The sequence below is a fragment of the Lithobates pipiens genome, unplaced genomic scaffold (genome assembly GCF_037356315.1).
Source record: "Lithobates pipiens isolate NorthernLeopardFrog02 unplaced genomic scaffold, aLitPip1_a1.2 Scaffold_28, whole genome shotgun sequence".
In the NCBI taxonomy this organism is placed as follows: Eukaryota; Metazoa; Chordata; class Amphibia; order Anura; family Ranidae; genus Lithobates; species Lithobates pipiens.
The window spans coordinates 164,996,885-165,068,973 of record NW_027507789.1 but is presented as its reverse complement, the minus strand read 5'-3'; the positions used below and the strand labels follow the sequence as shown (position 1 = coordinate 165,068,973).

At 45.1% G+C, this 72,089-nt stretch overlaps 1 protein-coding gene across 2 annotated transcripts; it reads right to left on the bottom strand.

Annotated features, from left to right (window-relative positions):
- Positions 1-25,278: 25,278 nt before the first annotated feature.
- On the bottom strand, positions 25,279-45,980 carry MSL1 (MSL complex subunit 1). 2 transcript variants are annotated; one of them, XM_077459828.1, is made up of 8 exons: positions 45,154-45,980; positions 39,388-39,617; positions 37,387-37,790; positions 31,405-31,469; positions 31,117-31,184; positions 28,057-28,181; positions 26,800-26,872; positions 25,279-25,653 (listed from the first exon to the last, which is right to left on the bottom strand). In XM_077459828.1, the coding sequence occupies exons 1-8, from the start codon at positions 45,613-45,615 to the stop codon at positions 25,563-25,565; spliced, it is 1,518 nt and encodes a 505-aa protein (XP_077315954.1). In that variant the 5' UTR covers positions 45,616-45,980; the 3' UTR covers positions 25,279-25,562. The 2 variants fall into 2 exon arrangements, with proteins under 2 accessions (XP_077315954.1, XP_077315955.1); XM_077459829.1 differs by having other exon boundaries at positions 37,408-37,790; positions 45,154-45,978.
- Positions 45,981-72,089: the final 26,109 nt, after the last annotated feature.

Genomic DNA, 72,089 nt, shown 5'->3' with positions numbered 1-72,089 from the left:
TAGCAACAAGCGCTACTCAGCAGTCTGACGCCAGTACCCAGATCAGCCCAAGGAGGAGGTTGGTCCCCGGTGTTGCTGCCTACTCCGAGATCTCTACTTATAGCGGTGGGGAAGGTGACGTTGATGATGACGTGTCTAGTGATGTCACGTGGGTGCCCACAAGAGAGGAAGAGGAGGGGAGTTCAGAGGGAGATATGGACCAGCAGATAGGGAGGAGAAGCAGCAATGACTTACATTGCACAGCAGGGACAAAGCAGACTGCAAATGTATCAGGAGCGAGTCATCGACCATGTACGGTCACATCTGGCGCTCCCAGGACACCGGCACATGGCTCCGCAGTGTGGGCTTTTTTTAACGTGTCCGCTGCTGACAATAGCGTTGCCATCTGCAATCTTTGCAGTCAACGCGTTAGTCGCGGTAAGCCCAATACTCACCTAGGGACGACCGCCTTAAGAAGGCACATGAGCAGCCATCACCGAGCCCAGTGGGAGCAACGGAACACACAAAGCCACACTGCAGGCTCTCACCGTCCAGCCTCGTCTTCTACTTCTCCTTCTCCTCTCTCCTCACAATTGTCCTCCACTCCACCTTCCATCACGCCAAGCTCACATTTTTCTGCAAAAAGGCAGGCTTCCGTGGGCCTAATGTTTGAGCGTAAAAAAATGATGACGCCGGATAACCCTCTTGCCCAACGGTTGGCGGCTGGCTTGTCAGAACTCATAGCCCGCCAACTACTGCCATATAAACTGGTGGACTCGGAGGCCTTTCGCAAATTTGTGGCCATTGGAACACCACAATGGAAGGTCCCAGGAAGGAAGTATTTCTCAGAGAAGGGCATCCCAGAGCTATATGGCCATGTTCAGCGGCAAGTGAATGTATCTCTGGCACACAGTGTCGGTGCCAAGATACATCTGACCACAGACACGTGGTCTAGCAAACACGGGCAGGGAAGGTATATCAGTTTTACTGCCCACTGGGTGAACCTTCTGACGGCCGTCAAGCATGTAACCCGTGGCACCCGTGTAGATTTGGTTTTACCGCCACGGATTGCATGCAGGCCTGACTCTTCTTCTCCTCCTCCTACTCCATCCTCCTCCCTCTCCTCCTCAGCTGCCTCCTCCTTTTCCGCTGCTAGCGTCTCTTCCACTGCACCGCCCAAGCTCCCCAGAACCTATTCCACATGCCAGGTGAGACGTTGCCATGCCGTGCTGCGTCTGTTGTGCCTGGAAGCAAAGAGCCACACTGGCCCGGCACTCCTTTCAGCTTTGCGTTCACAGGCAGATGAGTGGCTAACACCGCTCAATTTGACAGTTGGTAAAGTGGTGTGTGACAACGGTGCCAATCTGCTTAGCGCATTGAAACAGGGCAAAATCACGCACGTGCCGTGCATGGCACACGTCTTAAACTTGGTCGTGCAGCGATTCCTTGTCAAATACCCTGGGGTCCAGGACATCTTGCGGCAGGCAAGGAAAATCTCGGCCCATTTCAGAAGATCTTACACGGCCATGGCTCGCCTTGCTGACATTCAGCGGCGACACCATCTGCCGGTCAGACGTCTTATTTGCGATTGCCCGACGCGATGGAACTCAACCTTCTATATGCTTGATAGGCTGCTCCAGCAGAAACGTGCAGTTAACGTCTACCTGTATGAACTCTGCGAAAGAAACGGTTCTGGGGAGCTGGGTTTTTTTTCACCGCGCCAGTGGCTGCTCATGCGCGACACATGCAGACTTCTGCGGCCATTTGAGGAGATCACCAAACTGGTCAGTCGCAGCCATGGCGCCATCAGTGACATGGTACCTTATGCCTTCTTTCTGGAGCGTGCATTGCGTCGTGTCATTGATCAGGCTGTGGAGGAGCAGGAGCGGGAAGATGAGGAAGTCGCAATGCTGGATGAATTCCCAGGGGGGGCTACTCTATCTGAGACAAGTCAACAACAGGAGTCTGATGAGGAGTCAGAGGAGGATGGTGCCGGGGCGGATGAGCAGGAGCAAGAAGAGCATGCTTTAAACCTTTCTGGGATCCCTGTTGTGCGAGGATGGGGAGAGGAGAATGAAGAGGACGACATTATCCTGGATGATGAGCAGGAGCCAGGCCACCACACCGCTTCCACTTTAGTGCAAATGGGGGCCTTCATGCTCCAGTGTTTTAATAGGGACCCCCGTATAAAAAGCATGAGGGTCAAGGACCAGTACTGGGTGGCAACGTACTTAGACCCCCGGTACAAACACAAAATGGCGGAAATGTTACCGCCGTCGCAGAGGGCTGTCAGAATGCAGCACTTCCAGGCCTTGCTTCGAGAAATGCTGCATTCTGCTTTTGCGTGCGCTGGCAGAGGAGCAATTCCCACTCCCAGAGAAGGATTTGCGGGTACCAATCCAACAGCGCCTGCAAGAAGAGGCCGGTTTGAAGATGTGTTGGTGACTTCGGATATGAGGTCATTCTTTCAGCCGACCCATCGACAGGTGTCATCCGGATCCAGCATCAGGGAACGCCTAGACCGTCAGGTGTCCGACTACATTGGGTTAACGGCCGATGTGGACGCTCTGAGGAGTGATGAACCCCTAGACTACTGGGTGGGCAGGCTTGACCTCTGGCCAGAGCTTGCCCAATTTGCAATCGAACTGTTGGCTTGCCCCTCATCCAGTGTCCTGTCCGAAAGGACGTTCAGCGCAGCAGGGGGGATTGTGACCGATAAGCGTACTCGCCTAGCTCACCACAGTGTTAACTACCTCACATTTCTAAAAATGAATGAGGCATGGATCTCGGAGGAATTCAACACATGTGACCAGTAGACCATGTATATGTCTATAAACTATTTTTTTAATCAAGCACACAGACCTTCTTAATTCATTTGGCTCACTTCCTTGACCCAAAAAAGCACACCGTACTATATGCCCCTACCCTCCTCTTTGAAGAGGTTGAGCGGTGTCATATTTCTACTGGGGCTGCTTATGATATCCCTGTGCTGTGCTGACTTCCTCCTGGGGGTTCTTATTATGAAGGGATCACACTATCCCTGTGCTGTGCTGACTTCCTCCTGGGGGTTCTTATTATGAGGGGATCACACCATCCCTGTGCTGTGCTGACTTCCTCCTGGGGCTGCTTACGGTGCTGCTGTCAGTGCTGTATGTCACGGTGCTGCTGTCAGCGCTGTATGTCACGGTGCTGCTGTCAGCGCTGTATGTCACGGTGCTGCTGTCAGCGCTGTATGTCACGGTGCTGCTGTCAGCGCTGTATGTCACGGTGCTGCTGTCAGCGCTGTATGTCACGGTGCTGCTGTCAGCGCTGTATGTCACGGTGCTGCTGTCAGCGCTGTATGTCACGGTGCTGCTGTCAGCGCTGTATGTCACGGTGCTGCTGTCAGCGCTGTATGTCACGGTGCTGCTGTCAGCGCTGTATGTCACGGTGCTGCTGTCAGCGCTGTATGTCACGGTGCTGCTGTCAGCGCTGTATGTCACGGTGCTGCTGTCAGCGCTGTATGTCACGGTGCTGCTGTCAGCGCTCTGTATTACGGTGCTGCTGTCAGATGCCTCTATCACGGTGCATGTGTCATTCCGGTATGTCACGCTGCTGGTGATCATCTCCTGCACCCTCTTCTTTGCCTACCCTGGTCCCTGACCTTCCCTCTCCTCCATTGCCTTCATTAGCTCCATAGTCCTGAATTGTTAGAACAATTTCCCAAATAAAATAAAAATGCTTGTAGTTATCGATCCCAAATTCACCTCATACATGTATTATGTCATTGTCCAGATGGTGGGACTACGTTTTACCCCCTAATAATTACCACGTGGCCGCAAATTCGACATGAAGGTTTGCAAAGTTCGCCTCCCATTGAAGTCAATGGGGCCCGCGGCGAACGTTCGGTTTCGCGAACGTTTGGGTCCGTTCGCATTTCGCGTTCGCGAAACGTCCCGTCGGAAGTTCGTCCATCACTAATTAAGGGTGTTTAAGTGCCCAGTGGTCAAGTGGTTAATAGATGTCTGTTTGTGGGCGCACTACTGTTACTTTCCTTTGCAAAATAGTCAGACCTCAAAACCATATTCTGTGTGTTTTTTGCTTTCCTTGCTCTTTTCCATGCCCTGTTTTGTTGACCAATAAAATTTTGTAGCAATTTTATTTTTTATGTGTTTTGTTAATTTTCATGCAACAGATTTCCCAGCTGCAGCTTAACTAGGCTGATTGGCATGGCAAAACAACAAGTGTGTTTTGTCTAAAGCTACTTTCCTGCTGCCGTCATAGTAGAATATGCATAGATTGTGCGTATGCTGCCATGGATAGTCACTAGGAAAGGAAAATTACAGAGCGGCAAGTATTCAATTTTCCATTTTAGCGCAGTGGATCTCAGCCTCAGTCCTCCCTGACAGGACGTGTTTTGGGAATTTATCTTGGCTAAAATAACTGTCCAAAATACCAAGCCATTGACTATGATTTAAAGCATCTGTGCAAGATGAAGGAAAACCTGGCCTGTTGGGGGTACTTGAGGACAGGGTTGAAAAGCACAGATTTAGAGCACTGATCTAAAATTTAGCTGAAGACAATCCTATTCTAATTGTGGGCATTTGAGGGAAACCAAGTGAGTGTTAGAACCCCCGCTTGTCTTTTTTAGGTTGGGCTTTGTGTCCCTTTTCTGAAAATTGGCTTCACTTCCTGTCACAGCCAAACAGGAAGGTAGAACCCTACCAATGTCTTTCCTTGGGGACAAGTGGGTCAATGTAACTAGTGTCCCTATTGGGCAAATTACATTCTAGCACTTTGTTGGGTATACCCCAAATTATTAGGTATTTTGGGGTTTATTAACCAATTAAGCCCTGGACCATTTTGCTGGCTTAAGACCAGAGCACTTTCTGCGATTCGGCACTGCAACGATTTAACTGATAATTGCGTGGTCGTGCGACGTGGCTCCCAAACATAATTGACGTCCTTTTTTCCCCCCCCCCACAAATACAGCTTTCTTTTGGTGGTATTTGCTCACCTCTGCGGTTTTTGTTTTTTGCGCTATAAACAAAAAAAGAGCAACAATTTTGAAAAAAAAAACTCATTATTTTTTACTTTTTGCTATAATAAATATCTTCAAAAAATATATAAAAAAAACGGAAAATTCCTATCAAAATACTTACCGTAATTTTCCTTTCCTGATGGACTCCATGGCAGCAACGTGTGGGTTAAGTCCCGCCTCCACTACCCTATAGGACACCACTCCCATAAATCTTTGCTCCCTGCCCATGGCCGTGTTCGGTAACTAGCCTACTCCAGCCATTTTGGGAGGGAACTCCTGCTGCCATGGAGTCCATCAGGAAAGGAAAATTACGGTAAGTATTTTGATAGGAATTTTCCGTTTTCCTGACAGACTCCATGGCAGCAACGTGTGGGAAATAACTCGCCAAACACACTCGGGTGGGCAAAAATGCTGAACAAAAATGTATGTAACACTGTCAACCGACAGCACCTTTAAACCAAAATCAACGGAAGATAAACTGGTAGGTTCGACACAACAGTGAGCCATAAATGTATGAATGGATGACCAAGAGGCAGCCTTGCAGATAAACTCAGGAGCCACATGACGTGAAGCTGCCCAAGAAGTAGAGAGACTTCTCGTGGAATGTGCCGTAACCGCCTCAGGAGGAGCCAAGCCCTTCTCTTTAAAAGCCCACTGGATCGCCTGAACCACTCACGTGGCGATGGATCTGACCAAAGCCCAAAGGCCTTTGTTTTTACCGTGAAAAAGAACAAAAAGATAATCCGATTGCCGGAAAGAAGCTGTTGCGTCCAAGTATCGTTTCAGAATAATTCCCATGTCGAGAGGATGAAGATCCTGACTCCCGCCGAATTAAAGGTAGGAAGAGTAATATCCTGAAATTCGTGGAAGACTGAGGTAACCTTTGGATTCGACCCCAGCATTGGCACTAGGACCACTCTGTCAGGAAAAAATGTGAGGAAAGGATCCCTTGATCCTAAAGACTGAAACTCAGAGACTCTCTTTGCTGAAGATATGGCTACCAAAAAAGATGTCATTAGGGACAATTCTTTGATTGAAAGTGTTCTGTCCAGTTGTGAGAAGAAGACGAGAACCAGCGGTAAATCCACTTGGGGAATCTAGGTTTCCTCTGTGGTCTAAGTCTAATTGCTCCTTTAAAGAATTGCTGAACCAAGGGATGTTTAGCCCAGGATACTCCAGAAAAGGCCGAAATTGCCGAGACTTGTACACGAAGAGCACTGACAGATAGGGGAATGTCTAGTCTGGACTGTAAGAAACCCAAAAACATCCTGAACCGTCAGATTACCATTAGAGCAAGACTTGGAAGACAAGTGACTTGTGAATCTAGACCAAATCCTCTCATACACCTGGTTGGTACTTTTCCTCCTTGCACTCATGAGAGTAGGAAAGGACTCCTTGGGACAACCCAGAGCCTCTAACCTTCCCCTCTCAAAAAACCAGACCCTCAGACATAGATGAGCCGGACAGGGATGGAGCTTCGAGCCCTGGGATAGAAGATCGGGTCTGAGAGGTAAGGGAATCGGATCTCTGACGCTGAGGAGCATTAGAAGCGGAAACCATGGCCTGTTGGGCCAAAAAGGTATTACAGCTATCACCTCTACTGCTTCTGATTTGAGTCTCCGCAGGAACTGTAGAATAATAGGAATCGGAGGAAAGGCGTAAGCTTTGTTGAACCGCCATCGATCCGTCAGTGCAACCACTCCGTAAGCCTGAGGATCCCGAAACCTGGAATAATACCTTGCCAGTTTCATGTTGCAAGGAGAGGCAAATAGGTCAACCTCTGGGGAGAAACACAACGTTAGAATCCATCTGAAAACTTCCTCGTGAAGAGACCATTCGTTGTTGTTCAGATTGATTCAAGACAGGAAGTCCGCTTGGACGTTCTGCGTTCCTGGAACATAAGTTGCTGTAATGCTGACCAGGTTCTTCTGAGCCCAAGACATGATTGGCTCTACCCCCTGAAGAAGGGACAGACTCCGAGTACCTCCTTGTCACCTTATATATGCCACTGCTGTTGTGTTGTCTAGTCTGAGAAGAACCGAAGTTCCTGAGATCAGATGACGAAAGGCTAGGAGCGCCCGGAAGGCTGTCTTTAATTCTAGAATATTCGACACCATCCCCCTGGAAGGGAAGTCCCAGGTGCCTTGTGCTACTTCCGTCAAACAGTGGGCGCCCCAGCCCCTGTTGCTGGCATCCAAAGTTATTGATATCCATGAGATGGGGAGAATGGAATGACAATTGAATAGATTCTCCTTCTGAAGCCACCAGGGCAGAGAGATTCTCATTAAAGATGTGATCCGGATAAGTTGAGTCTTGTCACCTAACCATTGGTGAAGAAACCCTTTTTGGAATGGTCTCATCTTCCATTGGGCCCACTTCACCATTGGAATCGTGGCCACCATAGTGCCAATAATTCTCAGGCACTGAAGAGCCGGGAGATGGGAGGCTGAGAGGGCCGGACGAATTCTGTCCCGAATTACCGCTACTTTCTCTTCGGAGATGGTGCCCTTCACTGTGTTGAAGAGTGCGCCTAGGAATACAAGAGACTGAGAAGGAATTAACTGACTCTTTTCTAGATTCAGGATCCAACCGAATTCTTGAAGAGTGGAAATAACCTGATCCTTGTGCAATAACAGACGGTCTCTGTCCTGGACTAGCAGCAGAAGATCGTCCAAATAGTGGTGAAGACGAATCCCCTTGGATCTCAATAGAGCCACTACGGCCAACAACACCTTTGAAAGACTCTGGGGGATGTTGAAAGCCCGAACGGGAGACATACGAACTGAAGATGTGGTTTTCCTACTGAAAATCGCAGAAACTGCTGAAAATCTTCTGCCACAGGGACATGAAAGTAAGCGTCCTTTAGGTTTATTGAAAACATCCAGTCGCCTGACTGTTGTATTGTTGACAAGGTTTCCATCTTGAACCTTTCCTTTTTGATAAAATGATTCAGATGTGTAAGGTCTATGACTGGCCTCCAAGAACCGTTTTTCTTTTGGACCATAAAAAGAGGAGAATAAATTCCTCTCCCTCGTTGATCATCTGGCACGGGAACGGCAGCGCCTTGAGCCAATAAAGATTTCACGTAGGCCAACAGGATCTGCCTTTTTTTTCTTCTGAGGTCGGAAGGGAGGTGGGAACATACTTTAGTCTTGGGGACCTGCTGAAGGTCCAAGAATGACCTGAAGAGACCGTTCTGACGGTTCAGAAGTCCTGGACTGAGGCTGCCCAGACATGCCGAAAAAGTAGAAGATGAGTCCCCACCTGGCCTATCTGCCGACTTCCCACCAGAGGCCCGGGTTATGGCATTATCCAACTTATTCCCAAAAAGGGAAGAACCCTCGAAAGGGATACGGCACCACACCTGTTTAGATGCTGGATCAGCCAGCCAGGGACGGAGCCAAAGAGTCCGTTTGGCGGTTACAGCTGAAAGCATAACCCGAGACACTAAGCGGATGATGTCAATCGAAGCCTCCCCCAGAAAAGCCGATACAAGCCGTAACTCCTGGATAGGAGAGTTTTTGCGACTTCATCCGAAATGTTTCTGAGGGTATCATCCACCCTGTCCGTCCAGACTTCCATGGCCTTGGACATTGCCGCTAAAGCCAAAGCTGGCTTGCATGCCAAACCAGCAGTGAGGTAGACTCTCTTTAAATCGGAATCAATCCGCCTATCTAAGGCATCCTTAAATGAAACTGTATCTTCCAATGGAAGGGTTACATGTTTTACTAGTCTCATCACCGCTGCATCCACGAAAGGAGCTGAAACCAGATACTTGACCTCATCCTCCTTAAAGGGATATAACCTTAGGACTTTTGAGAGCATACTATTCTTTTTCTCAACTTTAGTCCATTCATCCGTGATGACCTCACCAAGTTCAGACAGGAATGGAAAGTTAAAATGCTCCCTTTTAAGTTGCTAAAAATACTTCCTTTGTTTGGAAGGATTAGCCAAGATCACAGCCTCTCTGATAGCCTTCACCAAGGGGGAGAGTAAGGCAAAGTCAAACCCCACACAGGTACTATCTTCCTCAGATTCACTGTCTGATGCAGCAGCTGAAGGGTGGCTTGTTAGAGAGGCCTCCCAGAGCCCTTGAGCAAGCGACTCCCTGACTGGAGACTGAGGTGACTCTGATTGAGGCACAGGGGTCTGACTGGCACCGATCCCTTTGAGGGAATCCTCACCACATTTTCCACAAGGGACCTTAGATGCTGGTCCGTACCCCCTCTCTCACTAGAGGCTTTGGAAAAGCAGAGGTCACACAGGGATTTCCCAGTAGGAACTTGCGATCTGCATCCCCAGCAAGTATTAATAACTGAACGGCTGGATGAGCCTTGGAGGAGCGAGATCGATCCTCGCTACGGCGCCCGGATCTTGAGGGTGAGCCGTGATGTTTAGACTTAGAATATGAATGCCGGTGGTAAGACTTAGAAGAATCTCTTCCTCTATGCGTTGAGCTGCGTTGCTGTTCTGAACTAGATGGGCTAAGACAGAGATAGAAGAGACACACAGATAAGGAAAGATAACAGACTGACTGACCGTACTTAGGGCGGCACAGTGGTGTAGTGGTTAGCACTCTCACCTAGCAGTAAAAAGGGTCGCTCGTTCAAATCCCAACCACGACACTACCTGCCTGGAGTTTGCATGTTCTCCCTGTGCCTGCGTGGGTTTCCTCCGGGTACTCCGGTTTCCTCCCACAATCCAAAGACATGCAGTTAGGTTAATTGGCTTCTGTCCAAAATTGGCCTTAGTATATGAATGGGGACCTTGGATTGTGGGCTCCTTGAGGGTAGGGACCGATTTGAGTGTTCAATATACAGGGATAGGGGCAATTGTAGACACTCACTCAGGTTGAACTGGATGGACTGGTGTCTTTATTCAACCTTACTAACTATGAAACTATGAAACTATGACTAATACCGGACTCCCCCCCCCCCACTCCCCCTCCCAGACAGTACCTATTATGAGAGGGCTGGCCAAATACAGGCGGAGGTGAGTCCATATCTCTAAGGGTTTCCATAAATGCTGCAAAGACATATAAGTAAGGCTGAGAGCACCATACACACACACACCCACCCCCCTCTTCCCAGAAGGCCACCTACCTCCACAGAAGAAAACCTGGACAAGGAGAAGTCACGTAATAGCCTACAAGCAATCCCAAAGCCTGCAGGCTATTTCCTATATTTAAATAGGGCGCCTTAGTGAAGCCATCATCGTATCCTGTGCGCCGCTACTGCGCATGCGCGAATAGCGTCATTTTGCCGCTATCGCGCATGCGCGAACCAAGCCTCGCTCCTGTGCCGCACTCGCGCATGCGCAGAACGAACGTATCTAACGAAAAACCAGGAAGTGAGCGGCGGCTGGAACACAGGCTAATCCGGCCGCCATGCCTATACCCTTATACATGAAAACACAAAAAACGAACGGAAATGAAGGAAAAAAAGCAAGGAACAAACACAAACTGCTGCCATGAAAAAGAGGAACAATCTTACCGCTCCCACACGATCGTCTCCAGGCCGAAGGTAAGAACATACCGGACTTCTCAGGGCAAAATAGGTCACCTGCTATTTAGCTGGGCTATCCGACCAAATGCGCAGCCTGCCTGCCAGTGGCTAGGTTCCTGGCTTCCTCCAGCGCTTATATCCAATGCCCACTCCATACCCCGCTAGTAGCTAGGGCTTAACGGAGTCATGCGACAATTCCATCCAGTCGCAATTCGGCCAAACCAACAATGGAACCGTGTGGGAGCAATCTTCAGGTAGAAAGACCATAACGTCTGGTCCTACGGAGGAGGACAAAAAATGAACACGGCCATGGGCAGGGAGCAAAGATTTATGGGAGTGGTGTCCTATAGGGTAGTGGAGGCGGGACTTAACCCACACGTTGCTGCCATGGAGTCTGTCAGGAAATTATTTTTTCCCTCAGTTTAGGCTGATACGTATTCTTCTACATATTTTTGTTAAAAAAAATCACAATAAGTGATTGGTTGGTGCAAAAGTTATAGCGTTTACAAAATAGGGGACAGTTTTATGGCATTTTTATTAGTATATATATATATATATATATATATATATATATCATTTTTTTTTTTTTACTAGTAATGGCGGCGCTTAGCTATTTTTTTTGGGACCATTGTCATTTATACAGCAATCAGTGCTATACAAATGCACTGATTCCTGTGTAAATGACACTGACAGTGAAGGGGTTAACCAGGAGGTGGCAGTGTAGGGGTTAAGTGTGTCTTAGGGGCGTGTTTCTAACTGTGGGGGGCATGGCTGTAATTTAAAGATCACTGATCTCTGCCCCAATCACAGGGAGCAGAGATCAGTGTCACTTGTTGCTAGGCAGAACGGGGAGATGCTGTTTACATCGGCATCTCCCCGTTCTCCTTCCCTGTGAGACGATCTCGGGTATCCCTGCGGCGATCGAGTCCGCGGGACGCGCGGTCGGACTCTCGGGGGTCCCAACTGGCATGCGCACGTCGCCGCGCACAGAATGGTACGGCGGCAATTTTAACCACTTGAGACCCGCGATATAGCCGAATGACGGCTACAGCGCCGATCTCCTTTGCCGGGACGACATCTATTGACGTCGTCCCGTGCACGAGCGGCCTGCGCGCCCCCTCTATGAGACTCGCCTGATCATGTGATACAACGGAGCCGGTAATCGGCTATTATTCCTCCTCGTGCTGACAGCGCGAGGAGAAAAAAAAGAGCCGTTCACCGGCGGCCGTGATCGGGACATCAGTCCCGATCATGGCCAGCCCTGCCAGTGCCCACCTGCCCCCTGCCAGTGCCCACCTACCACCTGCCAGTGCCACATCATTAAAAAATAAGTGCCCCCCGTCAGTGCCCATAGTGCCACCCAGCAGTGCCCACAGTGCCACCCAGCAGTGCCCACAATCTGCCTCAACAAAGGTGCTGCACCCCAGTGCCACATATCCATGCCCATCAGTGTCATCTACCAGTGCCCATCAGTGCCACCTATCAGTGCCCATCAGTCCCATCTATCAGTGGTACCTATTAGTGCCACCCATCCGTGCCATCTTATCTGTGCCCATCGGTGCCGCTTATCTGTGCCTATTAGTGCCGCCTTAACTATGCCTATCAGTGCCGCCTCATCAGCGCACTTCAATGAAGGAGAAAAATGACCTGTTTGCAAAATTTTATAACAAACTATTAAACATGATTTTTTTTTTTTTTTTTTGCATCTTTTTTTGTTTGTTTAGCAAAAAATAAAACTCCCAGCTGTAATTAAATACGACCAAAAGAAAGCTCTATTTGTGGGAAAAAAATGATAAAAATTTCATTTGGGTACAGTGTTGTATGCCCGCGCAATTGTCATTCAAAGTGCATCAGCGCTGAAAGCTGAAAATTGGTCTGGGCAGGAGGGGGGTTTAAGTGCCCAGTAAGCAAGTGGTTAAATGGACGTACCTGTATGCCAATTTGCCTGTCTGTGCCATTCTGCCGACGTACATCGTCGTGCGCCGGTCGAGAAGCGGTTAAAGGAAAATCCACTCTGCAATACAAGTGCGTTCACTGTAAATCTGAGGGAAAGCACTGGTGATTTTATCATCCAATCATGTAGAAGCAAAGATGCATTTATTTTTTCCTTGCATGTCCCCCTCAGATCTCCAGCAACTGCACTTCCAAGTGCACTTGTAGTACAAACAAAGTGGATTTGTCTTTTGTAAACCCAAAAGTCCAAGATACCTAATACTTGGGGTGTAAAGCGCAAAATGCTAGAATGCAATTTAACTAATGGTGAAACTATTTAGATTGACCTGTGTGTCCCCAAGAGAAAACATTTTTGGGGTTTTACCCTCACTTCCTGTTTGGCTATGTGATAGGAAGTGAATAAATTTGAAGGAGAAAGTGGCAAAATTTGGGAGGTGTCTTTACCCTATCAGGGGTGCAGACATCCCCAAAAACTGACAAGACTTCTAATCCCTCTGCATTCTATCCCCAAGCTAAAATGAGAAAGGAATATGTCTGCAATGTTAAACTAAATTAAATCCTAAGTTCAAATGTGATGCATGTCAATGGCCTATTTAGACCTTGTTTAATAGAAAACTCCAGTTGCCTTTCACTATAAACATTTGTTAGTCCAGTCCTGGCGACCGCTGTGTATGTGAGATGCGCAACTGCTGTGTGTGTGGCGGTATATGCCTGTGGTGCATATCTGGTTCCCGGGAGTGGTGGCCAGCACACAGGAATGACATCACGCCCCTACAGGAAGTTGCTTGTACTGCTAATTTCTTCCCACCACCATGCCCTGCTCACTGTTCTCTGAGGAAGAGATGATCCTTATTTGCAAATGAAGAAAATTATTTAGGTTTTTTTTTTTTACCATAGGGTGGTGTTTGTGTGGGTCCCTAACACACATCCATGCATATTAGGGCCAATTTAGACAGGATCCAATTTACCTACCAGCATGTTTTTAGAGTGTGGGAGGAAACTGGAGGAAACCCACGCAGGCACAGGGAGAGCATGCAAACTCCAGGCAGATGGTGTCACCGGCTCATATCGAACCAGTGACCCTTTTTGCTGCTAGGTGAAAGTGCTAACCACTACACCACTGTGCTGCCCAAATATATATCTATAGATGTAGGTTCATGTGTCTACCAGTAGAGAGAAGCTGGGTAGATGCCACACTCCCAATTCTGGAGGCATAATAATGGTCTAGCACAAGGGTCTTCAAACTACGGCCCTCCAGTTGTTCAGGAACTACAATTCCCATCATGCCTAGTCATGTCTGTGAATGTCATGGGATGTGTAGTTCTGCAACAGCTGGAGAGCCATAGTTTGAAGATTCCTGATCACTCTAGCATGTTTTGGAAAAAAGGTGGTTTCTCATGTGCCTTGTATAATGCTCAAGAAATATTGTTTGGAAAATACAAGTGGGTCATGGCACATCTACGTTCCAAATTTGGCACTTAAAATGGTCATGCGCTATGCAATCTGATTGGCCAATCTCTGTACAACTCGATATTTCGGAAAAATGGGTAATAGGAACACGCACTTGAACAATTAATTCAAATTATAGGAAGTAAAACAGGCTCTTGCACTAAATCAAATTTTTTTAAAGATCTAACTGATTGCAGTGTATGGTCACCTTTAACCACTTGCCGCCCATCATATGACAGCCAGGCGGCGTGGCTCCTGTTCTGGGCAGGCCTCATATGACGTCCGTCCATTTAAACAGGGCATGCGATAGCGTGAACGCAGCCCTGTACCTTTGGCGACATGTCATGGAGACACCGCTCGCCACCGAGGGGGGGGGGGGGGTGAACAGCCATTGGGCTGTTTACCACGTGATCAGCCATGATGAAGTCACGGGCGATCACAGATGGTACCACCCCACTTTGCACGGCATATGCTGTGCGTGTGTGGCAGCGTGTTCCCGAGAACACTGCTCGTCACCGACGCTGATAAACAGCCATTGGCTGGCGGCTGTTTACCATGTAATCAGCTGTGATCCTTTTACAGCCGATCACTAAATGTAAACACAGAGCGGTAATGAGATGTTACCGGGTTCTCCTCCTCACACACCGATCGTGTGTGAGAAGGAGATTGCGGTAAAATCTCGTTACCGCTTACAGTGTACACCAATCACACTGATTGGCCCCCCAATAAAGAGGACCTGTCACCACCCATCAAAGTACCTGTCACAGTCCATCTGAGTAGCCAAGTACCGAAGTATCTGTCATCAGTACACGAGTACCTAAGCACCTGTCACAATCCATCTGAGTAGCCGATTACCTGTCACAGTTCATCTGAGTACCTGTCACCAGCCCATCAGCGTACCAGAGTACCTATCTGCAGCCTATGCCTCATAGAATATACGTTGGGGTGTTTGCTTTCCAAAATGGGATCATTTTGTGGGTAATTCCATTGTCCTGGTGGACCTTCAAAAGTGTGATAGGAATGAAATGAGATGTGTAATTTATTCTCCTAGAACGCCTGAAGGTACTACTTCAATGTTGGGTCACTGCATGTGGCCATCTGATGTAAAAGTCTCACGCATGTGGTATTGTCATACTCCGGATGAGTAACAGAATGTGTTTTGGGATGTAATTTTTGCTATGTGTTAGAAATCTTATTAATTGACAACTTTGTATAAAAAAATAAAAAAAAAGCGTTTTTTTTTTCCTCATTTTCCAAAAACTTCTGAAAAAAATAAAAATAAAATAGGATTTTTTTTGGTTGTTACGCCACCTTTTAGGAGAGGACTAGGCATAACATGTAATATAAAACTCAGAAGCAGTATAACGTAAAGAAAAATAGGAGGGGCGGGTGCTGTGTCCGTCGGTGAATTACAGAGAAAAGGATTTTACGGTGAGTACAAAAAATCCTATTTTCTCTTATATTCACCGACTGACACAGCTCCTCTCTTTAGACCATTGGGACGTCCCCAAGCAGTGCCAAAACGAGGGGTGGGAAAACGGCATAATACTTCATCCACCATGGCATATGGGAATTAGTAAAAACGTTACCCCCCCAAAAAAACGACAGTGTGTGGGAATAACCAAACTTTTTTACCCACAAAAAAAAAAAACAGGGTGTTCCTCAACAGAGAAGCACAACCCTCAGACCACACCAAAACTGTGGTAACAAATGCAACAGTGCATTTACATAAAAGTTGTGCCTAGTCCTCTCCTAAAGGTGGCGTAACAACCCAATGTTCTAAAGAGAGAAGCTGTGTCAGTTGGTGAATATAAGAAATTAACCTTTCAAAAGACTCCTTCTGCCTCATAGATTATACATTGGGGTGTTTGCTTTCCAAAATGTGGTAATTTTGTGGGCAATTCCATTGTCCTGGAGCTCCAGGGCCTTCAAAATTGCAATAAGTGGTTGAGAAATGAGATGGGTCATTTATGCTCCTGGAATGCCTGAAGGTGCTACTTCAATGTTGGGCCTTTGTATGTGGCCAGGCTGTGTAAAAGTCTCACACATGTGGTATAGCCATACTCGGGAGAAGTAGCAGAATGTATTTTGGGGTGTAATTTGTTGTATGCATATGCTCTGTGAGAGAAATAACCTGTTAACCACTTGCCGACCAGCTGCAGTCATACAGTGGCAGGTCGGCGCAATCCCATGAACCGTCGTAGCTATACGTCAGTTCACGGATCGGGGATGGCAGGCGGGGGGGGGGGGGGGGTGGTGCCGATGCTCGTAGCCAACAGCCACGATGACCTCCAGCTACCAGCGATTTCGAGCACGAGGTACAGAACACGGAAGTGTGTGTGTGTGTGTATAAACACACAAATCCGTACTCTGCTCTGAGAGGAATGATAGATTGTGTGTTCCTTTTAGCTAGGAACCACGATCTGTCACTTCCTCTAGTCAGTAGACTCCCCCTTCAGTTTGTTCCCTGGGAGGTGATTCTCAGTTAACCGCTTGATTGCCCCCCAGTGTTAACCCCCTCACTGGCAGTCACGATGATAAAAAAAATCGCAGATCGCCGCCATTACCAGTAAAAAATAAAAAAAATAAACATGCTATAAATCTATTCCCAATTTTGTAGACGCTACAACTTTTGCGCAAACCAATCTATATAGGCTTATTGCGATTTTTTTTTTACCAAAAATATGGAAAAGAATACATATCTGCCTAAACTGCGAAAAAATTTTTTTTTTTTTTTTTATAAAAAAAATGGGGATATTTATTACAGCAAAAAGTACAAAATGTTTTTTTTTTTTTTTTTTTTTTCAAAATTTGAGTTTTTGTTTATAGCGCAAAAAATAAAATCTGCAGAGGCGATCAAATACCACCAAAAGAAAGCTCTATTTGTGGCCAAAAAAAGGACGTCAACTTTGATTGCAGCTTTGCACGACCGCGCAATTGTCAGTTAAAGCGATGCAGTGCCAAATTGCAAAAAATGGCCCATTCAACAGCCCTCCGGCTTTCACACTGGAGTGAAAGGGGCCGGTTTTTTTTCAGGCACTATTTTTAGCACTGTAGCGCTTGAAAACCGCCGTTGTGTGAAAGGGGCCTTAGTGTCTCAAGAAATGATAGGCCTTCAGTACATCAGATGTGATCAATTTTCAGTGATTGGCACCATAGTTTGTAGACTCTATAAACTTTCACAAAGACCAAATAATATACACTAATTTGGGTTATTTTTTTATCAAAGATATGTAGCAGTATACATTTTGGGCAACATTTATGTAGAAAAATTACTAATTTGCAAAATTTTATGACAAAGAAAAAGGCATTTTTTTCACAAAATTTAAATTTTTATTTTTTTATTTATAGCACAAAAAATAAATAAAAAACCCACTAGTGATTAAACACCACCAAAAAAAAGCTATTTGTGTGAAAAAAAAAGAATGCAAATTTCATATGGGTACAGTGTTGCATGACTGAGTAATTGTCATTCAAAGTGTGAGAGCTCTGAAAATTGGTCTGGGCAGGAAGGGGGTGTAAGTGCCCTGTATTGAAGTGGTAAACCACTTGCTTACGGGGGCACCTAAACCCCCCCTCCTGCCCAGACCAATTTTCAGCTTTTAGTACTGTCACTCTTTGAACAATTGCGCGGTCATACAACACTGTACCCAAATTCAATTTTTATAATTTTTTTTGCCCCACAAATAGAGCTTTCTTTTGGTCGTATTTGATCACCTCTGGAATTTTTATTTTTTTGTTCAATCATTTTATATTTTGTTAATAAATTTTGCAAACTAGTCATTTTTCCCCTTCATTGATGGGCACTAATAGGTAGCAGTGATCAGCACTGGTAGGTGACCGATAGGCAGCACTGCTAGGTGGAAATGATGCACTCATTCCTGGCACTGTGTGGGCACAGATGAGGCGGCCTCACCTCTTCCTCTTCGGGACCCATGTCCCTTGCTCTGTAGCCGGTGATTATTTTTTTTGTGAGGAGAAAAAAAGCTGAATGATTACAGATCTTCTGTTTACATCACGTGATCAGCTATCATTGGCTGAAAGCTGATCACATGGTAAGGGGCCGGGATCTGGCTCATTGACTCGGTGATCACAGCGCAGGACACGCAAAGGAGAGGATGTCTTGACGTACTCCCAAGCAAAGCAGATCCACGCTGTAGCTGTCATTCGGCTATAGCGTGGATCTGAAGGAATTAAAGATCAAGATCTGAAAATATTAATTTATTGGGTTTAGAAACTCTCTGTTCTTTGTAATGTATTTGAAAGATTTGGGTAAAAATAGAAAATAAAAACTAATTGCAAAGATATATTAGAAGTGATAGGAATGAGATTAGCATCAAAAGGGTTAATTAACTGAGAACACCTACTAATTACTTAACAAGACACATCCAATGAGATGAAATGAACCAACTGTATTGGGCGTGCGCTATTATCAATGAAAAAACTGCAGTTTACATATTTATTAGTATTTTGCACTTCAAAGTGCGCCGGTTCGCACGTTCAGTTAATGACTTTTCCAGCGCACAAGTTAAAGCGGGAGTCCGCCGGGACTCCGCGTTTTTTTTTTTTTTTTTTTTAAAGCCAGCAGCTACAAATACTGCAGCTGCTGACTTTTAAAATAGTGACACTTACCTGTCCAGCGCGCCCGCGATGTCGGCACCCGAAGCCGATCTGTAGATCGTTTCTCTGGTGCTGCCGCCGCCATCTTGGGTATGGGAATCAGGAAATGGAGCCTTTCGGCTTCATTTCCCGGTTCCCTACTGCGCATGCGCGAGCCGCGCAATAAGGACGGTCCCCGCTGCCTCTGGGATCTGTGTGTTTTCCCAGCAGGCAGCGGGGCACTTGCGGAAAGGGGCGGGACTTGCGGAAAGGGGCGTAATATACGCCCCTTTCCACAGAGAACTATCCCGGAAGTGGGTGCAGATACCTGTACTGTACAGGTATCTGCACCCCCCTCCCCCCTGAAAGGTGCCAATTGTGGCGCCGGAGGGGGGGAGGGTTCCGATGAGCGGAAGGTCCACTTTAGGGTGGACCTCCGCTTTAAGGTATGAACTGCTACAGCGTAGTCATTTTAGTAAATCACCCCCAAAGTGTTCATATTGTTTGTAATAAAATAAAGGCGGTCACAGACATTTAAATAATAATAAAAAAACAAACAAACATGTTTTCCAGTTTTATTGTTAAAAAACAAAACAAAAAAAACAACGTAACAAAAAAAGTTTCTTCAATGCTCAAAACAGAACAAGCTTATAACATTTTTCATAGTCCCCCCCCATCAATACTGACCTAACCCTGAAAAAATAAACTCAAATTAAATCTCCCCAAGCTTTTTCTTTTTTTATTATTTACAAAGAAAAACCAAATTTCTCCCAGACATATCTCATCTTTAAAATATTTACACTGAAAAATTATTTTACACGTTAGAAAAACAAATTGTGAGAAAGGTGGTTTGTGAAAAATGTAAACTGCTTTTTTTTTTTTGCACTGTGATGGCATCTAGTTCAGACGACCCCCGTCATTTGGAGAACAATGTGCAGGCCCCTCTGGCGGTACATGGGCAGTTTTCTTCACAGTGCATAAAACTTGGTTAAAAACGGTCTTCAGTAAGCAGGGCGGACAAGATAACAGTTTGCTTTATCATTAAACACCATTCGCTTTCAGTGAGGTAAGAACTGTTTCAGAGACCCTGATCTGGCCTGGAGCACACAATGTTACCCTTCTGTTGATAGCCACTTTACCTATAAACAGCAGTAAAAAGTGTCCCAACCGTACACAGAGATGGCCATAATATGGACAGTACCAGCATTGATTAAAAAAATAAAAGCATTGCAATTAAAAAGCTGAAACAAGGACATGGGGGTCAGCTCACAGAACAGCATGAAGTCAATAGCTACAAATAAAAGAAAAGTTCAACTTTGAGAGAGATAGTGTAGTAGGAATTCTCTCCTACCCTTAAGCAATGACGGGTTCACCCCTTTTGGGAACCTACCTTTATGTTAAATGCATTTAGGCCCAGCAGCTTTCTATATACTAGCAGCAAATAAGGACAGACTGCATAAAAATCTATTTAATTTCATAGTAGGCACAGTGTCAAGTATAATGGGGGGGGGGGGGGGGTAATTAAAGTGCTGAATGCTACATATCCCCACAGCACTGCTTAATCAGCAGAATAGCAAGGTCTGAGATTGGGAGGGGGTGGGGAATCCTTGCCGACTGACACGGCGGAAATAAAAAAACCCAAGGGAATCACCGTCTCTCTGAAAATAGAAACCTCCTTTAAAAGCAAGTTTAAAATAGTGCATTGAGTACTGTACTCTTACCTAAATAAAAGCTCTGCTGAGAGAGACAAAGCCATTGCTAACTTTTGATGCTAGTTGCTTGGCTTCAATACTTGGAGTAACTGACCTTGAACAAATATGCAGATAAGAATTTCTCGCTTCACTTCCCTGATCTTGCATAGTTATTTTGGTTCAGCGACTCGAAGTATTGAAGCCAGTGACCCGGTAGAATAGTCAAGCAATAGTATTATCAGAAAGAGATCAGCAAATGCAGCCTTCACATTAGGAAATGTTTACTTTAAAATATTGTGGCATAGATATTGGGATACATGGCCTACTTTACTGGATAGAAATCACCTGTTTGTGCCCCCTATAACTACTGCACTTCCTAGGCCCAGAATTGACCACCACCAGCAGTGTCACTTTTAGAAGTCATTCTGGGCCCTGCTTTAACCGGCTCACACAGATACACTGCGGCAGAATGGATCTCCTGGGCGAAATCCCATTATATATATATATATATATATATATATATATATATATATATATATCTTTGCCTAGGAGAGCCACGCACCTGATGCGAGTGGCGGGCACGATCGCATGCACGAGAGCCAACACACAAATCCCTGTGCTGTCAGAGAAGACAGATCGTGTGTTCCTATAAAAAGTAGGGAGAGCAATCTGTCATTTCTCCTAGTTAGTCCCATCCCCACACAGTTAACCCCTTCCCTGCCAGAGACATTTATACAGTAATTGGTGCATATTTATAGCACTGATCGCTCTATGTCAATGGTCCCAAAAATGTGTCAAGTCTGCGACATGCCTGTCGCAATACCGCTAAAAATCATAGATCATCGCCATTACTAGTATAAAAAAAAAAAAAAAAAAAAAAAAAAAACACGCCATAAAACTTTACCATAGTTTGTAGGCGCTATAACTTTTGCGCAAATCAATATTCGCTTATTACGATTTTTTTTTTTTTAACCAAAAATATGTAGAATACATACTCAATGCACTATTTTAAACTTGCTTTTAAAGGAGGTTTCTATTTTCAGAGAGACGGTGATTCCCTTGGGTTTTTTTATTTCCGCCGTGTCAGTCGGCAAGGATTCCCCACCCCCTCCCAATCTCAGACCTTGCTATTCTGCTGATGAAGAAATACTTTTTTTTAAATAAAATTTGGTGGATATTTATTATAGCAAAAAGTAAACAATTTTTTCCCTCAAAATTGTCACTTTTTTTATAGCACAAAAAATGAAAATCGTGATCAAATACCACCAAAAGAAAACTATTTGTGGGGAAAAAAGGACATAATTTTTTTGGGGGGTACAGCATTGCATGACCACGCAATTGTCAGTTAAAGCGACGCAGTGGCAAGTTGTAAAAAAATGCTCTGGTCAGGAAGGGGTAAAATCTTCTGGGGCTGAAGTGGTTAAAAGCTGATCTCCAGTTTTTGTTTTAAATAAATTGTTTGGTCTCACAACCAGGACAAAATAGTGTCAGTCTGAGCGATGTTCAACCATTCATAGAAAGCTTTGTATTCTATAAATGAATACAAAGTTAATAAATAATACTCTTGCTGGCTGAGTCAGAGTTTTGGGCTAATAAGGTCATAATCTCCAGCTATATTGTTCCGGGTGTGAGACAGGAAGGTCTCCTCTCATATTTGGAACACAGTGCTGTAATGCCCCATACACACGATGAGTTTATCGGACAAATGATCGTCCGTTTTTTATTGCATGCTAATCTCAGATCGAATCTGATGAGTTTACTAAAGTCACGAAAATTCCCGGACGACAGAAGAAAAATTCGGAAGTGATGTCATGTGTTGTAATGCATTTGTATTGCATTTTCGAACGATAGCTGTACTGAGTAAACGAAAATCGTACGATCTGGCATCGTACAAAAAAAAAATTCCGTGCATGTCCGATAGAATAATATCGGATGTACTGTCCTAATCGGCTCTCGAAAGCTCTGTACTAACGATCCGATTATCGTACGATTTTCGGATCGTGTGTACGGGGCATAACACTGTATGTAGCCTCAGCTACATTCAGTTTATACTGCACATCCAGAAGCCACACGTTAGTGAGAGAAAGATTGTTTGGGGCAGCTTGGCCTGAACAAACTATTTAAAATTAAACTTAAGCTGGAGCTTAGCTTTAATGGATTCTGAGAACTGGGTCTGACTCACACTGGCCATTATTTTCTACAGGCCAGTCAGTGCGACACTTTGTTGATGTCATCGGGTACCCAATACCTGTGCCAGGTGGTAAAGGTACAGCTACACCTTTAATAAACTCCAAGCAGATATCAGGAGCAGTGGTTCTCAACCCTGTCCTCAAGTACCCCAAACAGGCCATGTTTTGGGAACTTCTCTAAGATAAAATAGCTGTCCAAAATACCAAGCCATTGACTCTGATTTAAAAGCAGCTGTGCGAGATAAAAGGAAAATCTGCAAACATGGCCTGTTTGGGGTAATTGAGGACAGGGTTGAGAACCACTGATCAAGAGCACTGCAGAAAAGAGGGTGGAAATGGTTGCAGCATATTACTTTTCTATAAATAATTAGACAAAGTGCACAAGCACTCTGCAACATACAGCTGTTTACTAAAAAGTATGGAGGTTAACAAGCATCAGGGTGAGAAAGTTGGTATTCAAATCTGAAGAATCTTATCTTTGTTTTAAAGAAAATTGCAAGCTTTTTGTTTGCATGAATGTGTGCATACAGATGTGTCAAAGAAGCACACAGCTTATGAATTGCCTGAATTACACAATTCTCTGCAGATAGGACAAAACACATTGGGCCAATCAAAAGCAATTTTCCCAAAAACGATGAGTTTCAGGCTAATTTGCTGATCTCGAAAATAAATGCAATGTGCAAAATTTGTGGCAATGTGGACAGTTTATGAACAGGAGAAAATAAACTGAGTGAACTAGCAGCAACAGAGAGAATGAATGTCAATAGAAATCAAAAAGTGGAACTCCAGCTAAAGCTTTGGATCAAGAATGATAAGGGGGAAAAACTCGCCTGATTTGTGTCAGTGATCACTGAGGCGATTTTCCCTCACTTCCTGTTCTGTGACAGGTTGTCGGCAAGACAGGAAATGAGGGGAAATGTTTCTGATGACGACAGTAATAAAATGGTTGTTCGTCTTTTCTTTGGGAAAAGTTAGAACCTGTCAAGCTTCTTATTTTGGTCTGGCCCTCAGTTGAAACTATTTTCCTGAGATCCTGTGTTCATAATAGGTGGCTACAGATAGGGCACCAAGAGGAAATCTTTGTGGTGGGGGTTTGTGTGGGGTGGGGTCAGACAGGAGGACCATCTTGCTTTCTGCTCTTACACTCCAGTTCTGTATGCTGAGATTGCCAAGTTAACAGCAACACCTCAGCTCATAAAGGCTCAAACTGCAGAGGAAGAGAAGAAGGGATGTCTGACCAGGCCCCATTCACATCTAGTGATTTGCGATCTCACTGCAATGCTGGCAGAACACCTGTTCAGCTGCCATTCATTTTCAATGGCACCTAAATATGGTGCTGTTTTGCTGCGATTGTGCTGTGATAAATCGCGCTGCAATCACAGCAAACTGCATCACACAAAGCTTGCTGGGCAAAAAAAAAAAAAAAAAAAAAAAACTCCTGCTCTTTTGGTAAAACGCAGCACATGCGTTCAGCGGCCCTTTATTTTCGGTGGCACCTAAATACGATGCCGTTTTGCCACGATTGAAGCTTGTGGGGGGGGAGAGCAGCTCCTGCTCAGTTTGGGCGCGATACGGTTTTGCTGCCATTTATCGCGTAGCAAAATCGCTACCGTATTTAGGTGGTACTAAAAATGAATGCGAACATGAGTGCTGAGTTTTGCCAGCATTGCAATTTGGAACCGCAGTCAGAATCACAGCGGTTCCACCCACAATCCCAAATCACTAGATGAGAACAGGGCTTTGCTGAGTGCCGATTAGTGGGAGCACTGGTTTCCTATTGGACAGCACAGTCATATTTAGACACCCAGAACAAATGATGCAACAAGAAATTGGACTTCGGTAGCACAACTTGTGTGACCTCAAATTGGGCATTAAATGTGTTTGATCAGTTAGATAGTGTGTGTCTTTTACCTTCTCAGAATCTCTGCAGACCAGAAATCAGAAGGAGTGAAAGTACTCTAAGTTCTGCTCCAAAGCTTTTCACAATCAGCCTTATAACAATTCAGGCTCAGGAGCCCAGAGGTGTTTATATGAGATAACAAGAAAAGAAGAAGGTGGCAAAGAATCTCAGAAATGTGGTGAGAATTATTCATATTCTGAAGGCTAGAAGCTGGCAAAAAGAATACAAAGTTCTTCAGATTTTCAAATTAATGTCACCCATTAGCCATGACATGTGGCAGGGAGAACGAACAGCTGAATAGAATTTACAAATATTTGACAATAAATAAAAGTAAACAGGTTAAAAAAAAGTGTGTGTGTGTGTATATATATATATATATATATATATATATATATATATACACACACACACACACACACACATTTAGTTAGTTCAACAGTATATTTTGTTTAGCTGAAGTTCCGCTTTAAGAGGATGCTGTTGCACGGGTTATAAACAAACCGGCATACCTGCTAAATTTCTAGCCTACCCAAAATGGATAGCTTTTCTTTATATGGATTCCCTCAATTGGTTTCTAACAGCTTTGGTTCCCCCTCAGAAGCAGTGCTCAAGATGTATGAGGCAGATGTATAAAACTTGCATTCATAATTACATCAGGAAAAAAATGCAATGTCCCTACAGGTCTCATATGTAGGGCATGGTGGACAACTTTTTTCAGCTGGTTCAACGTTCTGGCAAGAAGTAGTTGGGCTTAGTGGCATAGAGTGGAATGTCCACATTTTACTCCTGAAACCTGCAACATTACACAGGTATTTCTATGAAATTTCGCACCTTGTTTGAGACTTTCTTACAAGGGTAGCTCCTCTACAAAAGCACTTGACTACCGGGGACCCTGACAACATTATGTTGTAACACTGTAATGAGAACAGCCAATGGGAGGAGAAAAGAAAATCACTAAATACTCTGCATAGATGAGGCAATAAAGACAATACAAAAAAGTTATGAAGTTTATGTATAAAAATAAATTGACAATATTTTGCTCCAGAAGCATTTAAAAACTTTTAGTGGGAAACTTAAAAATCCACAAAAAGAAAGAGAAAAAAATTCATATTTGATGATGAAGAATAACTTCAAAGCCAGTGGGGTCTGAAATACATTGCAGGCCACGCTTGAGGGTAAAGAGAAAGGCAACATTAACCCCTCGGGTCTTGTACACATCAACTTGCAGTGCATATAATTCAGTACTTAAAGGTTGTCACAAGACAAGGGGTTGCCTGGCTATTTACGAGGTGTCCTGTGCGGGGTTTGTTTTTTTTGCATTTCAAGACGGCATCGACTCCGCTCGTCCAGCCAGGGGAGCTCAAAATTCCTATGTGGGGAGAAAAAAAAAAAATATAGTATTAAAGAACCTTTTTTCCTTTAAGGCCAGCTATACACTGAGCGAATTTCTTTCCTGCAACAGGCTGCAGGAAAGACATACTCTCGATTCCCCCTTAAACACAGACAGTTTATGATGTGGGAATCCCTCCTGCCCAAACCTGTGGGGGTTATTTACAGAAGGCAAATCCACTTTGCACTACAAGTGCAGTGGCTGTAGATCCAAGGAAGGAAAATAAACAGTATTTTTGCATGTACGATTGGATAAAATCAGCAGAGCTTCCCCTCAGATCTACAGCGACTGCACCTACAAGTGCACTTGTAGTGCAGAGTGGATTTCCCTTTAGTAAATCAACTTGGAACATTCAGCCTGCCCATAAACAGTTTGAATCTTGGCCAGTTCAGCAGAACCCGGCCAAGATTCAAACAGTGTATGGCCTAATACAGTAGAAAAAGCAGGGAGGGTCAGTAATCAGATCTCAGACATATCAATAAAAGGAAAACTTCTGATGTGTAATAAGCATAAATTGCACATGGACTACATATGTAGCCTGCCACTGCTGATCTCTAAAAATCTTTTAAAAATTAAATCTGTCATGTGGATCAAGACGCCTCAATACTTTCATCAGATCATTCTGTCTAATATGCATAATGGTTTTGGGTCAGTGACTCAAAGTACTAAAGCCAAACAACCAAATATGTGTAGGTGGCCAGCAATGGCAACCTCCATATTTCCCCACCTACAGGCTATCTATAAAATGATAAAGCCAGCATGTGCCTTCTGACTACAGCAAAGTAAATATAGGAGTCTTACTCCTCAGTAAAAGTTGCAGTTAAGTATTGCTAGTGCTCCCAGTACCAACCTGCACATGTGCCAACAAAAGTGAAAAACACAACAATCCGTCTGGCAGACAAGCACTGGGCAGACTGCCATTATGCTCTATGGTTAAATGCCCATTTCATACTTGGTGCCAAGTGCAGGCTTGCACGAGAATCTGGGAGTGTTGGAGATAACGGAACACATACATTTTTTAAAGCGGTTACAGCAATAGTTTTTGCCTTTTGGAAAACAATTTTTATGATTATAGATCTTAGAATTAAATTATTGAAGGATAAAAGCTTGAGACTGTGTACTTACTGTGGGGTTATTTTAGGCAGGGATCGTCCAAACGCCACGACAGGGAGGTAGGGGGTAATCAACACAGACTGCACTGTAGCAGAAAAATAAAGTGAGGCTATAAAGAGCAAACCTTTAAACACATTGCATAAGATTAAACAGAAGCAAATGTTTAACATGCTGTGAGTGACCACATTAAGACAATTACAGCACATAGGCATACCTCTCAAACACATCTTTTCAAAGTAGTCACACACACACACACATTATATGTGTGTGTGTGTGTGTGTGTGTGTGTGTGTGTGTGTGTGTGTGTGTGTGTGTGTGTGTATGAATGGTGCAAGTGAACCATGTGGAAATCGCAAACTAATTAAGTCCAAAGTGACAATCCCAACACCATAAAATATATATATATAATCTTCTGGTTTGACGTAAATGCTTCACCACGAGTGCTCATGAGGTAGATGGCAACTCACCAAAGGTGTTTGACCACTTACGGTAGGCCAAAATGCGATTTTATTTGAATCAGCTATATCGGGGATTCGTCATTTCCGGGTCCTATATGTGACATCCAACTAACTAGTATATCCATAACGAGGCGTGGATCGCATGCCACCACAAGCCCGATATACCCATCTGCGCACGTTGTTATGTTGATACCTTAGTGCCAGGACTGGCTCAGTCACATGCGAGTGCAACTTCTGTTCTAACTTTTAACCATTTTCATAAAACGTATAACACCATAAGAGCTCTTTGTGTCCCTTGTGGAGTCTGCTTGCACATACTCAGCTTTTTTTGGAGGGGGTCCCACAGAGGAGAGATGTTTACCCAGGCTGTATCTGTTTCAGTCAAATAAAAGTGCATTTTGACCTACCGTAAAAAGTGTGCAAACACCTTTGGCGATTCCATCTACCTCATGAGCACCCGTGGTGAAGCATTTACTTGAAGACACAAACCAGAAGATTTTTTTATCTATATATATCTATCGATCTCTATATATTTTTTTTTTTTTTTTAGATATCTATCTAAAAAAAAAATTTTTATTGATTTTTTTTTATTAAGGTCCTCATTGGTCTTGTCTTACCAGGTGCTAGAACCTTTACAGAGATTTCTAGGGTTCCAATATTTACAACAAGCATCGGAAAGTTTAAGGAATTTGGGGAACTATACCCCCTTCACCAATGTTAAAGTCAAACTCACAGAATGGGTGAAGATAATAATACACACAGCTCAGCAGCATACTTTCACCATATGAGTGGCATGGGCCTAAAAACTTACCTTCATCAGGTTCTGGAAAGAAGGATGTGACTTCTGGCTCACTTTCCTGATTGCCCTTCTTTTTGTACATCCTCAGCTGCAGACGCTGCAAGATTCTCTGCTCGCGGATCCTCTGTATGTCCCACCTAAATTACAGGTGTGAGAATAAAATGTAACGCCTTGTTTTTACCTCTGAGACAGTGCTACACTTAGGACGGGATTTACTAAAACCAGTGCACACCGAATCTGTTGCAGCTATGCATAGTAATCAGCTGCTGAAGTTAGAAGCCAATTGGTTACTATGCACAGCTGCACCAGATTCTGTGTGCTCTAGTTTTAGTAAATGTCTCCATTTGTTTATATACCTGTTGATCTGGGTTTGACCATGCATGGGATAATACTTCCCAAAGAAATACATACCCGCAGAAGCTGCACCAGTACCTCACCTGATACTAACAGTGATGCAAGACATTTTGATCCTTTCCCCTGTTCTATAGCGCAGTGGTCATCAACTCTCCTCTGGGCTCACTAAGAGGTCACGTTTGAAAGATAACTGAAATACATCACATGTGATATCATTTGCTGCTCAGTGTTGCAATATTCTAGTCTGCATCTTCCCAAGGTAATACATAAAACCTGGCCTGTTAATGGGCCCAGAGGACAGGGTTGAGGACCACTGCTATAGCAGATGAAAAGATTAGGCCTGATGAAAGGATTAGATAGCCTCCGATTTGCGATCACGGTGATCAGTCACTGTAAAGCCTGCCCCTTTTCTCTTTTAAAATGGAGGGGATAGACACATTATTTTTCTCTCTGCAAGGAGAGAGAGAGATCCAAAGAACTGTATACATATTTAACCACTACAATACAGGGCCCTTTCACCCCCTTTATTCCCAGCCCAATTTTCAGCTTTCAGTGCTCTCGCACTTTCAATGACTTGCGAATTGCGCAGTCATGCTACGCTGTACCCAAATGAAATTTTTATAATTTTGTTTTCACAAATAGAGCTTTCTTTTGGTGGTATTTATTCGCTACTCCGATTTTATTTTTTTGCGATACAAGCGAAAAAATAGCGGAAACGGACATATGTGTGCAGATAATCATTGGGACATGTGATTTTAGTGGGACATATGTTTTTATTATTTGGGGGACATGTGTGTTTACACTGTTTTACACTAGACTGGTGATAAGCGAGTAAAAAGCTGTAAAAAAAACAGCTCATACTCACTGATCACCAGCCGGCTGCAGCGATCTGCTCTCCTGAGCGACGACTTCCGTGTGAGGAGAGGAGAGCCGATTGCCTAGCAACCAGCTGTTTGTTTACATGATGGCTGTGACTGGACATGGCCATCATGTGATCAGGAGGGCCAATCACAGAGCCCTCCTGCCAATCCGAGATGCGCCGTGTCCGGGTGACACGAGCGCACTGGGATCGCGCCACTGCGCAGGCACACGCGATCCCCCCTCCTTCTGAAGGACATTCAGGAACGTCCAGTCAGAAAAGGAGAAGGCTCCCACCCAGCTATATATATATATATATATACACACACATACACACACACACACACACACACACACTGGTCGGGTGGGAAGTAGTTAAAAAAAAAAGGGGTTCTTTCACATGGGCATTCCGTCCGTCCCCCCCATCAGTTCCCTCATGTTTTTTTTTTGTTAGAAAATCGGATGAAAAACTGATGCAAACTTAGGTTTTTATGTCTGTTTTCCAATGAATTTCAAATTTTTGGAAATATAAGAATTATAAAAAATAAAATAGGTCAAAAATTGATCGACCAATACGAATTCTATTAGAAGAATAGCTTGTTGCTAAGGAGCGGGCAGGCAGGCGGGCTGCCACATCCTTAACAATCTGAGTCATCAGCTTAAAAAAATAAAAAACACACTTCCCTCAAATCCATACCTGACCCTTATCCGAACATGGGCACCTCTGGACTCAATGAAGGCTCCCAATGCCTGCTTCTCTGTCTGACATTTCCTAAATAGCTAAAGGGCGGAGTCACCCGACTACATCGGTGGGTGACCCAGATCCCTTGTGGCATAACCGACCAGCTAACCAACCGCTTGTTCCCATCCCTTTTCCTGGCCTGCCTGCCTTGATAAGGGTCTGGTATAGATAAGGGGGAAGCCCACGCCTTTTTTTTTTTTTTTTTTGGCATGGAGTTTGCCAGCAATTTTCTTATTGCTGGCAAGCTGACAGCTAATGACTCATCAGTTAAGGATGCCTGCTTCTTAGCAACCAGCTATTCTTACATTCAGCTGTCAGCGGGGAACCCCAATAACAGAGTCATCGGTTGTTAGGATACCAGCAGGGTCACACTCAGCTTCATCCTGTCCTTGAGGCTGTCTGGGGCTGGTCGGCTAGCCTGCCCTATGGCTCTATCTGATGTTTTCCCATCCTCGCGGTTGGCTGCTATCTTGGCTGCATCTTGTGTCTCCGTGTTATACCCATCCCTCTGCTCCCAATCACTGGCTGGGTGACCTCATCTGCTCCTCCATTGCAGCACTGATGGGTACTGCACTGATTGGCATTGATCTGGCCCCCCAACAGTCTGAGGGACAGTGAACTGGCCCCCGTTTAAAAAGTTGACTTCTCCTGCTTTAGACCCCTTTCACACTGGGGCTGCCCATACATTACTTGTTTTAGCGGCGCTTTACCGCTGTTTAAGCCGCTAGTGGGGTGCTTTTAACCCCTGCTAGCGGACAAAGGGGTTAAAAAAGCCTGGTTATTTCAATGGGCAGGGGCGTTGTGAGAGCGCTTTCAAACTGCACCAAAGAGGCTTCTTACAAGACTTTTTCTAACGTCACGCAAGAGCACGGCCCAGGTGTGAAAGCACTCAGGCTTTCACATTCGGGCAGCATGGGAGGCAATTTTCAGGCACTATTTCTAGTGGTAAAACGCTGGAAACTGCCTAAGTGTGAAAGGGGCCTTAGAGTGTAATGTGTCACGCCTCAAAATTTTAATAATTTACATCACTCAATCCAGGTCACCTTAGAGGCCAGTGCGCCTACACCACACTTCTATTATTAAACAAACCTGACTGTCTACAGTGTCTTCACACTTACCGCTTTCTCCTCTTTTCATCCAGCTCTAACTTGACATGTCTCTTTGCAAATACTGCATCATCCAGGTTCTAGGAAGAAATAATATTTAGCCGGTACACACGTTTGTCAAATTCCTCCAAATTCATCACTTCAGGTAAAATGATGTTAAAAGAAAACCATTTAGAAAACAAAAAGGTTAGCCGGCTAGCGGCACAATTTCTACTTTTGTATCACAGTAGATATATAAAAGCTCCAGCATTACACAGACAACCGTTTTTTTTTATTTTTTTATATATAAAAACAATTTACCTCTGGTATGTCTGCACCATTCAAGTCCTGAAGGGGCTCTATAGGGTGCTCTCTCCATGAAGGAACTATGAAAAGAACACATATTAGAATACCACACGTACAAGTCTAACATTCTTTGCTACAAGAAACTACAACGTCATGGTTTGCAACATGCTTGTATCTCTTACTCCATCTGCTACAGTATGTACCAACCGATTTCCTGTTTTGTGTTCTTTTTTTCATAAAAAAGCCATAACAAACCCCTAACATACTTAATCTGATTTTTTAACTTCATCTAATAAAAGCCAAGCAGCCAATCACTGTCCTAATATCAGGCAATATATTTTAGGTGACTTTATAACCAATTACCCAAACCTAGAATTCCATAGGATTTTTTTAAAAAGATAGATCAGCGAATAGTCCGCTTAAGGCATATCTTAGCCCAAAAACTAAAAATGTAATATATTGCAGCTTACTAATGCCTTAGATATGGTGGCTGCATTCGTTTTTTTGCCCTCGTGTTTTCACCTGGTAATTCTATTAATATGTTTCCTTTTCCTTTGTGGCTAAAATCATGAAAAACGCATATATGCAAGCCTTATAGCAACGGTTCTTCCGTGAGGCCATCCACATGCGCACGTTTGTGCTGGGAGCAGCATGCTGCAACAATTGGGAACTAGGAAGCCCAGAGTGGGTCATTTTTGCTAAGCCGCAATACAAAGCATTGCAGTTGGGGCATATAAAGACCTCTATCTGCTGCCTTTCTAGTTTAAGGGAAATCGGTTGGGCATACTAAAAACGCATCTCATGCGCACATTTCTAAGGCAGCCCCATAGACGGGTCAACCAATGGTTTGAACAGAAAAAAAAAAAAACCACTCAATTCCCCCATTCACACATGTGGATGGAAGAATCTCTCCCACTGAGTTATTGTATTTTCACAGGGGGAGACTTGGCCATCATCAGAATACACTGATCAGTGCCGCCAACTATAGCAGCAAGCACTGATCAAATGGGGAAAATTTGACAAGGGGGTTGCACAGATTTTGAGTGGTAGATCAACTTCTGTACAACTTACTTACCCATACATGGATCGAAATTCGGCCGTTTTTTGATCCACTTATGGCCGGCTTAAGCACAATCTGGTTAGAGTTCCTGAAAACAATGGACTCTATTAGCCAAAATGATTCAATCTCCTTAAGGGCCCCTTTCACACATGTGGACCGTTCGTTTCATCAGTTGTGTTTTTTAATGTTTAAATTGTTTTTACATCCTCCAGCTAGAGTCCTTAACCCCTTGAGTCCCAGAGCCATTTTTACATGCATAAACAGACCGTTTGTTTACATCCGCTTTTCGTCCAATCTGTTTTTTTAATGGAAGAAAAAAAATATAGGGCTTTGATCCATTCCAAAAAAAATGGATGTTGATGGAAGGGGATGTAAATAGATGATCATCCATTTACATCTGTTTTTCCATAGAGATGCATTCATGTCCGTTTTTCAACCATCAACGGATGGATGAAAAACGGACAAACGGCCTGCATGTGTGAAAGGGGCCTACGGCTGCCAAACATGACTCCAATTTCAGTAAATGCTTGCTGAACTGGCCAAAATTCAGCCCACAAGCTGAACAAAAGAAATCTATGTGCGTATGGCCAGCTTTTGTTTGTCAGCAATCACAGTCCCAAGAGACATTGCGTGTATGTATATATAAATATATATCACACATATTTCCATGTGAATATTACTTGAAATTTATACTTGAAAAGATATTTTAGCCAGAATAGCAGTGTTCTAGCAATTTCTAGCATAGGAACTGCCAGCCACATTTAAATTTTCCTGTATTACAAATGCTGAAGAACTCTCAGGAACCAGCGTCTCTAAAATTATAAATAGCCCCTTTGAGTCCATTATTGACATTCTGAAATAAGAAGAAATTAGGGTATAATAAGCAAAAAAAGTAGAAATAAGCATTGTTTTATTTTTATTTTTTAAAAGTGCCTGCTGGCTCCTTTATTGGATCGACAGGCTCCTGAATTCAGGATTTGATGACTACAGATTCACAGGCTGAATGATGTTTCCATTATGTTGGATGAGCCAATCGGGCTTCAGATACTCACATCTTCAGGAAATAATGAAAGTGTCAGAATTACATTGGTTAGCGAGGGAGTTATCTGTATTGAATGGACGCACTATTTCATTGGTTCAGACCACGGAAAAACTGCCAGGAAAAATGGGAGCAAATGATTACCTTTCCAATGATACAATTGTATTAGACCAGGACAGGTTTTCAATAAAGATGGTATAGCTGGAGGCAACATTTAGCAAACAATTTCCTGTCTAGCAATCACAAACAAATAAAAACTACCAGCTGCTATTTTAATAGCTCTTTTGCATCAAAGGGCAGGCCATACACTCTTCCAGCACACTGAACAAGAAAAATCAATAGATTTCCTTTTCCAAGCTAAATAGTGTGCAAGGAGGGATCTGCACTGCCAGCTATATTATATCGACAGCTGCTGCTCCTGTGGCTGCTTGAATACCTAAGCAGTGGCTGCATCTGATTGGGTGCATGTGCTGTTCAGATGAAAGTCTGATTTCAGATTAAAGTCTGTCTGGGTGACAAGGCCATCCACAGATCAAATTTCAGTCGATTCATCCTAACAGCAGCTAGCTTTTAGTTGGTATTGACAGCAAATTTCTTTAGGAGGTGCTTATCGAGCAAAGCAGGAAAATACGCTTGAAGCGATAATAAATTATGAGACTGAATACAGACACATAAGAGGTGGATTTTAATAGCCAAGACTAGGGTTGCACCAATACTAGCATCGGTACTGATACAGAGTATTTGCACAAGTATCTGTACTCATGCAAACGCACCGATACTTTCATGCTTGGTTCTTTGAGCTGTCAGTGGGTCTCCCAAGTGTTAAAGTCGTCCGGTAATTGGAGCTGTCAAAAAAAATAAATATATATAAAAAAGCAGGCAGGAATGTTTATTAACAACATTGCTCAGCCCTGAAACACTAAAATAAAAAGAAACATTGTTTCTTTTTGTATATTTCTTCATCTGCAGATCAAAGGGATTAACAAATGTTCCTCCGTTTAACCCCTTAATATACTCAAATCAGCCTTAAAGCGGGGTTCCACCCTAAAGTGGAACTTTCGCTGATCGGAACCCTCCCCCCCTCTGGTGTCACAATTGGCACCTTTCAGGGGGGAGAGGGGTGGAGATACCTGTCAAAGACAGGTATTTACACCCACTTCCGGGCATAGACTCCCATGGGAGTCTATGCCATTTCCTGTCCTGCCGCGCTGTCTGCTGGGACACACACGGGTCTCAGAGACAGCGCGGACAATTCCTATTGCGCTGCACGACTCGCGCATGCGCAGTAGGGAACCGGGAAGTGAAGCCGATTCTCTTCACTTCCTGATTCCCTCACCTAGAGCGGTGGCGGCAGCAGCCGAGTGATCAATCGGCCTTGGCATCGCTGGAACCCGGGACAGGTGAGTGTCCATTTATTAAAAAAGTCAGCAGCTGTAGTATTTATAGCTGCTGGCTTTTAATATTTTTTTTGTAGGTGGAATCCCTCTTCAACTAACTCCCTATTCTCCTCCATTTAATAATTATTTTCACGTCTGTTTTATAAACTATATTTACATTTTTTGTTTGCTTTGTTAGTGAATATTTTTACACATACAGTATATAAACGTATATTTACACATTTCACATTGAAAAAAATAAAAAATAAATCGATTAAAAAAAAAATCTATTTCTTTCATTAGTAAATAACTTTTCAATGCTTTATATTGCTGACAGCTTAAGTTAAAACAAAACAGTTGCGGTAGGCATTAGTAATTGGTATCAGCGACTATTAGCAAAAAAAAAAAAAAAAAGTACTTGTACTCATTGTAAAAAAAAAAAAAAAAAAAAAAAAAAAAAAAACATCGGTATTGGTGCATCCCTAGATCAGACCTTTCAGTCTCCTCTATGGGGTGGCAGGTGTAAATTAACATGTGTCCATATACACCTACCAACATCCAATCTGATGATTCGCTAAACACAGACGGATGGGGATCTGTTCACCTTCCGTCCAGCGGAAGTGATATATTGTTTTATTTAAAGATCCTTGGGAGGCAGTGAATCAAAATGCATGTAAATTTTTTTTTTTGGGCTGGCAACAAGAATTAACAAGCCTTAATCAACCTCATTCACTCAAATTTTAATTTCAAATAGGCTTTGAAAACACAGAGGAAATACACACGGTCGCATAACTGCGTTCCTACCCAACTACAAAAATTGCACATGCATAAGTCTAAATGGTCCCTAAATGTTCCCTTTTTTAGCTTCTATCAGTGAGTCCCATTGCGCCGTGTTCTCATTATTGCTTGGCTGATGAGAATTCCTCCTCTAACACAAAAAATGAAAAATACTAAAAGATAAAAAGGTTGAGTCAATATCTGTCTGTTTTTGTTGTGAAACATGCATGAACTTGTACGCATCTGCAGGCTACCAGTAGATGCTGCACCAAGCAAAATCACAATAAGATGCAACTAATGCAAGAAAGGGTCATATTCATTATCACAAAAAAATAAAAATAATAAAAAACCATGCGCCTACCGTGTTTCCCCGAAAAAAAGGCCAGATCAATTTTGGCAACCAAAAACACAGTAGGGCTTATTTTCAGGGTAGGGCTTGCCATTTAATGTGCTGTCTTCTCTTCCCCTCTCCCTCCCTGCCTGTCAGGAATCCCCAGTGTGAACATGGTAAAAGTGCTTATAAAATTCTAGATTCCTCTATTACAGTAGTATATAATGTAAAAGATGTGTGTTTCTGTAGTCCAATTGTGTCAAATACTTTCCTATAGAGGCGCGCGGCGCTTCCGTGAACCGCCAGAGTCGTTTTCCCAGCACAGAGGGCGGCAGATAGAGGCCCCCCCCCCCCCCCCCCCGAGATCCCTCACTGACAGCTAGGAGAAAAGGATACCAGCGGGAGATCAGCTGAGAGCTGCTCGGCACTTCTATGGCCCTCGGAGCTCTCTTCTCCAATCCAAGCACTGCAGAGGGCCCACCCAGATCCCCCGCAGACAGCTGGGAGAAGAGGAGAGCAGCTGAGCGCCAGTCCCGCGTCCTGCCGGAGCTCCCTTTTCTGATCCGATGACTGCAGGGGGACCCCCCCCCCATAACCCCCTCGAGATCCCCCGCTGACAGCTGGGAGAAGAGCAGAGGGAGGTCAGCACTGTACCGAAGGTATTTAACACAATTAGGATTACAGAGACACATACCTTTTACATTGTATACTACTGTAATATAGAGGATTCTATCAGTTTACCACCACTTTAAACTAGGGCTTATATTTCAGGTCTCCCCGAATATCACACTAGGTCTTACTTTCAGGGAAACACGGTAGAAGTTTTCTCCTACAAATATAAGTGGAATTCATGCCACTGGTTAAAGGGTAAGAGGATGCAAAACATGAAGCAATCTCTACAGATTGAGCAAAACGCTTGAGATGTAAGTAGAGCATTACACACATGCTGTGGCCATGTCAGATTGCGAAAAGTGTGCATAAGTCATGACAATCAAAAGTATCAGTGTTCTGAATTTCAAGGGCAACTTCAACCAAAATTCAGCAAATTATTCTGTTTTTCTTTCAGAGAATCCAGCAGTAGTTGTGTGGTCTGAACAAGGCTTCGATGGGAGGCCTGAGCTGCCATCTACAGGTGAGATGTACACATTGCAGTCTCTGAAATGCAACTTGCACTTCATTTTCCATTGCAACCAGTTTCCAAAAGTTTACCAATGAAAATTACAAATACATAAAAACTAGTAACTGTGCAGCAACCCCTATTTTTATTTGCTGCTTTACATTTTATGGATTTCCACTGCATCTAGTTGAATGCATATCATTGTTTAGCTGACTAAAAAAAAAAAAATACATATTTAACAGCATGTGGCACCGAACACCACAGAATACCTTAAACGAAAACAAGCAGCGCACTTACAACAAATAAGTAAGTTCTTACTTGCCACACACTCTTCTTTCTTAGGGGAGGGTTCCCTTAGAGGGGAAGGAGGTGGCCGATGCCACCGGCATAGATACATGTCCGTGGTGGAGAGGTAGGGCAGATCATCTGCCTCGCCAGGGTTTGGATCATTGTCCTTTAATGAAGATGCTGCAGTGTCACCCCATGCAGGTATTTGCGGGGTGTCTACAGGAGATTGTGATTTCTCAGGGGTCTCTTTGTGGCGCAGCTCTCGACGACCTCCTGCCTCTGGTACAGAGCCTCCAGGTTCAGTTTCTGATATTTCTACTGGCAAACGGGACACTTTACCCTTAATCTTTGCCAAGTCAGAAGACAGTCTTTTAACAGGGGTCCTGTGCTCTGCACGGCCAAAAGCAGACTTCCTGCAAAGTAAAAGTAAAAAAATAAAATTAAAATAAAAAAACACACACATTAACTGATATTCAAAAAAGGTTATCAGCAGGACACTTAGACCTTGTTTACCATCTGCAGTCTTCTATTCTCATTTTTGAAATAGAAATATATCAGGAAAAAGAGAAGATTTATTATTGTGTCTGCCAACATTGGCACCTCTTTCAGGTAAGCTCCATCTGCGCAGGGGATAACTGCATGCATAAAGAACTAGTGTTCTGCTTGTTCTACTCTGTGGAGGACTGGTCCATCTAGGATGTTGATTTCTCACAAATACATAGAGAGTAGAAATCAGGGTTTCAAAAATCTGTGTAAACATACCCCCAGGGTACATGAGAGATTCCAACTCTTCCATCAGACTCTTGAACAATTGCTTTTTTTAATTGAAACTGTACACTCAATAATAGACAATACAGGATGGAGTAGCTCCTGAGCTCCTGCACAACATAAGTGCCACTTGCATGATCATTTTAAAGTGATATTTAAAGGCAAATAAAAAGAAATTAAAATAAACTTGTTACACTTAACTGCTCTGTGCAGTGGTTTTGCACAGAGCAGCCATGATCCTCCCCTTCTCAGGTCCCCCGCCGGCGCTCCTGGCTTCTCTCTCCTGCCCAGTGAGCAGCTGCAATCCTCCTCTTCTTAGGTCCCCTGCTTTCTTCCTTCTGTCTTGCTTTTGGGGCACCAAATCAGATTCGCTCCCACACACAGCCACAGCTCAGCCCCCTCTCTCCACATTGGCTCACTGGCTGTGAAGGATAGCTGTGGAAGCCAACGACTCCTGCTGCTGTCTCAGCTAATGAGTAGGGGGAGTCCGCACAAAGCTGCAGCTCTCATACACAACGCATGATCGCGATATGGTTCAGCTAAGTATTAGCAGGGGCTGCTGCACACAGAAGGTTTTTTTTTAATTTACGCATGAAGGCAAAAAAACATTGAGTCTTTACGTAAATACTTTATGCGAAGGCTGGCAGTATATGCAGCGTCTTTATCAGTTGCCCTATCCTCTGACCCAGCAGGTCTACTCAGTGATAGACAAGCCCTCCCTTTTCAGGATGGCTCCTTTCCCTTACAGAGTCCTGTATAGTCACCCTGCTGGGAGCTGTACGTGTCAAAATAAACTACCCTAAAGCTTTAGGACAAGCCACTCCCCTGCTCCCGCCTCCTCTTAGCCAATAGATGGGAAGCTGCTGTCCTTAGGACACAAAGCTCATCCTCCCCGACAGGAAGTTCAGGAAAGCTGGACTTAGGAATCTGGCTCTAGTGGAATCTCAAACATGTAAGTGATATGGCATATGTAAAGACGAACTATATCATGTACTGTTGAATGTTTCCCTGGTAGATCAGAATATATCTGTTTAAAACAGTATGAGGGGTTTGTTACTACTTTAAGTACAATCACAAATGTAAATGGCCAAGCTAAGCCGTGACCCTGCCACCTGAATGTCACATCAAGCAGCAGGGCCAGGATCCTGACCAAATATTGAGTCATTTGCATTCTTACAGCACCCTGTTCTTGCTTCAGCGAGTGATTAAGTAAAATGAAATGGACAGTTTTCTCCAACAAACCTTTTAAGTCCCTTTGCATTGCGGCCATAGGAGAAGGGTTTTGGGGTAAGGCTTGATAGCCGCGGGGAGGCCTCTGGGGGAAACTCCCCACCCCCTGCGCTCTCCGGAAGAGGACCCTCTGGCATGTCGACGGCCGACTCACGGCTTTGAGGCGTGCGCTGTTTGTCCTTCTCGCTGTCCTTTCTGACCAACTGCATGCGTCTTTCCATCCGCTCAATGCGGGCCAGGAGCTAAAGGCAGAAGAAAAATCATTACAAAGAGCTCCGACAGGCATGGTAATAGAACCAGCTACCAGTATGGATATTGCTATTTGACAAAACAGCATGCTTTCAAATGAGTCTACACCGCGGAGGGTTTTTCTTTAAGTCTTCCGTTTTACAGTGGTGCCAACTGTAGGTACCAGAAAGTTACAGTTCTGGGCCCTGTTATTTTCAGGCAAGTCATATGAAAGGGGGCGGGGCAACAGAAACACTTCCAGCATGGAGGTTTTATAGTGGAGAGCATTATGCAAGTTATTCATCATGCATAGCCCCAAGTAGACATGAGTAATGATGAACTTGATATGTGTATGTGTGGGGGAAGGGATGGGTGTGAAGCAGAGATGGACAATTTATGGAAAAAATAAATAAGTGTCAACAGGGAGGGAGGCAGGCCACAAAACAGACATCTATACAGCAACCACATACAGTCTGCATTGCACCAAATTACAGGCATAGACAGACACCTAAAACAACTAGGAGACATGCCAAGTATGGACAGTTCACAATGTCTGGAGGGTGCAAAAGAAAATGCAATGGCAGTGAAATAAAGACAAAAATATGCATAACAATAAGCTACATTTTTTTTCATATGCAGACAAGCAGGTATAAAAACAAAAACCTCACAGCAATAGCTTAACCCTTTCTTAGTGTGCATCATTGGTCCCTGTAGATGTGGGCAATAAAGGGTCAATAAGGAGCTGAAGTCCTGCTGCAAAAAAAAAAAAAAAAAAGGGAGGGGAGCCTACAGCAGCCAGAAAATCCAATGCCATGCAGCAGTGAAAGGGTTAAGGGGGCAGACCTTCCGCTTGCATATCCTAGCTGCTGCAGGCTTGCGGATTCTGTTAACCATTGCTGCTGCAGCTAACTTCTCCTCTGCATGGGGGAGTTAAATAGGAGAAAAAAAATACAGCCAGAGTCTCCCTCTGCTTTCACCAAACCTTAAATCCATGGTATACCATCCTCCTTTCTGTTGCCATGGCAGCCCATTTAAACCGCCACCCCCCTCCTCCAACGCCATGATGGTCCTGTGTGATCCTCATGAATGTGCATAGGGTGAGGGGGGGGGGGGGGGTTGTAAAGAGAAGGGGGAGGGCAATATGAAAGGGAAAAAAAAGTGTGGGGGGGGGGGGTTGTTGATGGTGAGGGAGGTGGCATTACCTCAGCCTGCATGGGTCCTTCCTATGGAGGGTTGGTGAGGCAGATTCCCCAGCATTACAGCATGCAGGCACCGGCTCAAACATCCGCACTCCATTTCCAGTCTCCCCCCTCACAAGCATCCTTCCCCTCTCTCCACTACAAGTTCCCCTCTCTTCCAAAAAAAAAAAAAAAAAAAAAGCCCTGTGCTCTCCCTCCCCCCCTAGTCTGGCCGCAAGACGCACAGAATATAGCGAGGCTGGCTGTCTTGTGGGAAAATATATATGAGCATCAGGAGAATTGATCACATATCCGCTGAGGCTGCAGCTGTGATAAACTTTGCACAATGCACCCTTTTTCCCTTTGATGTTCCGAGAGCACAATCACAGACTTCTCATACATATTCACAACGCCTTCACCGATACAAGCTGACCGAAAAAAACCCTCAAAGAGTTATGAGGATGATATTTAGCACTAGGATTCCAACTCTTCATTAAAACGGTGATGTGGACTAATGAGGTTCTGATAAATTGGTGCTCATGCATCCCTGCAGACAGTTGTAGGTGACATGATCTTCGCTGACAACATAAGGAGGGATGTGTAAAGTAGTGACCCGGAGGAACCACATAAATGGATCAGATGATGTCCCCCCCCCCCCCCCCCCATACTCCACACACAAACATCTGATGTGTACATGCACACCAAGAGAGCTCAACATCACCTCCATCAACACATTCTAAAAAGGTACCACTATAACATTAAATAAAAAAAAATAAAAAAAAAAATTGATTATATATATATATATATATATATATATATATATATATATATATACACACACACACACACACACACACACACACACACACACACACATTTTGGCCAGAATCGTGCAGCTCTAAAATAATAATAAAAAAAAAAAATGTAAAAATTAGAGAATATATATATATATAGAGACATATATATTATTTTTATTTTATTTATTTTTTTTATTATCAGAGCTGCACGATTCTGTCCAAAATGAGAATCATAATTTTTTTTTTCCATAGATTAAAGATCACGATTCTCACGGCACACCATCATCTTTCACATTATACAAAAAAATTGGGCTAACTTTACTGCTTTGTTTTTTATTAATTCATTAAAGTGTATTCTTTCCAAGAAAACTGCATTTTTGAAAGACCACTGCGCAAATACAGTGTGACATAAAATATTGAAACAACCATTTTTATTTTTTCCCAAAGTTAAAAATGTTTTAATCATTAAAAACACCTGTAAATAAAACACGGCTAAATGCGAATTACCGCGTTTACAAGCTGTTACAGCCATTGCCTCTGAACCAATTTTTTTTGCTTTCTGAAAAATTCTTCTAAACTCAAGTGCCTAGAAACAACTATAAAGGACCCTGTGTACAAGTGATAAGATAACATGGAGGAGAGTTCAGGGGCAGCTGAACACAACGCCCAACTGCTCCTAAGGCTGGCCATACATGTTCAATTCTCTTGTACAACTTTCCTTTAGATTTACCAAAAAACATATAATGAAGTGAAAACTGAACAACATTTTCAACTGTATCCAATTAGGCAGGCCCTTCCACTACATAGTTAAAGGAAAATCTAAGGAAAATTCATATAATGTATGGCAAGACTAAATGTCCGTTTACCAGCAGCAGTATACATGAAGCCTAAGTAGTTAAACCGCCTTCATTTACAGACTGAAGTTCATCCCTTTGATCCAAATTCTAAAAGAACAGAAGATACATTGTTTCTCTTCATCTCTGCCTAAGCAACATATGATAAACTTGGCAGGCCACCTGCACCAAACCGGGAAAATGCTGTGTCACACGCGGGTAGAATTGCGATCTTGATTATTTTAACGATTAATCGTGCAGCTCTAAATTTATATATTTTCTCTATCTCTCTCTCTCTCTCTCTCTCACTCTCACACACACACACACACACAGGGGCAGATTAACTGAAGTGTATAAAAGCATGGTGCAGCTCTGCATAGAAACCAATCAGCTTCCATTCACATTTGGCATTTTAGGATCTTGGGCAGAATCATTGCAAATTCTGCCCGCAATCTCAAATCGCACCGAGCATGTACGGGTGCCATTCATTTTCATTGGCACCCAAAATGGGGAGTGGTCTTGGCGTGATAAAACTCGTGGCAAACTGCATCGCGCTAAGCTTGACGCCCAAAAGGAGCAGGAGCTTCTTTTGGGTGACAAGCTTTGCGCATTGCGGTTTCTAGCGATTGCCATGCGATTTATGGATCCAAAAGCACTTTTAGGTGGCATTGAAAATGAATAGCACTTGAACATGCATTTTGTGATTTGACATTGCGGGCAGAATTTGCAACGATTCTACCAGAGATCCCAAAATGCTAAATGTGAATGGAGCCTAAAAGCTGTGTGAATAAAAGATGCAGCCGTGCAGTTCCTGTACTACTTTTAGCGACTTCGGAGGCAATTTCAATAGACATCTGTGCATGAACTCACACAGATGTCTTTCAAGTCGCCCCCCGAAGTTGGTTTGAAATTGTGCGAGTTCAGATCAGTGTGAATGAGGGCTTAAGTGAACAAGCTGAAGTTAGAAGCCAGTTGGCTACCATGCACAGTTGCACCAGATTCTGAGTGCTGCAAGTTTTAATAAAACTCTCCCACAGAGATATATATATATATATATATACACACACATACACACATACATACATACATACATACACACACTAATAATAATAATAATAGGATTTTGACAATGGTAGCCAATATACTCTTCAGTCAAGTGGTATTGCAAATAAGAATATTGAAGGGCTAAAAAAAAAAAAAAAAAAAAAAAAAAAACACCGGGGCTGATTTACTAAAACTGGAGGACTCAGTTTCCATGCAGACTGCTTGGCATATATAAGGGAATCAATGGCATTTCCTTTATTCGGGCTAACATGATCACAGACACACAGAGCTCCTTTAAACCCCTCTGAAAAATGATCCACCCTCAGATCCCTTTTCAGGAGGCATTTGACTGGCAGTGATAGGTTGCCTACTTACCACCGTTTTAACTCCACAAATGCCATAACCATATGCACTGCATGTGGATGCAGCATGGCCCCATTCACTCACATGGGATGATAATTCCTGCCACAGCTCCAAATCATCCCAGGCACGGCAGGTGTACACCCCTGGCTTCTGCCTTTCCAGCTAAAATGAGAGCTGTTGAGAGGTGGTAAAAATGAGGCTTAGCCTACGTTCACATTGGGACGATTTGACATGTCGCAATGCCAAATTTGGTGGCTATTGACAGCAATGGCACAGCACCGGTTCCCAAAAGTAGCTCCTGTACTAGTTTTGGCAACTTTGGGGGGCCATTTAAATATCTGTGCATGAATGAACCCGCACAGATGACAGTGAAATCACCCCCCAAAGTCGGACTGCATTGCCGGTGAATGGCCTCAAACCAAAGACGTGCCTTTTATGGAGCTGCACTGCAACCAGATTTCATGTTCGTTTTGTACCATGCGATCTGCTGCACACAAAACACACTGTGTTTGGGGCGTCATTAACTTTGTATTGACACCCGCAATGGATCACAAGGGCAGTGCAACTGGAATTCAGTGCGGGAAATGCAGATCGCAGTGTATTACCAATTATTATCTGTAAAATCCCAATCTATTCATGTTGGAATAGAGCAGCCAATAGATTGGTCTGTTATTTTTATTTGTTTGAAAAAATAAAAATGCTGATTCCCTCATCCATGAATAGGAGGTGGAATTTTTTTGCTGTGTCATTGGGGGAGACTCCCCGCCATCAGAATACAATCGCCTCGAGCCTGCACCCAAATAATAACCCCCCGCACAATGACTGAACTACAAGGGTAGGGCCATTCAAATGAAGAGGATCTGAGGCCCAGAACATTTGTCAGATCTCTACTGCGGTGTCATCAGGGAGGGAAAAATCCCACATTTGGAGGTGTCAATGGGCACAGAAGAGTGGAGGAATCCACCAATGGGGACACGTGCTCGGTAACAGCTGTCTAGCTTTGACTTCCTCTGGTGTCTCCAGGACAGGAAGTAAAAGGGAAAGCTCTCCAAGGGGACACATAAAAAAAATTGACAGGGTCCTCTAACTTGAAGTCAGATGTCATCAGTCCTTCACTGAGGATAGAATGATGACCTACTATAGAGATATACATAGTGTACTGCATTGCACCCCATCAGACTAATGGCTGTGGCATTTTGTATGTGGTCGGTGACAGATGTACAATACATAGTAATCTAAAGACAGCCTGTCATGCCCACACACATTGCGATCTCCAGCCCTGCCCCATCCCCACACACAGGCCACATCCCCGGCCTCGATTCCCCCCCCCCTTACCGTGTCCTTCTCGGCCCGGAGCTCCCCGATCTGGCGCTCCCGCTCCTGGATGCGGTGCTGTTGTTGCTCGATAAGGTCCAGCTGGAGGAGGACGATCTGCTTGAGGCAGGCCCCGGCTCCCCCCCGGATCGGAGGTCTCCAGCGCGGGGGGGACGTGGAACTGGAGGCCGGGGCTTGGCCTTGCCCCGTGGCCGCCGTCGTAGCCGCCCCGGCCCCAGTCACCGCAGCCCCGGCCGCTCCCCCACCGCCTTTCTCCGCCAGGGCCCCCGCTTGGCAGCCGAGCTTCCCGCACGGATCGGCGAGGAGGCCGGCCGGAGCCTTCCCTCCCCGCTCCGCGGCCCAAGCGCCGTCCGCCGGATGCTGCGGCCTACTCCGGCCCGCAAGCCCCGGGTTTTCCTGAGCCTCTTCCCCCGGCAAGGGGTCGTCGTGCCTCGGGCGGCACACACTGGTTTTCATACTCATGGCTCCTCCTCGGGCCCGGCATCCTCCTGCAGCCTCGAGTGAGGGGAGGAGGCCGAGGCCCCCGGGGCGCACTTCACACAGAACCGAGGAGGAGGAACCCCAACAAGATGGCGGACGAGGGGGGAGGGCGGCCTGGAGATGTGCTGTATTCCGGGGGAGAGAGGAGGCCGGGGCCCGAGAGACACAGCGCACTGCTTCGGACACGACAGCCGGCCACCGCCGCCGTACACAACACAAGGGTGTGTTCTACTGTGTTATGGGGCGGGTACTCTGTGTGAGAGGGAGAGGGAGAGGATAGCCTGGGGCGACACTCCACCTCACACCACACCACTACTACCGGTATACTACGAGGAGGAGGAGAGCTACACTACTCTCCCCTCACACTACTACCGGTATACGAGGAGGAGGAGGGATATACATAGAGAGATACACTACTGTCCCCTCACAATACTACTGGTTTATGAGGAGGAGGAGGGATATACATAGAGAGATACACTACTCTACCCTCACACTACTACTGGTAGAGGAGGAGGGAAATACATAGAGAGACATACTACTCTCCCCTCACACTACTACCGGTATATGAGGAGGAGGAGGAGGAAGAGGGATATACATAGAGAGATACACTACTCTCCCCTCTACCTACTACTGGTATAGGAGGAGGAGGAGGGAAATACATAGATACACTACTCTCCCTTCACACTACTACTGGTATAGGAGGAGGGAAATACATAGAGAGACATACTACTCTCCCCTCACACTACTACCGGTATACGAAGAGGAGGGGTATACATAGAGAGATATGCTACTCTCCCCTCACACTACTACAGGTATATGAGGAGGAGGGATATACATAGAGAGACATACTACTCTCCCCTCACACTACTACTGGTATATGAGGAGGAGGGATATACATAGAGACACATACTAGTCTCCCCTCTAGGGATGAGCTCAGGCGTGTTCTCATGCTCCACATGCAGAGCCCACCAGGAAGTCGGCGCTGCGCTAATCAGCGAGACATTGTCTGATCTCTGCAGCCACACATCGGGGCAATGTCTCACTGTCTTTGATTAGCGCAGCTCTGCGCCGACTTCCTGGCGGGCTCTGCACATCATCCCTATCCTCACTTCCTCATCCTTATCCTTACTCCCCTCACACTACTACTGGTATATGAGGAGGAGGGATATACATAGAGAGACATACTACTCTCCCCTCACACTACTACCGGTATATGAGGAGGAGGGATATACACAGAGTGACACACTACTCTCCCCTCACACCACAGACTACTACCGATATATGAGGAGGAGGAGTGATATGTACACAGATTGACACTCATCTCTCCCTACACTACTCACCCCTCACACCACACTACTACCTGTATATGAGGAGGAGTGACATACATAGAGCTATGTACACAGAGTGACATACTACTCTCCCCTCACACCATAGTGCTACCTGTATATGAGGAGGGTGAGTGATATGTACACAGAGTGACAATACTACCCTGCCCTCACACCACACAATACTACCGGTATATGAGGAGGGGGGATATACACAGAGTGACATACTACTCTCGCCTCACACTACTAACACTATATGAGGAGGGGGGATATACACAGTGACATACTACTCTCCCCTTGCACCACACTACTATCGGTATAGGAGGAGGAGTGATATGTACACAGAGAGATCTGTATACAGATTGACAGTCACATCTCCCTACACTACTGACACCACACAACTACCTGTATATGAGGAGGAGGAGGAGTGGTATACACAGAGTGACGTACTACTCTCCCCTCATACCACACACTACTACTTGTATAGGAGGAGGGATATACACAAAGTGACATGCTACTCTCCCCTCACACCACATTACTACCTGTATATGAGGAGGAGTGACATACACAGAGATATGTACACAGAGAGACATACTACTCTCCCGTTACACCACACACAACTACCTGTATATGAGGAGTGATATACATAGAGATATGTACACAAAGAGACATACTACTCTCCCCTCACACCACACACTACTACCTGTATATGAGGAGGAGTGATATACACAGAGAGATAGACACATCTCCCTCTGTAACTGCCCCTCCCATCACCTGTATATGAGGAGGAGTGATAAAGACATAGTGAATGTGATATGTACACAGAGACACACATCTCTCCCTCCACTACTCTCCTCCATAACTATCCCTCACAGGAGAGCAAAGTCTTTTATATCCTTCTCTGCTACACACCTGTCCATGACTGCATACCACTTCTGCCTGTCCTTGCCTGGGTAACCCGCATCCTTCATCACAACTATCCACCACTGAGGAGCCATATTGCTCTGTTCTTCTCAACCCAAAACTGTCCCTCACAGGAGAGCAAAGTACTTCATGTCCTTCTCTATTACACATCTTACCTTGACTGGATGCCACATTTCCCTGTACAGAGCCGAATCCCACTGCTACACCTGTCCCTGACTGTGGGCCACATCTCCCTGTCTTCACCTGGGCAACCCACATCCTTCACAAATGTCCATCACTGAGGAGCCATATTGCTCTGTCCTTCTCAACCCAAAAACAGTGATGGCGAACTTTGGCAGCCCAGATGTTTTGGAACTACATTTCCCATGATGCTCATGCACTCTCCAGTGTAGTGGAGCATCATTGGAAATGTAGTTCCAAAACATCTGTGGTGCCAAGGTTCACCATCACTGTCTTAAGCTATGCATCACTGAAGAAACCAAATTCCTTTTGTCCCTCTCCCCTCAAAGTCAAACAAAATATTTGGAGGGCACACCCTAAAAGATGCATTAAAGATGGTGCAGCCATAAGACCATAAAACAGAACAAAATATTACAGCGCACACATGCAAAAAATGACATTTAACTCCTGCAAGGCTATTTAACCACTTGAGGCCCGGGCCTCTTTCTGAGATTTGTTGTTTACAAGTTAAAAACTGTTTTTTTTTTTGTTAGAAAATTACTTATAACCCCCAAACATTATAAATTTTTTCTTCTAACACCCTAGAGAATAAAATCGCGCTCGTTGCGAAACTTTCTGTCACACCGTATTTGCGCAGTGGTCTTACAAGCGCACTATTTTTTGAAAAAATACACTTTTTTGAATTAAGATATAAGACAACAGTAAAGTTAGCCCAATTTTGTTTTATATTGTGAAAGATAATGCTACGCAGAGTAAATTGATACCCAACATGTCATGCTTCAAAATTGCGCCCGCTCGTGGAATGGCGACAAACTTTTACCCTTAAAAATCTCCATAGGTGACGTTTAAAAAAATTTACAGTTTGCATGTTTTGAGTTAGAGGAGGTCTAGGACTAGAATTATTGCTCTCGCTCTACTGATCCCGGCGATACCTCACATGTGTGGTTTGAACACCGTTTTCATATGCGGGTGCTACTCACGTATGCGTTTGCTTCTGCGTGCAAACTCATCGGGATGGGGCGCGTTTAATTTTTAATTTTTTTTATTCTACCTTTTATTTTTACACAGTTTAAAAAAAAAAAATGGTGTCAATTTCTTTCCTATTACAAGGAATATAAACATGCCTTGTAATAGAAAAAAAAGCATGACAGGACCTCTTAAATATGAGATCTGGGGTCAAAAAGACCTCAGATCTCATATTTACACTAAAATGCAAACCAAAAAATTGTCATTTAAAAAACATTTAAAAAAAATGTCCCTTTAAGAGCTATGGTCTGAAGTGACGTTTTGACATCACTTCCGCTCTGCATTGTTATGAAGACGGGTGGGGACCATCTTCCCCTCACTTGTCTCCATGCCCAGCAAATATGAAGATCCGATCACCTCCGCCACTGCCTATGGCTCCGGTAAGCAGCGGAGGGCCCCTCTCCCGCTGCCGATAAAAGTGCTCTCACGGCGAATCCACCGCAGAGATCACTTTTATCTGAGACTGTACCGCTCACGGAAGAAGAGGATACCGGGGTTATGGAAGCTAGCTGCTGCCATAATAACGATATTCCTCTTCAAAGTACCGATGTCTAACAGCAGTGGGTGGTCCGGAAGTGGTTAAAACACCTGAACATTTTCAAAAAAATATGGGGATTTGGTCACCATATTGCTCTATGGTGCTTAAAGCGGTAGTAAACCCGCACACTTTTTTTTTTTAAACCTGCAAAGCAAAAGGCATAATGAGCTAGTATGCACCGCATACTAGCTCATTATGAAATACTTACCTTAGAACGAGGCCCCGACATCTGGCCCGATCCACGCCGAGGGAGCTGACATGCTCCCTCGGCATTTCTTCCGGGTATCGTGGCTCTGGCGTTGTGAGTGGCCGGAGCCGCGATATCGTCACTCCTGCGCATGTGCGCGGGAGATTTCATTCCGGCCGGCCACTGCCGGATTTTCAGGCTGAGAATCCCCTTGTGCGCATGCGCCGCTGCAGTCAGCGGCGCCTACTGAGGGGAATATCTCCTAAACCGTACAGGTTTAGGAGATATTTTTTTTACCTACAGGCTTTCCTGTAGGTAAAAGTTAAAAAATCGAGTATACAACCACTTTAAGCCCACTTACTGCAACAAAGTACCCCATTATTAGTGGGTCCTATGCCATCCATAGAATTGAAGCTCCTGCTTCTCTGAACCATGGGAGGAATACACACCTCATGGTGTGACCAAATCCCCATATTTTTTGAAAATGTGTACATGCGAGTGTGTACATACATGTGCATATTATCACTACAAGGTGTGTGAAAATGTGTGGCATACACATGGATTACCTTATATGTATTGCCGCTGATTCTCTTTTTTCGATAATTAGCTGCAGTCAATTAGGACAATTAGGATAATTAGCTGCGGTCAATTAGGACAATTAATGGGTGGAGCCTGTCATCTTTACTATTTATTTCAAAGTTTTATGTCTCTAATGTGGTTACGACTAAGGATTTATAGGCTGAAACGCGTCAACTGACTTAATCTGCATTTGTTCACTGTGGCTATTCAATAACGTGAAGACATTTTAAGAGCAACAACCAGAGTGCGGATAATTTTTTACACATTACTCTACTCAGCCAGCGACTGTGGATCGAGCACCTGGGAGCTCTGCTATCTATGTGGTGTATGGGTAGCAGCACTGACTTTTCTGTTTATACCATATCCCTCTATCCTCTCACTCCAAAACTGTCCCTCACTGAAGAGAAAAATCCTTCATGTCCTTATCTGCTAAACTTCTGTCCATGACTGGAAAGCACCTCTGTCTGTCCTCTTCTGCAGAACCCACATCCTTTTGCCCACCATCTTCCACAGTCCATCAACGATGAGTCAAATGCTTCTGTCCCTTTTACCCATAAACTGTCCCTCACAGCAGAGCAAAGTCCTTCATGTCCTTATCTGCTAAATATCTGTCCATGACTGGAAACCACATCTGTCTCTCCTCTGCTGTACAATCCACATCCATTTGTCCCACCATCTTCCCCAGTCCATCAACGAGCAGTCAATCCTTCTGTCCCTCTCACCCCAAAACTGTCCCTGACAAGAGAGAAAAGTCCTTCACGTTCTTCCTTATTAGCTAAACATCTGTCCATGACTGGAAACCAGATGCGTCTGTCCTATTCTGCACAACTCACATCCTTCTGTCCCTCTAACTTCTACAATCCATCAGTGAGGAGTCAAATTCGTCTTTCTCACCCCAAAAACTGTCCCTCACTAGAGAGCTAAATCCTCCTGTCCTTCCCTGCTACACATTTGTCTCTGACTGGAAGCCATATATGTCTGTGCTCTCCTGCACAACTCAAATCCCTAAGACCTCCAAAACCATTGTTTATTGGGGAGATAAAACCATTTTTCCCTCTTAGCTACACATCATTTTTGGGAGGTCTGTCTCCTTGCACAACCCACATTTTTCTGTCCCTCTGTTCCTGACACCACAATACTGTCCCTCACCGGAGAGCTAAATCTTTTGCCCTCTTCTTCTAAACATTTGTCCCTAACTGGAAATCACATCTTACCATCCCAATCTAGTCCAAATGACCCTTACTGGAGAGCTAGCTCCCATTGCTATATTCCTAACTGAGAGTCACATCTGTCCGTCCTCTCCTTTACAACCCTAGCCCTTCCCTGTCCTCCACAACTATCCATGACGAAGAGGTAAATCCTTCTGTCCTTCTCTGCTAAAGGGGGGCTAAGCCCTCCTGTCTTCCTCCTTTCTACTCAGTGGTCTCACCTTATTGCAGGAAGCCATTTTTGAGACTGGAACGTGCGTAGTGACAAGCTGGTAACGGATTTTTAGACTGTTAAACTGTTATCTGCAGCATGAACCCTTGACTACCTGGTAACTAGCGGCTGTAACTGCCTGGACTTTTTCTGTTGGGCTCTAGGTCTACACTGGCAGCAGGCCCTACCACCTCTTTGAAAAGCAATCCATGGTGGACCATTTTTGAGAGGCTGTTTTTAGGCATTCAGGAGTTGATACTATTACCTCCTGATTGCCCCCTTTTTTTAAAGCGGAGGTCCACCCTAAAGTGGACCTTCCGCTCATTGGTATCTGCACCCACTTCCGGGATAGCTCTCTGCGGAAAGGGGCGTAGATTACGCCCCTTTCCGAAAGTCCCCCGCTGCCTGCTGGGAAACACACAGATCCCAGAGGCAGCGGGTCCATCCTTATTGCGCAGCGCGACTCGCGCATGCGCAGTAGGGAGCCGGGAAATGAAGCCGAAAGGCTCCACTTCCTGATTCCCATACCCAGGATGGCGGCGGCAGCACCCGAGAGATGATCGAGAGATCGGCTTCGGGTGCCGACATCGCGGGCGCGCTGGACAGGTAAGTGTCACTATTTTAAAAGTCAGCAGCTGCAGTATTTGTAGCTGCTGGCTTTTAAAAAAAAAAAAAAACGCGGAGTCCCGGCGGACTCCCGCTTTAAATTCTTACAGCCAAAGGGGATTTTTTTTTTACATTGAACTACTGTGCTGCAAGCTGAGCCAAGAGTTTGGTTTGCGGCACACTCCATTTGACTTCAGTGGGTGTGCTTGGCAAGCGGTATCGCTTGCCAAATTCTGTCTGACGATTTAATATTGCAATGGCAACGTGTACTCGCCCAAGTGTTCCTTTGGAGGTAGGTGGTCATGTGACAGTACTAATGTGGCTGAACTGTCAGTTTTTACTGTCTGTATGAATCAGGCCTAAGGCCCCTTTCACACTGGGGTGGTGCGGGCATCAGCGGTAAAGTGCCGCTATGTTTAGCGGTGCTTTACCGTCGTTTTAGCAGCGGTATTCAGCCGCTAGCGGGACTGTTTTACCCCCCGCTAGTGGCGGATAAATGGTTAAAACCGCACGAAAAGCACTGCTCCAAATATGAGGCTAGCAGGACTTTTTTTAAAAACAGTTCAATTCACATGTTTTGCGAATCGCATGAAGTTCAAAATGCATCCAATTCACATATATGTAAACCGAGCTTTAAAGGGAACCAAACGTTGTGATAGTACAACTAATTATAAAGCCTGATGCATTCCTAAATGAAATTTTGAACTCAACAACCAGTTATAGAATTTAACCATTTAGAATTACACCCCTACAGTATATTACTTTTATGCACAAAAAGGGACTCCAAATCAAATCCCCTTGTCCCTATAAAGTGCTGTAGGAATGAATTATCCTGTTTAGTATGGGTGGATGAATCATACCCTCCACTGTGCCAGTCCTCTCTTATTTCGGTCGCAAACAAAATTTGAAAGTGGGCGAGGATGGGCTGAACTGCATTGCTGAGTGTATTAATTATAGCCAAATTGATATTAAAATAATTTACAAAAAGCACCATAGGGGGTATATAGAGAATGTTTATTATAGCTGCCATGATAGCCGATCTCCCATTGTCTCCAATTGCTGTGATTGGCTGGTCATGCCCAGCCCACTATGCCCAGTGGTACATATAGTTGAAGGATCACTTGCAAAGTCACTCAATGTATGGGTTAACATTTGCTCAGCGACAAGCACTTAGAAAAAGCCGGCCATAAATGTAATTTTATTTGATTCTCCCACTCATTACATTATGGCATAAACCACCTTGCTGTATGTTTGGAGCCGTTGTCCTGCTGCAGAATACATTTTGGGCCAATCACATGCCTCCATGATGGTATGGCATGATGGATAAGTATCTGCCTGTATTTCTTAGCATTGGGGACACTTCAACTCCATTTGTAGAAATGCAGCCCCAAACTTACAAGGAACCTCCACCATGCTTCACTGTTGCCTGCAGACACTCATTATTGTTCTCAAGGTCGTGGATAAGAGGGTACCGCCAGTCCTCCTGTAAGGGGCCTGGGACAGCAGGGGGGCCCAGGCAGCAGGATGAATCTGATGTGGGTAGGGAGGGTGACTGGCGTGACGGGGGTGGCAATTACTGGAACTGATCCCCCGTATGGCTCTCTCTGCAGCAGCTTAAAGCTGGCATCTTCTTCTCTCCCTTCTGCTGGCTTTCAGCTGCTGCAGAGAAAGCCATACAGTGGATTGGTTCTGCCAATCCAGTACATGCGGCTTCCCTCTTCTCTTTTCCACCTGCAGCTGCAAACACACGTGAGGATTCTTCAGGAGGGAGAGTGGGGGAAGGGTCCCATAAATATGTCATATTTACCAGCCCCATCCTTTCCTGAACGAACACAATCTCACTCACTGTGTTCATTCATCTTAACTGAAGCGTAATAAACTGTGTTTATTTGAGGAAGGGGGGCTGTCAGGTTGGCTGTACGGGGCCCCTGTAGTTTCTAACAGCAGCCCTGATTGTACATCTCTCCAGTCCTCCATGAACAAACTGCCTCCTGCTACAGCCACATATTTCACGTTTTGACCCATCAGTCCAGAGCACCTGCTACCATTTTTTTGCACCCCTGTTCCTATGTTTTTTTGCATAGTTGAGTTGCTTAGCCTTGTGTAGCGGTGGCTCCTGAAGAGCATGCGCTATGCATTTTTCAAAGTTAAGATTATACCTAAACTGCAGTTTGGTTTGGGTACAATTGTCTAAATTTGGACTTCAGCATCAGTCTGACTGGACTGTGAGATGTTCAGCCTGGCCACAGGGGGCACTGTCTCTTCTGGCAGGCATGGAACTATGGTCTTGTTAGGTGCTTAAGTTACTCTCTCTCGGAGCCTGCCCAGTGGGAGTGGCGCTCTTGCTGTGCTTTCTGGGAGAGGGTATTTAAGATGCGGACTAGGCAAGGAAACTAAAGGAGGATTCTGAGGTGTTTGGGTGCCCTCTCCGGTTTGGGAGAGACCCAGAGACTTCAAGCATTCCAGGGGAGGACTCTTCAGAAGAAGACCACTGTAACATCGGGGGTTGTTTTAGCTTAAGGGTAGAGCTTACCAGTGAGCTGAGTCCACGCCAGATATGCAGTTTTAAGGGCTTTTAGACCCACTTTTATTAAAAAAAGAAAACGTCCGATAACAGAAGAGTTGCCCACACAGGGGTTTCAGCTTTCCACAGCAACAATGTAAGTAAAATGAAAAATACCAAGCCACCTGGCTCTATTTAGCAGCACTGCTGCTCAGACTTATGCTTCAGCCCTCTCAGCTCTATAACAGAGTTCCTGTACACCCAGTACCTCAGCACTCTTTTCCAGATTCCTTTTTCAGCACACAAGCTTGGACCCTCTGTCTGCTCTGACAGATCGACCTGTGCAGACATGCACACTTCTCCCTTGCTTGCCTGGACTCCTCAGGAGGGTGGAGCCCAGAACCATGGTCAGGTGTCTACAAATAGCCCAGCACACATCTGACCAGTCAGTATACTGGTGGATCTCAAAACCTGGACCCAGGACCGGGGATTTGATCCCACCGGGATCGCTAAGAAATCCCCAGGCTCCACATCCCAAAACCGATTTCAGTAAACAATGAGGAAACTGAAAAGCCACTTTCCTCCCAAATAAGCAAATAAACTGGAGCCCCTCAACCTGCCTGGTTGAGAATCCTCTGTCCAAACACTGGTGGGGTACCAGACCACGTATGGGTTGGTTTCTTAGTAAGAGCCTGGAAGGGCTGGAGTACCCAAGAGAATCCGGTCTCGTGGATATCGCCAAGCTGGCTGAAAGATCCAGGTATCCTACGAGTGTTCTTTAAGTTTAGTTTCCCTACGTGTTCTACAACAACGTCTGTGGCAGAGACATTATCTTGTATGTTCTACAACAACGTCTGTGGCAGAGACTTGTTCCTGAGTAAGCACCTTGTTGGCTGCTAGGCCTTGTGAGAGAGGGACTGTCCAACTTGAGTGAACATCCAGTTGCGAATGGTTATTCTCTGGATGCAGTCAAAGTAAGCAAGTTCTTCAACATTTTGACTTTGACACTAAGAGTACCTGAACTTCCTTTCCAACCCTCTGATCCCAATTTAAGAGACTGTTCTACGTTTTTGCAACTAAAATCCATTCAAGTGGATCTGTTGTCAGTCTCCCGAGTTACTGGGCCATCTACCACGGGACACCCCCTAGACGTGAAGCGAGTAGAACAGAAGGTAACGGTAAGCCCAAATCTAACCAGCAGCTCCTCCGGGGGTAGTGCTACACTTGTTTTGAGCTCTGATCAAGGCAGTTGTGTTGAAACATTAGCCCCTTGTACCCTTTTATGTGTACCTAATAAACCATTTACTAAGGATTTGGAGTGCCAGCTTCTTCTATTGGAATTTGCTGATTACTTGCTGTCGTAAGGACATCGTAGCCTGACCACCTATGAACTGCAACGGATACCTAGGATATTTCCTTGTAGAGTGCTGCATTTCTTGACTGTTACCCTTGTTTTCATGTTAGAGGTATAGCTTTTTCTCCACAGTTCTCCCACGTAGACCATGTCTGACCAGACTTCTCTTGATAGTAGATGGGTGTACCTGAGTCCCACTGGTTTCCACGAGTTCTGTGCTGATGGCACTGCTGGGCATCTTTCAACGTCGAAGGGAAGTAAGCATGATGTGTATTAAGTTTCTTGGGCTGACCACTGCATCTATGGTCCTCAGCATTGCCTGTTTCTTTGTGCTACTTTAAAAGAGCTTGAACAGCACATCTTGAAACCCCAGTACGCTTTGAAATCTTTGCCTAGGAGAGACCTTGCTGATGCAGTATAACTACATTATATCTTGTTGCTGTGCTCAGTTTTGCCATGGTGTACGAACTGTGACATTAAACTGTCTTCCACAACCTCACCTTAGTAGCAGAGTCTGGCTGTTCCTCACCCAGTTTTAACCCTTTCGCTGCCAGAGTTGTTTTAGCAATTTTTTTTTGCACACGTTTAAAAAATCATTTACCCTCTTTTCTGAAATAGACACTCTAGAGCACAGGTGTCAAACTGGTGGCCCTCCAGCTGTTGCGGAACTACAAGTCGCATGAAGCATTGCAAGACTGGTGTTCTATCAGATTACCGCTACCCATCATGTGCGATGGAAGTGACGTTCCGTCCCCAAAAAATTACTGAGCATGCGCTATGTGTTCCATGGCACTATGCATTCCAAACACTTCATTATCTGATGGCTGGCGGTAATCTGATAGAACACCAGTGCGGACATCTTTCTACACCCAGCTACCTCTTGAATTTCAGAGTCATTTTATTTTCATTTTATTTTTAAAGTGAGCATATATAAATAAATATAGTATATTGACATCTGTGATGCTGTTTTTATGTTACATTTTGAAAGAAGCTGGACGCCAGCAGTAGGAAGGTGGCGGAGGCCATGTTGGTACACCCCTCACTGCTCATCGTTAAACCTTTAGGCTTTCAAAATGAAACATCCAAACAGCATCACATATGTCAATATACTATATTTATTTATATACGCTCACTCGTATTGCTCAAATTACTCTGAAATGCAAGACGTAGCTGGGTGCACTAAGATGTCCGCATCGGTGTTCAGATTACTGCTACCCATCAGATAATGAAGTGGTTGGAATGCATAGTGCCGTGGAACGCAATTTGGAACCATGGTGGAATGTCACTTCCGTTTCACAGCCTGATCGGTTGCAGTAATCTGATAGAACATCGGCAGTTACAAGCATGAATCCCACAGGCAGAGGCATAGTGGGACTTGTAGTTCTGCAACAGCTGGAGGGCCACCGGTTTGACACCTCTGCTCTAGAGAATAAAATAATGGTAGCTCCAATTTTTTATGTCACACGTTATTACCACAAAGGTCTAGGAAATGCAAAATCATAGTAAATAGATACTCAACATGTCAAACCTTAAATTTGTGTGTGCCCATAAAATGGCAACGATCTTCAGTACCCTATATTTTCTATAGGTGACGCTTCAAAAGCCCCCTATAGGCATCAGTTTAGTGTTACAGAGGAGTTCTTGTGTTAGAATTATTGCTCTCACTCTGGCGTGCACCACGATAGGTAACGTGTATCGCAATCAGCGTTTTTCACATGTAGGTGCCCCAGACGCATGCCGTTATGTTTGTATGTGCGTACATGGAGGGGCGGGGGACCTCAAATTTTTTTTAGGGGGGGGGGGGTATTTTATGTGCTTGGGTGTAACTTCATTTTTTGCAACAAAAAAAATTTTTTTTTTACTTAACCTTTTTTTTTCATTGCATAGGGGACAAAAATTTACACCGATAAAAGTTTACATAACATAATTCAAGCAGGTTGCCGTTTCTCCATCAGACGAGCACCAACATTAGGAAATTCTCTATTACCCAATGCCAACCCACCTGGCTGTCATATCCTGGTTATTTTCCCTGCAATGTTAAAACCTGTAGGTACTGCCATCTGAGCATGTTAGGTAAGACTTTTGTTCCCACAGTAACAGGAGAGGAATTTACCATGACAATATATTAACTGTGGTACAAGTTTTGTCTACCTCACCACTTGTACTCAGTGTTCCCAGCCCCCTGAAGTGAAATTTACCGACAGGACGTCAAAATTTACAAACATCAAATTTTTTTTTGCTGCCGAAAATTATGAAATTTACTGACAGAGCCACATTTTTTATTGACACTGCAAAAAAAAGTGGGCTATTTTCAGTGCGAAACAGTACAGTAAAACAAAAGTCAGAAAACATATTTCTCTATTTACATGAAGGCCTGGTTAATATAACCCAGCCAGCACAGAGACCACTCATGCATCAGCCTGCAGGATCCCCCCTTACATTGTAAGGGGACTCTGATGTAAAGGGGAAGGCTGCAGATCATGATCTAAGGGGGGACTCTGATGTAAAGGGGAAGGTTGCAGATTATGATCTAAGGGGGGACTCTGATGTAAGGGGAGGCTCACCTTTATATCAGAGTCCCTCACCTTTATATCAGAGTCCACTGCATTACCCTTTACATCAGAGTTCCCACTTACATCCAAGTCTGCAGAGTTCCCCGTTGCGCTGTAAGGAGGAATCCTGCAGAATCTGATGTAAAGGGGAATGCTGGGAACTCTTATGTGGGAGGGGGGGGGGAGTGAGTTCACTAAGGCAAAAAGAGGGGGTGTTACTGATAAAAGAGTGAATACACTAAGGCAAAGGGGGGGGGGGTTACTGATAAAAGGGTAACACTTATATCGGTGCCCCCTTACATTATTGTATTTACTCCCACCATACACAGGCCTTGAGACGTGGCTGTCACTGACCTCCTCTCAGGTGTACCATGCAGGGCTCGGTCGGGCGGTCCTCTCCGGGCTCCAGCTTGGCGGCTCTGGTTTTATCATTTAGTCTCCTCCCCATAGTCCACACATGTCTGACTCCTCCCATGACCCCCATTCCGGTGGTGCTTTCTTTCTTGACTCTTCACCAGGCTCCCCCTCAGAGACTGCAGACTTGATACAAGACAAAAGATGGCTAGAGGCTGTGGACATGATACAAGACAAGAGATGGTTAGAGGCTGTGAACATGATACAAGATGAGATGGTTGAGGAGATGGCCAGAGTCTGCGGGCATGATATAGGAGATGATCAGAGGCTGCGGGCATGGTACAGGAGATGTCAGTGGCTGCGGTCACGGTACAGGTTATGGTCAGCAGAGGCTGTGGGCATGGTACCAGAGATGGTCAGAGGCTGCGGACATGGTACAAGAAATGATAAGAGCCTGTGGGCATGGTACAGGAGTAAATCAGAGGCTTCCAGCATGGTACAAGAGATGTCAGAGGCTGCAGGCATGGTACAGGAGATGGTCAGCAGAGGCTGTGGGCACTGTACAGGAGACGGTCAGCAGAGGCTGCGAGCATGGTACCGGAGAGGTTTAGAGGCTGCGGGCATGGTAAAGGAGATGATCGGAGGCTGCAGGCATGGTACAGGAGATGTCAGAGGCTGCAGACACGTTACAGGAGATGATCAGAGGATATGGGCACAGTACAGGAGCTGGTCAGCAGAGGCTGTGGGCATGGTACAGGAGATGGTCAACAGAGGCTGTGGGCATGGTACAGGAGATGGTCTGCAGAGGCTGTGGGCATGGTACAGGAAATGGTCAGCAGAGGCTGTAGGCATGGTACAGTAAATGGTCAGCAGAGGCTGTAGGCATGGTACAGGACATGTCAGGGGCTGTGGCACAGTACAGGAGATGGTCAGCAGAGGCTGTGGGCACGGTACAGGAGATGTCAAAAGCTGCGGGCACGGTACAGGAGATGGTCATCAGAGGCTGTGGGCCCGGTTCAGCAGAAGGTCATCAGATGCTGTGGGCATGGTAGAGGAGATGGTCATCAGAGGCTGTGGGCATGGTACAGGAGATGGTCAGCAGAGGCTGCGGGCACGGTACAGGAGATGATCAGCAAAGGCTGTGGGCACAGTACAGGAGATGGTCAGCAGAGGCTGTGGGCACAGTACAGGAGAAGGTCAGCAGAGGCAGTGGGCATGGTACAGGAGATGGTCAACAGAGGCTGTGGGCACGGTAAAGGAGATGGTCTGCAGAAGCTATGGGCATGGTACAGTAGATGGTCAGCAGAGGCTGTAGGCACGGTACAGATGTCAGACTCAAACACTCACAACGTCAACAGATTTGCCTTCAGCTTCTCTGTTCCGCCTGCTCGGCTCCTGGGTGGTGTGACAGGAATGCACCACCGCCATGATCATCCCTGGCTTTGCTTCAGTTGGCGAACTGCAACAGCTTCTGCCAGACCCGTTCTGGGCCCCACCCGCTGCCCTGGGCCTTGTCCATCGCCGCCGGGTGAATACAGGATCTGATTGGATCAGCTCGGGCAGCTCCAGGAGCTGCTCATGCGCAGTTTTGAGCCAAGCCGATCACAGACATTTTTACTGGCACTTTTCTCCTGCTACGGACATTTACGGGCAGGAGAAAAGTGCCCTGTTTTTAGGGGCTGTTCTTAAAAATATGGGCAGCTGGCAACACTGCTTATGCCCTGTACAGCCTACAGTATGTGGGTTGTACCACACGCACCCTAAGAACCCGTATAGGGGAACACTATTGTGACACCAATAATCTCACTGTCTAATGCAACACGTGACTTTAGGGATTGCCACCAAGGCAATCTTTCCTCATTCAGGTTTAGGGGAATAGAAAGTCTTGTTCACCCAGAGGAGGGGATAGCGAGAGGAAGCTTTTGGGTAGAGAGGCACGGTGGATTTTTAGATTGCATGGTTTAAACCTGAGGTGGGATTTTAATTTACACTTGCATTATTGCCCTCTCTTCTTATCTTTCTCGTGGATGTTATGATGTTTCTATATACGTCTGTTTTACCCTCCCTGGCAGACACGAATGTTTTTTTTTTTTTATTGTACATGTTTGTACATTATTGAATGAATTTGTCTGCAAAGCTTAGTAACATATACCTTAATCCACCCCTCAGCTGTTAAAGCGGTTGTATACACTGCATACTAGCTCATTATGAACGAAGCCCCTGCACTGTCTCCTGGTCACTGCTGAGGGAGCTGACATTTTGCCTCTGTGATTCTTCCTGGTTTGTGGCTCCGGCGCTGTGAGTTGCTGGAGCCGCAATGGCATGCACGCAGGAGGTCTCCGTTCTGGCAAGTTTTTGCACGATATGCCGGACCTTTGCTGGACCTTCACTGCACATGCGCCGCTGATGTCAGCGGCTGCATGCAAGGTGAATATCTGATTTTACCTACAGGTAAGCCTCATTATAAGCTTACCTGTTTCTAAAAATGTGCTAAAGGGGTATACAACCACTTTAATGCCCTGTACACACGGCCAGTTTTCCCGTCTGAATAAATTCTGAAGTTTTTTCAGACGGTGTTCCGATAGAATTCCGCTGAAACTGTCTTGTGTACATACAATCACACCAAAGTCCGATTGTCAAAAACACAGTGATGTACAGCACGTACGACGGGACTAGAAAAAGGAAGTTCAATAGCCAGTAGCCAATAGCTTCCGTCTCATACTTGCTTCAGAGCATGCGTAATTTTTGGTCCGTCGGAAAAGCATACAGAGGAGCAGTTTTCCCGATAGGAATTGGTTCCGTAGTAAATATTTAAAACATGTTCTATTTCTAGGTCCGTCAGAATTTTCGAAAAACAAAAAAAAGTCAGATGAGGCATACACACGATCGGAATATACGATGAAAAGCTTCCGTCTGACTTTTTCTGTCGGGCATTCTGCTCGTGTGTGCGTGGCATAAGGCTGCTTTTCTTCTTGCTGCCCATTTGCAATCAAAGGCAATTGATGGGTGGAGTATATGGCATTTAGTGATACTATTTATTCCAAAAAGTTCTGTGTTTTAATGTAGTTATGACTAAGGCCTTGTAGGCTGAAATGCGTGAACTGGTTTTATTTGCGTTTGTACACGCAAGAAGAGAAGAAGGCGGTGGCGGCGAGAGAAGACCGGGCCAACGCTAGTAAATGAGCTATAAGAAGATATTGGAGGCCCAGCAAGAAGAACCGAAGAGCAGGAAAAGACCCCCAAAGAGTGGGACAAGACCCTGAAGTCGGAAGAAGACCCCCGGACGGCGACGATGAAGAAGAAAGCCGGGCTCCTCTGCTAGTAAAAGAGCTAGAAAAAGAGCAGAAGATAGCGGAGGAGTCCGATGAGAAAACCCCCAAGACGGAAGAAGACCCCCGGAGCGGTCTAATAAATTATTTTAAAAACTTGTGTTGTGTTTTTTATTTACACTTTTTTCACCAGGTGAATGGGCAGGGGTACATCGTACCCCATACTCATTCATATAGGGTGGGGAGCCGGTATCTGGGGGCCCCCTTATTAAAGGGGGCTCCCGGATTCCGATAAGCCCCCTGCCTGCAGACCCCAACAACCAATGGCCAGGGTTGTTGGGAAGAGGCCCTTGTCCTCATCAACATGGGGACAAGGTGCTTTGGGGTGGGGGGGCCGCAGGGCCCCCCTTTCCCCAAAGGACCCCCCCATGTTGAGGGCTTGCGGCCTGGTACAGCTCAGGGGGGCGCTCGCTCATCCCCGCCCCCTTTCCTGACCGGCCGGGCTGCGTGCTCGGATAAGGGTCTGCTATGGACTTTGAGGGGACCCCCACGCCATTTTTGTTCAGCACTGGGCTTCCCCTTTAAATCCATACCAAGTGACGGACGATGGAGATGGCGACATTCACTTCCTTCGCTAGTCCTGGCTACCTGGAGCCATGTTCAAAATGAATGGACTTTACTCCGTGTGTGGGCAAGTCCGTTCATTTCAAAAGTCCAGCGGACTCCTGCCATAGTCCGGCAGATAGTCCGCCAGAAAAGTCTGGTCGTGTGTGGGCAGGTCCGCTTGTTCGGAAAGTCCGGCTGCAAAGTCCGGCGGGTTGTCCGTTGGACTAAGTCCGCCGGATAGTCCGATCGTGTGTACGCGGCATGACAGGCAGGAGTCTGCCTGTCAGTTTCACGCACAATCCCGATGGCTGCAGCCACCGGATTGTGTGTGGAACTCCCTGATGTCAGGTCTTTACGAGGTAAAGACCTGGCAGCAAAAGGGTTAAGCCTCCTACACAGCTGTTTTTGTTTCAATTAATGACTTTGTTTCAGCCTACCTATTAAATCGATGATCATTAGCAACTGCTTGGTGTAATTGGTCAATCATACACCCGACTCTAATCCTACAAAATTCCTGAATTTGTGCAAGTGTACAAAGTGTGCAAGTGTAAAGCCTTGTACACACGATCGGAGAATCCGTCGGAATGTGTCTTATCGGACCGTGTTGTCGGATAATCCGACTGTGTGTGGTATGCATCGGAATGTTTCCGTCGGAATATCCGTCGGACCCAAATTTCCAACTTGTTGGAAATATTTCCCGACCAACTGGTTCGATCGGACATACTCCGATCATGTGTAGAGAATTTTGATCGGACCAAGTGCCACGCATGCTCAGATCAAATTCCTACATCAAAGCTATTGGCTACTAGCCTGAATGTAGTCCCATCGGAACAAAAAAAAAAAACAGATTCTTCTATGGCAAGCATTAGAGCAGAACTCCAGCCCAAAATAATAAGACATACATTATTCCATGAAAAAATAAAATACACTCCTTTTGTGCCTCATACCCCGGAGGTTGGACTACTTGGTATTCTGAATGACTTTATACACCGGACACATGCTCAAACGCTAGTTCGTGTGGTACTGTTTTATGCTAGGAAATTGATTCTGTTGAGATGGAAAAATGCTGCTGCACCCGCAGTACAAACCTTTTATCGTATGGTGAATAAGGATTTACCTGTTTCAAGCTGATATATAAGGGTAGGGCTTCCCCTAATAAGTTCTTTAAAATCTGGCAGCCCTGGTTTGACATAGCGGACTCTTTTTGGAAAGATACTCCGCTATCTCAACAACTGTAACACGGTAGATACAATTTAACACCCTTACACCATTGGTTTGTTAAATACAATGCTGCGGGCTTCTTGGCTCTCCTGCTCAATGGTGAGGGAGGAGGTGGAGGGGGTACGGGTGTTGTGTGCTTGTGTGGCTGATTTTAACTTTTACAATGAAATAGAATAAATGGACAATCTATCGGGCTCTGTGTAGTCCAACCATTATAATTTTGTTATTTTATATCCTAGCACTCCTTATTGGGAGTCATCCAAGTTATGACACTGCTTTGTTCATTTGTTGGCTTTTTTAAGGCTTGTTGTTGTTCTTTTTGTTTTTTTAGCATATACTAAATAACGTGTTATGCTTTTGGAAAACATAATAAGAAAATGGAATAAATAAATACTTAAAAAATAATAATTACTCACCTTTTGGTACAGTATTCGCTTTTAAGCAAAAGCTTTATCTTGCAGTACATCTTTTCTGCCACAAGATGCCCTCAGTCAGTTCACTTCACCTGGAGCCAGACAGTTTTGGACCAGTCCCTGTCTGTGGCTGGATAATAAATGCAGAAGCAGCGCAGTGATAAGTTCATCTCTCTGTCACTCTGCTTCCTCCTCCTATCAGCATGCACCATATCAGCTCTTACAGTGCCTTGAAAAAGTAGTCATACCCGTTGAAATTTTCAGAATTTTGTCATATTACAACCAAAAATAAATGTAAATGTATTTTATTGGGATTTTATGTGATAGACCAGCACAAACTGACACATAATTGTGAAGTGGAATGAAAATAATAAATGGTTTTCACCTGGTTCACCTTCCAGCAAGACAACAACCTTAAACATACAGCCAGAGCTACAATGGAATGGTTTAGATCAAAGCATATTCATATATTAGAATGGCCCAGTCAAAGTCCAAACCTAAATCCAATTGAGAGTCTGTGGTAAGACTTGAAAATTACTGTTCACGGACACTCCCCATCCAATCTGACAGAGCTAGAGCTATTTTGCAAAGAAGAATGGGCAAAAATTTCACTCTGTAGATGTGCAAAGCTGGTAGAGACATCCCCAAAAAGACTTGAAGCTGTAATTGCAGAGAAAGCTCTTGCACTCGGAGGATCAGCAGATTAGGTAAGTATATCTCCGCTCTGCAATCCCCTACCAGTGATGGTGAACCTTGGCACCCCAGATGTTTTGGAACTACATTTCCCATGATGCTCACCCACACTGCAGAGTGCATGAGCATCATGGGGAATGTAGTTCCAAAACATCTGGAGTGCCAAAGTTTGCCATCACTGCCCTAGACAAAAACAAGCAGTTAACCCATGCATTGTAGACACAGCCCCACTGCATGGGAAAACAAAAAAAAATCTTCTTTAAGCTTATCTCATTGAAATGAATAAGCTGTCAAAACCAAAACATGCAGGACTGGTTGGGAATGCTCATGTTCTATTGTGAACGCAAGGGACCGCCTCTTTAGATCTACCAGATCATAGAGGACACCCTCTTAACTAAAATAGCGACAAGTATAAATATCTACAAAAATCCAGATACAGCGCTTCATCAACATATCTTCTTTTAGGGCCGGATCCTACTGGAGCGCGATGCAGGAACATTGTGTTCCATGCGTGTATCCTGCACTGCACGTGAACACGCTGCTCTTACGAGATGTACAAGGGTGCTGGTAATTATTAAAGGGGTTGTAAAGTAAAAATTTTTATTTTTTTAAAATAACAAACATGTCATACTTACCTCCACTGTGCAGCTCGTTTTGCACAGAGTGGCCCCGAAGCTGCTCTTCTGGGGTCCCTCAGCGGCTGTCTCTGCTTCCTCCCGCAGGTGCTTCTCACGTTAATGCGAGCTCCCTCGCATTGGTGAGAAGCACTGCGGGAGCGCTCCCGTGATACAGCCGGCGGCTATAGCCGCTCGCTGTATCACAAGGCCCCGCCCCCGGCGCGCTGCGTCATTGGATGTGATTGACAGCAGCGCGAGCCAATGGCTGCGCTGCTTTCAATCCATCCACTCCAGCCAATCAGCGGCCAGGCTGAGCGGCGAAGAGGACGGCGGGGGCGAGCGTGGGATTTTCGAGGGGTCAGGTAAGTAAAACGGAGGGACTGGGGGCGCCGGCAGTGTGAGATGTTTTTTCACCTTAATGCATAGAATGCATTAAGGTGAAAAAACATTTACCTTTACAACCTCTTTAATGGCACCTCAAATGCATCTCACAAACACAGCGCATTTGTGGCCACCAAACCGAATGGTACCACAGTAACATGAGGTTTGGTGTGGCGCAATCTGAAAAAGTAGTGCTTGCTTTAGCAGCCAATTGAACTGAATGAGTCATGAAAATCAGAACGTGCGGGACTGCACAGGAATGCACGTGTTGTAGTGTGAACCAGTTTTATTTTGAAACATACATTTAGCACCCATTTACATTTTTGTGTTACATAGTTACATAGTAGGTGAGGTTGAAAAAAGACACAAGTCCATCAAGTCCAACCTATGTGTGTCATTATGTCAGTATTACCTTGTATATCCCTGTATGTTGCAGTCGTTCAGGTGCTTATCTAATAGTTTCTCGAACCTATTGATGCTCCCCGCTGAGAACGCCGTCCGTGGAAGGGAATTCCACATCCTTGCCGCTCTTACAGAAAAGAACCCTCTACGTAGTTTAAGGTTAAACCTCTTTTCTTCTAATTTTAATGAGTGGCCACGTGTCTTGTTAAACTCCCTTCTGCGAAAAAGTTTTTTCCCTATTTTGGGGTCACCAGTATGGTATTTGGTATATTGAAATCATATCCCCTCTCAAGCATCTCTTCTCCAGAGGGAATAAGTCCAGTGACTCCCAAATGAAAGTGTTTAGGTTTGACCTCATATTATATGGTTTTTGTAAGGGTTATGGAAAATTGTATAATGTATGGTCAGCCTAAGGAGTTGGCAAGCAGATTTTTTTATTTTAACCATCAAGCAGGGCTGGACTTCCCAATAGGCACTGTAGGCAAGTGCCCATAGGTGCCCTTCCCAGAGGGGCGCCCATCTGTACATGGTCGGATTAGCAGGGTGCTGGGGTGGGCTGCGCCCCCCAGATTTAAGTTGTGCCCTCCCAGGCCGGCACCCCCATGAACATTGTACCCATGCCTGCTGTAAGTCTGGACAGGAGAATTGTCAGCAAGAAGAGAGCTGGGAGAAGGTGTGGATCCTCTTAGCCCTTGTACACACGGTCGGAGATTCCGACGGAATGTGTCCTATTGGACCGCTTTGTCGGATAATCCGACTGTGTGTGGTATGCATCGGACTGATTCCGTTGGACCCAATTTTCCAACTTGCTGGAAATATTTTTCGTCAAACTGCTCCGATCGGATATACTCTGATCATGTGTAGAGAATTCCGATCGGACAAAGTGCCACGCATGCTCAGATCAAATTCCTACATCAAAGCTATTGGCTACTAGCCTGAACGTAGTCCCATCGTAACGAAATTACGTCATCACGTTCTGAAAGATAGGATTTTCCGACAACTTGGTCCGACCGTGTGTATGCAACAGTTTAGGACACAATCCGTCGGACAAAATCCAACGGATTTGGTTGGCAGAATGTCCGACCGTGTGCACAAGGGCTTAGACTGCATGGTGCATGGCTCAATTACCTGCCCCCCACCCACATTTCTGGGAGATGAGTAGTCCTTGGAGGAGGAAGGGGTGGATAATCAAGCCATGTGCTGTCCAGTCTAAGCCCCTGTACACACGGTCAGAGATTTCGACAACCAAATCCGTCGGATGTTGTCCGTCGGATCTTGTCCGAAACTGTTGCATACACACGGTCGGACTAGGTTGTCGAAAAATCCGATCATTCAGAACGTGATGACATAATTTCGTTACGATGGGACTACGTTCAGGCTAGTAGCCAATAGCTTTGATGTAGGAATTTGATCTGAGCATGCGTGGCACTTTGTCCGATCAAAATTCTCTACACATGATCGGAGTATGTCCGATCGAACCAGTTGGTCGGGAAATATTTCCAACATGTTGGAAAATTGGGTCCGACAGATATTCAGACGGAATCAGTCCGATGCATACCACACACAGTCGGATTATCCGACGACACGGTCCGATAGGACACATTCGACGGATTCTCCGACCGTGTGTACAAGGGCTAAGAGGATCCTGTGTTATCTGCTGTATGGAGGAGCACTGTTATCCCAGCTCTCTCCTCGCTGACACTTCTACAGTGTTCATGGGTGGGCCGGACTAGGGTGGCAAAGAGAGCCTGTACCTCCTCCTCACTACTCCTGTAACATTGGAGGGGGCTGTTTGTGCTGAAAAGGGAAGGGTAATGGGGGAAAGGGGGGGATTTGTGCTAAAAGAAGGAATGGGGGGATGTACGGTATGTGTTAGGGGGCAGAATTGGAAAGATTTGTGCTAGGAGAGGAGAATTTGGTGGGGGGGGGGGGGTCAGGATTTTCTGCTGGGAAGGGTAATTTGGAGGGTGTTGTGCTAAGAGGACAGGCTTGAGGGGACTTGTCCTGGAGTTAGAGGGATTTCAAAGGGAAGATTTCTACTAGAAGGGGGATTTTTTTTTTGGGGGGGGTTGTACTTCGAGGGGTGATTGGGGGATTTGTAGTAGAAAGGGGGATTTGGGAGGGAGAGGATTTGTGCTAGGAGGGGGGATTTGGGAGGGAGAGGATTTGTGCTAGGAGGGGGGATTTGGGAGGGGAGGATTTGTACTAGGAGGTGGGATTTGGGGGGAGGATTTACCTTAGGAGTGGGGAAGAGAATTTGTACTAGAAGGGGGGATTGGGGGAGAGGATTTGTACTAGAAGGGGGGAATTTAGGGGGAGGATTTACGCTGAGAGTGGGGAAGAAGGTTTGTGCTGGGAGGGGGGATTTGGGGGAGAGGATTTGTACTAGGAGGGGAGATTTGGGGGGAGAACTTACACTAGTAGGGGGGATGTGGAAAGAGGATTTATGCTAGGAGTGGGGATTTGTGGGAGGAAATTTGTGCAAGGAGGGGGGATTTGTGGGGGGAATTTATGCTAGGAGGGTCAATTTGGAAGGAAAGAGGATGTGTGCTAGGAGGAGTGATTTATGGGGAATTGGGGGGGGGGGGGAGAGGTGCTTCAGAATTTTGCCTATAGGCTCCTGAGAAATCCGACCCTACCATCAAGCCAAAACATGGTGCCATGCAAGGTGAAGCGATCCAAACACAGCCATGTGAACAACACTGTTTTCTGCAATGCACCTAAATGACACAGAACATTGACAGGCATTAGAGAGGCTTCTGAAACACCAACCTTTGACGCTAAGGGCTTGTTTACACTGCCGTGGCTGCAATGCTTTGATTCGCAGCTGCGGCAGGAATTATACCCCCTGTCATGTTTGGTGGGCGCTACTGTGTGATATAAATCCTCCTCCCCGCCGCCAAATGCTCTCTTAAGAGGGATCTCAATACAGATCACTCTTCAGAGAGCACAGCTCGTGTAAACAATGCATATGTTTGTTTCCAACATAATGTACACCCATCGGCCACTTTATTAGGTACACCTTGCTAGTACTGAGTTGGACCCCCTTCAGGACTGCCTTAATTCTTCGTGGCATAGATTCAACAAGGTGTTGGAAACATTCCTCAGAGATTTTGGTCCATAGTGACATGATAGCATCACACAGTTTCTGCAGATATGTCGGTTGCACATCCATGATGTGAATCTCCCATTCCACCACATCCCAAAGGCGTTTATTGGATTGAGATCTGGTGACTCTGGAGGCCATTGGAGTACAGTGACCTCATTGTCATGGTCAGGAAACCAGTGATGAGATGATTTGATCTTTGTGACATGGTGCATTATCCTGCTGGAAGGAGCCATCAGAAGATGGGTGCACTGTAGTCATAAAGGGATGGACATGGTCAGTAACAATACTCAGGAAGGCCGTGGCGTTTAAACGATGCTCAGTTGGTACTAAGGGGCCCAAAGTGTGCCAAGAAAATATCCCCCACACCATTACTCCACCACCAGCCTGAACCATTGATACAAGGCAGGATGGATCCATGCTTTCATGTTTTTTATGCCGAATTCTGACCCTACATCTGAATGTCACAGCTAAAATTGCGACTCCTCAAACCAGGCAACATTTTTCCAATCTTCTATTGTCCAATTTTGGTGAGCCAGTGCGAGTTGTAGCCTCAGTTTCCTGTTCTCAGCTGGCAGGAGTGTCACCTGGTGTGGTCTTTTGCTGCTGTAGCCCATCTTCTTCAAGGTTTGATGTGTTGTGCATTCAGAGATGGTATTCTGCGCACTTTGGTTGTAACGAGTGGTTATTTGAGTTACTGTTGCCTTTCTGTAATCTCAAACCTGTCTGCCTATTCTCCTCTGACCTCTAACATTAACAAGGTATTTTCCTTTCACACAACTGGACATTTTCTGTTTTTTGGACCATTCTCTGTAAACCCTAGAGATGGTTGTGCGTGAAATGCCCAGTAGATCAGCAAATTTTGAAATATTCACGCCAACCTGTCTGGCACCAGCAACCATGCCACGTTCAAAGCCACTTAAAGAGATTGTAAAGTCTATTTTTTTTTCTATTAAAATAACAAACATGTTATATTTACCTGCTCTGTGTAATGGTTTTGTATTTGATCCTCCTTTTCTTGGGTCATTGGCTGGAGCTCCTGGCCCCTCCCTCCTGTTGAGGGCACCCACAGCAAGGAGCTTGCTATGGGGGCACCCAAGCTGAGCTGCGGCTCTGTGTATCTATTCAGACACAGAGCCATGGTTTGACCCCGCCCCCTTTCTCTCCTAATTGGCTAACTGAGTTTGATTAACAGCAACAGGAGCCAATTGCGCCACTGCTGTGTCTGAGCCAATCAGGAGGATGAGACCCAGATGGTCAAGGCACTTGTGGACATCTCTGGATCGAGTTGGGGCTCAGGTAAAGTATTAGGGGGCTGAGGCACATTCTCACATGCATTACACATGCATTAAGATAAAAAACCTTCTGCCTTTACAATTATTTTAAATCCCCTTTCTCCACAATTCTGTAGCTCGGTTTGAACTTGAACAGGTGGTCTTCACCATGTCTAGATGCCTAAATGTATTGAGTTGCTACCATGTGATTGGCTGATTAGCAATTTGTGTTACCAAGCAATTGAACAGGTGTACCTAAAATGTATCAGACCACTAGGCATTGCCCTGGTTAGGATGGTTATTCTCCTAACAACATTGCATCTTTGTATTGCACTCTCCTCTACATGCAATTTTTTTGCGCATAAGGTCGCGTGTTTGGACATTTTCGTAATTTTTTTCAGCGTGCTGCATCTCTGAGTTACGGGCAATTCTGGATTATGACGTTTGACTCATTGTTCATATGAGAGGCCTTCCTTAGAACTTGTAGGATTTCAGTCCTCTTCTTTATATTTTATGATCAGTTTTGCTCAATATGCAAAACAGATCATGAATTTGTTTGCACAAATTTTTTGCCTGTTCACATGTTCTGCTGCGAACTGAACCGTGGGGTATAACCATCTAATTGTTGAGTTTATATGTTGGATTAAATATTAATAAAATCTTTTGTAAAAGAACATGTGTACCTAATAAAGTGGCCAGTGAGTGTATATACCAGGGGCGGCCTGTCCATTAAGGGAGCGCGGGCGCCGCCCCCCCATCCATGCGTCTGGCCCCCATGCAGGACGCTGAATGCATGGATTCCAATGGGGAGGGTGTTTTTTTTGAAGCATGTGATTAGAGCCAGAGTCTCACTCTAATAGGCTTCAAAATAGGGTGGGCTCGGGCTCGGGTGGGCTAAGCGCTTTCCCCGACTTGTTTATTCCCCGA

What these genes read in the sequence shown, in the direction of transcription:
- MSL1 (XM_077459828.1), bottom strand. Translation starts at nt 45,615, where the DNA reads ATGAGTATGAAAACCAGTGTGTGCCGCCCGAGGCACGACGACCCCTTG. An exon ending in TAAGAACTTACTTATTTGTT is followed by an intron (nt 31,470 to 37,386) that starts GTAAGTGCGCTG and finishes TTCTTTTCATAG; the next exon opens with TTCCTTCATGGAGAGAGCAC. An exon ending in GATGAAAAGAGGAGAAAGCG is followed by an intron (nt 28,182 to 31,116) that starts GTAAGTGTGAAG and finishes CCTGTAATTTAG; the next exon opens with GTGGGACATACAGAGGATCC.